This window comes from Danio aesculapii, chromosome 23, assembly GCF_903798145.1.
Source record: "Danio aesculapii chromosome 23, fDanAes4.1, whole genome shotgun sequence".
Taxonomy (NCBI): Eukaryota; Metazoa; Chordata; class Actinopteri; order Cypriniformes; family Danionidae; genus Danio; species Danio aesculapii.
This window is the reverse complement of record NC_079457.1, coordinates 21494926-21567014: the sequence shown is the minus strand read 5'-3', so window position 1 is coordinate 21567014 and position 72089 is coordinate 21494926. Positions and strand designations below refer to the sequence as shown.

Sequence of the window (72089 nt, the reverse complement as noted above, 5' to 3'; positions counted from 1 at the left end):
TTGTGCACCCCTAAAGAGGGAAATCATAGAAAAACACTTCTATTGTGGAATAAATTATTCCGTCGAGAATATGTTTTCTTATTACAAATACAAATATTTTTTTAGTACAGCAAATTGCGCATAAGTCATCCTTGAGACAATAAAACAGACGTTCGGTCGATAGGTATAAAACACGAAAGTATGTTTTGCATTTCCTGCTCTGTGAAGCAATTACACCGTTCTACAATACCACCATGGTAACATGCAAAAAACCTAGTACATAATTAAAGTTCCATTCTGACAAAGAGCATAACTTAAATTAGTATTCAAGGTACATCTGGGTGGTCAGAATAGGGGTTTCTTATGAATTATCAACCCACACAATGAGCACGAGCACTCATGTCTGCACTTGCAAGGGTTATAATACCAGCTGAGCAACAGCTGTGTTTGGATTCTGCCTCTTAACTCTATCACAGACAGCTGGCAAATGAAAGATGACGATTCCCACAGTGATGTACCACAGGTTACCTGCAGATGAAGCGGAACGGAGGGAAGGATAGATGTGCAAGAGCACACTCAAAAATATAGGATTGGAGCAATCCTCTACTAACTAAATTCAAAGGACCCACATTTTGTGTGTAGTTTTCACAATGATGCACATATTTATGAATATATGTCAATATATCAGCGCTTAAACATGCTGATCTAACCACTTTGACCTCAATCCAAACCACAAGTCACTTCACAACAGAACAAATAGCAGAAGCACAGGCTGCTCTCCATATGTGCCAATACGTTTACATTCAGACACATATTTAAAAGGCTCACCATTTATAAAATAAGTGCTAAAGGAAGAAGTTAATATAACAAGGGTCTTGATTAATGGATTGATTTTGTTTTGTTTTGTACATCCAAGTAAAAGTAAATGCAAATTAGAATTTAAGGCTTAAACATGGTTATGTCAATCATACATTTCACATGAATTAAAGTATTTAATAGTACTTAATAGAAACAAGTTACATGAACTTGTTGGGGGGGGGGGGAAATTAAATAGTTTTATGTTCAATCCGCTAAAATTTGTAAAAACTAGTTAACTTAATTTCTTCATGTTGTCCCAACACAAATCGCTTGTGTGGAACCCAGCATTTATTTATTTATTTTTACAGTTTTCACTGGTGGATTTCTAGGTCCTAACATACTTTTTGTCAAAACATATAAGAAAAAATGTTGAAATTAAGTGTTATTGCGTGCGCTAGTCTTAATGGATGGGATGTTGAGGATGGGATGAAACAACTTTATAACTGTATTTACTGCATGATCAATCATAAATCATCAAAGATATCTTTTTAGTTTCCCTGATTATTATATTGTCATAAGTATTGATAACTAATACTTAACTAAACTAATGTTACTAATATTAAAAAAACTAACCTTATTCAATATTTCCAGGGGCGTAGATTTAGGGTGGGCGGAGGTGACGCATCCCCACCAATATAAACCGACCACAGAAATGTCCCCACAAATAATTTAATCCACTTTTTAAAAAAAATTTGCGCTGTCAACATTAACCTAGACACGCAGGTTAAATGACGTTCTCTCCTCAGGTCCTCCCGCCCCCAAATTGCATATGGACATTTTAATTGGCTGTGCTTTTCCCTGCTATCATGTGAGAGGCTGTGGCTGCCTTCAAATACAAGCAGCACCAAAAGCAGTTAATTGTTTTTTTTTCCGTGCAGGAATAAGGTGTGTTGGGTGACACACAAGCGAGGATGGCGGCAGCAAAAAAAGGTGGACATAAGGTGCTTTTTTCAACGAAAGTGTAAGTCACAAACGCAAGTTCGCCACTGAATGAGTCCATCATGATAATGGCATTAATGCTCGTGTTTTCATCGGCTTCAACGCACAGTCAATCGGTATAGCATACTGATATAGTCTGAATAATATGCCCTGAAAACTAACTGCAGAATAAACAGCTGAAGTACAGTATACGATCCCCGTCAGTTCTCCTAATCTCTCAGAGTAGCTTGTCCAATTTCAGTTGAAACAATTTGTCAGAAAAAAATACAGCCTGTGTATAGGCATAATAATGATATATGAGACATGTTTTATTTGCACTATGGCTAAAATGAACGGAAGTCTTTATTAAACTCTCTCTTTATCAGTTAATAAACATTCTTTAAACATTACACTATCAGGCAGGTAGCCAGCTTACTGAAAGGGGTGCTTATTTGTTTTCAGAAAACCTAAACCTTTTTGCTGTTATTCGCCTCATTTCCTGTTTAATTATGAGGTATAAATATTGCATTTTACTGACATTTTAAGAACTAATTTTTGCTGGATTAGCTTGTCGGATCATAACCACACTTTTTGATGTACCAAAAATATTTTCAACCATTCTGTCCAATTGCTTACCATCCTATTTTACTATTTTAAGTGTTTATTTACAAATGTGCATTTAAACTAAAAGTTTTATATTACAATTATATAAATAAAGTATGAAAAGTACAAAAATATGAAAAGATACTTATTTTTAAAATACAAATTTATTATCATCCATCATTAAATTTTTTTTTAGAAATCTGTTAAAACTTCATTTTCTTTTTTTCGGCTTAGTCCCTTTATTAATCCGGGGTCGCCGCAGTGGAACGAACTGCCAACTTATCCAGAACGTTTTACGCAGCGGATGCCCTTTCAGCCACAACCCATCTCTGGGAAACATCCACACACATACACAACGGACAATTTAGCCTACCCAATTCACCTGAACCGCATGTCTTTGGACTGTGTTAAAATGACATTTTAATTAACATTGTGATCAGTGATATGAGCGTTAATGAGAGTAGTACCAAATAAAAATATACAGTAATGATGTATTAACTCAGATCACAAATTCAGTAAAGTCAACAAAACTTAAATGGTCTATTTAAATATTAGGGCTGCATGATATTGGAAAAACTTAATATTGCGAAATTTTATTTTTCTGCAATATAAATTGCGATACGAATTCACAAGATGGTTGAATAGTTCAATTTAACATTTTTCTGGAGAGTCTAATAGTATTTAGGTAGAGAAATTGAATACTCACAATGCAAAAAAAAATTGCTTTGGTTACTTTGAGTTATCATCTCATTTCTAGTCCAAATTATACAAAATTCTTATATCAAGTACAATATTTTGTTTTTACTTTCACAAGTAATAGATCAAAACTGCATTAAACTTAAAACAAGTATAAAAATCATTTTCTCTGAAATTTAGATTTTTGAACTAAAAACAAGACAAAAATTCTTAAATATAATTCACACTCAACATTGCATATCTTGCGATGTGACTATTGCGAATGTGCACATTACGATTTTGATGCTGAAACAATATACTGTGCAGCCCTAGTGACCCAATATAACCCAATATAAGAGAGAATTTCAATATATAGGTAAATTTAACATCAATGACACTTAATACAATAAAAGTTAACTCTACTTAATTAAGACAAGGAGTTTACACAATTTAATTAAGTAAACATAGCAAATAATATTTTTATTATGGAAAGAAGAGGTTGAAGTTTACCAAATTCCAGTAAGTTATGTTAGTTTTCCAAGTTATGAAATTTTGCTTAGAAAGTACTGATCAATTTTTTTCATTAAACATATGCATAGACAAAACTTTCACAAATCACATGCATCTACAAAGTAGTTAAAATATTTAAATACATGCCCCTTTTAACACAAGTAAATGACTGGAACTACAAACCAGGGTTACAGGGTCAGTTTACAAGGAATCTGTGCAATGATAAACAAATCATTTTAGGTAAAAGCTTCTGCCAAAAGCAGAACTATAAATCCAAGGTTCTGTGTCCACCTGGTCTTAACATGCGTGTTCAGTGATCCCATCACATGCGGTCAGCTGAGACGCATTACTTTCTCCACCTGGTCTCAACATGTGACTTCGATCAGAATTTGTGTTTAGGTACAAATAACACTACCTTGTTTTTGTGATCTTGAGTGATCATGTGTTAGGTCAAAGGGTCAATAGACAAAGAGTAGGTGATCTATTGTTGTGTCAAAGTCGAATGCAGTTGACCATGTATTTACAATATGAAAGCAATTCAATTATATCTGGAATTAGTCAAAAGTTGCTCAACATAAGTTGTCCACTTGTCATCAGAATAATGAAAATCACATCTTAACACCAGATATAAACAGGGCCTAGGAAACCTACTTTAAAACCTCTCAGATTATACTGCATAGATACTTCCAAGATGCCATAAATACCCATAAAAATGAGTGATTTACCCCAATAAACCCAAGTACAGCATTTGCTGAATGTAACAGCCCATATTAGGTTTACAAGCAGCTCACAAACAAGATATAAAAGCACACACAGAGACCATTAATATTGTCCTGTCCTCAAAATCTCATTGAACACGGGCCCAGTTATCCCAGCACCGTGCACTAGATTCCTCTGTGCTTACTTGGAAGACCATGTGGGTGTTAAAGTGACCGGGATGGCTGGTCTATATCTAGGTATTACATAAGATACAGTAAATGTGGACATACTACAGAGGCCAAGACGGTGAAAGACACAACAGAAACGTATATGTAACTACAGTCTGGAGCAGTAAACAGAATATATATACAGATTGCGAACCGAATATCTCCACAGCAATTTAGACCAACTTTAAAATCCTCCATAAATGAAGTCAGGGTGTACTTGCGACGATCTTATCTGAGAGACATCTCAAAATAATATAGCATGTCACTAGGGCTGTGCGATTTGGGGAAAATATCTAATTGCAATTTTTTAAACAGATATTGCAATTTCGATTTGATTTGCGATTTAATTTTGTAGTCAAGCTTCAGCTCAATACTGTATCGTAGCATTTTACTGTTAAAATGCAGAGAGTGCTAGTCAAAAATAGGAACTGAAAAGATATTAACTTACTTCAACGTTTATTCAAATTTGCAAACTTTTTTTCTAGAGCAAACAGTAGTGAGTTATAGCATTAGTTATCACCTGGTGCCTGTGGTGCGTTTTTAGGTGCTGGTTGTTGTATTTCCTCGTGCTGTGGCAACAATTCTGCGACAGCTCTTATAAAATGACCAGCTTTTGTTCTGTGTCTGTAACTTTAGAACCAAAATACAACCATATTACTAACATGCTGTTTTTCTTTGATTTGAATTAGACTATTAAGGTTTCTGACGCGGCAAATGCCATCATCCCACTTGTCCACGCTTTCCTGTTTGTTTTTATTGTGGGCGTTCCACATAGTTCGGTTGCACAATTCTGATTGGGCAGAACAAAAGTGAACTCAATCAATTGGCTAGTAAGACTGTCACACACAGACGGCAGTCAAGCATTTGCTCTGGGTGGGGGAAATTATTTAATACATATACATTTCATATCGCAGCCTCTTACGATTAACTAATTGCAACGTTTTGAATTGCGATTGGATTAATCGCACAGCCCTACATGTCACAATGCTGGATATCATGGGACAAAGCCCTAACACTTGAAACAGTTTATAGAGTCAAAAAACATACTAATAATACTGACTACTTTTAAAGGGATAGTTTGGACAAAAAATATTTAGTCAGCATATTAGATTTTTGGTATTTGTTTTGGTATTTTTTAGAAGTTTTGGTATTTTGCCTAGGAAGTACTGATCAATATTTTATGCATATCTTTTAAACATAAGCATAGACAAGTTTACAATAAGATGCAGCTACAAAGTAGTTAATACATTTAAACACATGCCACCTTTAACACAAATAAACAACTGAAACTACCAACCAGGGTTACAGGGTCAGTTTTAAAAGAATCTGCAATGATAAACAAATCATTTTAGGTAAAAACATCTGCCAAATGATGAACTATAAATCTACGTTTCTGTGCCCACCTGGTCTTAACACTTCAAAACCCTCCACAAATGAAGTCAGGGTGTACTTGTGACGATCTAATCTGAGACATCTCAAAATAATATGGCAAGTCACAATGCCAGATATCATGGGACAAAGCACTAACACTTAAAAGGGTTTAAAAGAGAGTAGAGAGGGAGTCAAAAAACAGAGCTAATAATAACTACCTACTTTTAAAGGGATAGTTTAGTCCAAACTAATGGAATTTTGTCATATACTCAATCTAAAATAAAGCTTACAAATGTTGTATTTTAAAAAGAGGTTAAAAAAGAGGTTTTTTTCCATATAAAAGTCAGTGTAGTACAAAAAAAAAATCTTATTCTTTTAAACGTTATTTTAATTTTTTCAGAAAATTACCAAGAATGACCAAAAACTACCAAAAAAATTTTTTTTCTCCCAAATTTTAATAATAAACCAAAATTAACAACAAGCTGGATTTCCTTAAGTATACTGAAAATTTGTTAATCTACAACCATAGGTCTAAACCTCTCAAAAAGGAGCTTCCTGTTTTTTTCCTTGAACCCAAATTAAGGTCAAACAAGCTAAAAGCAAAAGAGGGCGACTGGGCGTGAATCCACTTACAAACCTTTATCATTACACAAAACTTCAACGACCTCACAAGTGGCCAGTTTAACCCAAAAATTACATGCGTCAATAAATCGCAAAGAATCGTCTGTCAATTACCGGGCCATTGATAGTTAACAGCAGGGTGGGAGCACTTGATTGTGTCAGTAAACTAAAAGGTAATAAAGTGCTTTTATTGGGGTTTTGTCAGCACTTATTGATACTTATGACCCTGAAATTCCAGTAGGACACCAGAGATGCCGATGGCAACTGAAGCCCCAAGCGCTCAACTCTTTGTAAAATGCTAGGGAGCTTTGTAATGGAAAAAACACATGGCGCAGATTCCATTTAATTCAATTACACTGCAATTGACACAGTGGTCCCTGAGACACAAAACAGCAAAGATCTCAAATTACCAAAGGCTTCGGGCCCCTGTTACACATCAGTAAACCGAGAGAGGCTCGTGTTCACTTGTGTATGAACGATAAGAGAGGGATTATATGTGGTATGCAGGATGAACGCAAGGCGATTTAAAGAATCTGAAGTTCTACATGACAAGACTTTCCGTTAGCATGTGATCCTGAGGATTTTAGGAGGATTCGACATCAAAGGTGTTTTGAGGCATTGCTAATTTCAGCTAACTAGATACAAAAATGTATGGTGGGAGGTAAATGTGCAGTTTGCTAAGACACTTCCTAAGTAAAATGAAAGTTGATGGTGGTATTTAATTTCAGTCTAGCAAAAAATAAATACATAAATACACTTGTTGTTTGGTTCTTTAGTCTGAACGTTTAGTTGTGTTCACACACTCTTGTAAAAATCAAGCCTAAAGATTCAATCATAATGGCTTTCATGATGTATATTTTGTGACTGAACTTAACTGGGCTAAATGCTCTGTATGTATGCGTGTAAAAGTGATACTATTTTTAACACTTGAGAACTCACAAAGAGCTTAAAAAAGTTTATCACTCACATAAACAAAATACTAGGTGTGTATATGATACAAATATGAAACTTTACTTGGCAACTTTGCAACTGGGATTTAAAAAAAGGTATGTTTAAGCTTTACACACTTTTTACGGTCAATACTTACGACATCGTGTCCAGTTTTTTTAGCTCCATGATGTATTCATGTTTCAGTCAAACCACACCAGAGTTTGTTCGACCGAACCTCGAATTTTCCTCTTAATCTGTTTGTTTGGTGCACACCAAGGTTCGAATGACAGCATTCACACTCAAACTAACAGTTTAATTTAAAATTAGCTTTAAATTGAATAAAATCTGATCCAACAATATTATCTTTACGCAAAATAGCCCTGCACATAACTTAAAAATCTATTTACTTTCTACTTTTTTGGAAATTCCATGTGTTATTTCAACGGATTGACTCCAAAAACAATTATCCCAAGAAATGTTTACACTTTTTTTTTTTTTTCTTGTTTTTTTATGGTCCAGAGTCCAGACCAAAAGAAGGAAAGAAAGAAAATTATACATTTGGTCCTGGCTCACTTAGCATTGTCATTTTTTAATCTAAACCTACAGATAAAAAGAGCTTTTATGACAGAACCTATCAAACAACTAAAACAATGTTATACACTGGTTGAAAGCCCTTATTGTATAGCTTGCATCAAGCGTCAGAAGGCTGGGCTTACACAGATTCAAAATAAACTGTACTAACAGAGCAACTGCATTAGAATTCACTTTAATCAGAACAAACCTGCCAAGTATGAACACACCTGCAAGAACCATCTATATACATGAGCAATAAAGTCTAAATTAATCTACCAGCAGGATGAAAGTGTTACAGTATTACAGGTCTTTAGTATGTTTATACGACGCTTATATGTTAAGAGTAGGAAATATAAGATGTTTATGTTTCACAATTACAACATTCAATGTGTTTATTGGTAACTTTCAGTTTATCCTGTTGTTATGTTAAGTTCAAGAGATAATTCACCCAAATATGACATTTCTGCCATTATTTAGTCACCCGTTCCTTGTTTAAAACCTATTTGAAGTTCTTTCATTATCTTTTGAAAAATGTTAATTAAAATTTAATTTAAAAAAAACACCCATTGACTTCCACTGCATTTTTCCCCTACTATGGAAGTTGTGTGGTGCCAGCAACCAGCATTCTTCAAAATATCTGCTTTATTGTTCAACAGAAGAAACGAATAGAGGTTTAAAACCACGAGGAAGAATAAATAGCAAGGTAACTTAAATGTTCATTTTGGGTTGAACTATCCCTTTCATGCGCAATTTTATACTGAAGCAATAACTCAATGACAATCAATCTTTTTGAGAGTCAAAAAGTAAACCTATGCAGAAGCTGTGCTTTTATGTGATGCCTAAAAAGCATAGGCGATCAAATAAAAGCATTTCTTTAATCATGACAGCATAAGAAAGGAAGCAATCTCAGAATAGGGTTAAATCCCACCACCCACAATCAAGATAAAACACTTCCCTTTTCACTTGCAACCATGATAAACAATAAGATTAGACTGTGTAACTATTACACAATAACAACATCAATTATTTAGGGTAATATTAGTTAATGTGCATGATTGCACAGGAAAAATAATTGATAGTATATGATATCTGGATACATATTTGATCCATAATAAGCAATACTAAGCAAAACTTGTGCACAGTGAAAGTGCTCTAAATCAGTACAAGAAATAATGTTGATCAAAGTGACAAGCAAGACGCCAGTGAGACCAACTATGAATAGCTCGTTTCTATGGATAAAATTAGAGCAGGACTAGAACACACATGCAGCACTTGAGATGAGCTGTAGATAGGCTATGCGTGTGGGAGATCAATGCAACTTAATCTCCACATTCGCGTCTTATTTAAATGCTAAAGAAAGAACTTGATTAAATGGATAGACTGTGTTACGACACAAACTTCTGCTAAAATAACTTTCTGCGTGCGTTTCGATTTCCACCGTTACCTGTTGCAAAAGGCAGGCTGTGTGGTATAATGTCTTCATAAAATTATTCACTTACATTAAACAGATGCGACGTAATTACCAAAGGGAGGATAAAAAGAGTGAGCTTATGGGCACGTATCCTCGCCCCCATTTCTGCCAACCCAGCTCGACTCCAAACACGCCGCTGGGAAAATCAAAGTCCGTCACTTCAAGCCGCTCAGAAATTAATTCGCAAAAGTTTGGAGCGTTTCTTCTACTGCAAGGCCGCCGTCGCTTCTCCGTCCCACGCTTGGTGGGACTTCATTGACCAAAAAAGAAGGAAAACCGCGTGCTGCTGAGTCCTTATGCGATAAAACGAAGAGAAACTGAAGCCTGACTTGTGAATATCCGTTTTGTTCTCTTGGTCCCACTTTCCGATGGACAGCAGAAAGTTCAGCATGCACTGCTTAGCGGATCACTTCAGTGCAGTGATGTTGAAGCGTTGACGACGGCCGTTGCTCAAATCCTGATGAGCCGCCTATGTAGGCAGCATGTTTGGGCTCCACTCTGCTGATGCGGAAAGTATCCCGGGATGCCGACAACTATGACGCCCAAATCTTTTCTCTCGATAGGCAGCTTAAGCATGATTTGAGACACAGCCTATCAGAGCGTGGCGTAAAAGGCGGAATGGAATTCAGGGAGCATGAGCTTACAGCTGGAATTCACCTATAGCTAATGGAAAATATTGCATATGAGAAAAACTAATAAATATTGAACGTTTTATTGAAAATGCACAACATATTTTTACACTTTGACTTAATAAAAGTATTTAAAATATAGAAATAAAATCGTTAAGAATGAAATAGGCTATAATATATATTTTAAAATAAGCAATTATTAAAGGAATAGTTCACACACAAAACAAAAAGGTCATGAATTCTCCCTCCACATGTTCCAAACCGGTTTTAAATTTTGTAAAATGTTGGGGGGAAAAAAACAGTAGTCATTGACTTCCATATCTTTTTTTCCTACTACAGATGACATTGGCTACCGGTTTCCAACATTCTTCAAAATATCTTTTTTGTGTTCATCAAAAATTAACTCGCAAAGGTTTAAAACCACCTTAGGATGAGTAAACAACACAGGGGTGGACTATTCCTTCAATAAATATGCAAAATTGATATTAAAACTAGGCAACGCGGTGGTGCAGTAGGTAGTGCTGTCGCCTCACAGCAAGAAGGTCACTGGTTTGAGCCTCGGCTGGGTCAGTTGGCATTTCTGTGTGGAGTTTGCATGTTCTCCCCGCATTCACGTGGGTTTCCTCCGGGTGCTCCGCTTTTCCCCCCAGTCCAAAAGATGTGCACTATGGGTGAATTGAATAAGCTAAATTGACCGTAGTATGTGTGTGAATGTGAATGTCCAAGTGTATGGATGTTTCCCGGTGTTGGGTTGCGGCTGGAAGGGCATCTGCTGCATAAAACATATGCTGGGTAATTTGGTGGTTCATTCCACTGTGGTGACCCATGATTAATAAAAGGACTGAAGCTGAAAAGAAAATGAATGAATGAAAAGCAAATATTAATGGGATACTTCACACACAAAACAAAAGTGTCATGAATTCTCCCTCCACATGCTCCAAACCTGTTTTATTTCTTGTGAAATGTTGGAAAGCAGTAGCCATTGACTTCCATTTATTTTTTCCTACTACAAATGACATTGACTACCAGTTTCCAACATTCTTCAAAATATCTTCTTTTGTGTTCATTAAAAATTAACTTTTAAAGGTTTAAAACCACCTCAGGATAAGTAAACAACACAAGATGGGGAACTATTCCTTCAATAAATATGCAAAATTGATATTAAAACTAGGCAACGCAATGGTGCAGTATGTAGTGCTGTCGCCTCACAGCAAGAAGGTCACTGGTTCGAGCCCCAGCTGGGTCAGTTGGCATTTTTGTATGGAGTTTGCATGTACTTCACATGTTTGCGTGGGCTTCCTCCGGTGCTCCGGTTTCCCCTAGAGTCCAAAGACATGTGCTATAGGTGAGTTGAATAAGTTCAATTGGTCGTAGTGTATGCGTGTGAATGGAAGTGTATGGGTGTTTCCTGGTGTTGATTGCGGCTGGAAGGGCATCCGCTGTGTAAAATATATGCTGGATAAGTTGGTGGCTCATTCCGCTGTGGCGACCCCTGATTAATAAAAGGACTAAGCCGGAAAAAATAATATCTAATGAAAGAAAATAAGCAAATATTAAATGGATAGTTCACACACAAAACAAAAGTGTCATGAATTCTCCCTCCACACGTTCCAAAGCTATTTTAATTTTTGTAAAGTGTTGGAAAGCAGTAGCCATTGACCCATTTTTTTTCTAATACAGATGACATTGACTACTGGTTTCCAACATTCTTCAAAATATCTTCTTTCCTATTCATCAAAAATTAACTCATAAAGGTTTGAAACCACCTGAGGATAAGTAAACAACGTAAGGTGGTGAACTTTTCCAATAAATATGCAAAACTGATATTAAAACTAAATAATTCTGTAATGTGTGTTGTATAATTATTTTTAAAAGCAACATTGGTTAGTATTAAATAAAAAAACTTGCAGGTGAATGTAGGTGAAATGAGATTATATTTTGCCCTATATACTGTTATGACAGTGATATTAAGTGATTAAGAAACATTAAAATAATATTTAAATGATTAAGAAAATTTAAAAATGACAAATGATCAAAAATATGCCTGAGTTTGTGGCTCATGAGATACACATTCAAAAATAAGGTTATTTTTTTAGACAATAGCCCCTATTGACAATTTTTTGGTGGCTGTTACAGTGCACTCGTGATTTTTTGATAATGGTAATAGACAAGGCAAGTTTATAACAATAATAATAATAATAATAATAATAATAAACTTTGCTTGCCAAGGTATCCATACTCCTGGAACAGGCCGTATCCTGAGCTGATGCTGTGGCGGTCATGGAGGAGCGGAGAGTGTGAGACGGATTCCTGAAAGACCCCAAGAAGTTTGGCTAGAGGAGAAATGTTCTGCGACTGGTTTCTCTCAAGGTTTTTTCCTTCATTCGTCAATTGGCGATGTTTGTTCCTCGCCACTGTGACCACTGGCTTTCTTGGTTGGGACTTGTGAAACTATGCATCGATGGATTTGTTCTTCAGTGTTTGGACTTTCAGCAGTGAAAATTTAACCACACTGAACTAAACTAAACTGAACTTCAACTCTGAAAATTGGACTGACAGTTTCAATTTAGAACTTCTATGTTAAGCTGCTTTGACACAATTTACATTGTAAAAGCGCTATAGAAATAAACATGAATTGAATTATTTGTATTGCACCTTTAAAAGTAACATGTCAAGGCACTTTACAGACATAAAATGTGCAGCAGTAAAAGACACAAGGATGAATGCAAAAAAGTAATCATAAAAATAACTAAAAACACATGAAATAATAATAATAGATTTAAAAATTGTTTGAAAGTCCACAGTAGTCCATCGTATAAAAGCTACCCCAGATAAGTAAGTTTTAAAAGATGATTTAAAAACACTCAGGGATTCTGCATTGTGAATACCAGAGGATAAAGAGTTCCACAATTTAGCTGCCAATAAAGAGAATCTCCCATAGATTTTAGCCACGTTGGCTGAGCAGTTAAAAGACCAGCATCAGACACACATAAAAGCACGTCTAGGAGTGTATGAAATTAAAAGCTCAGATTAATATTGTGGTGCTAGACCATTCAATGCCTTGTACGCAAGCATGAGGGAAAACTGCCAGGAAGCCAATGCAAATTTTTGTTTTTTATTATTCATTACTGTATAGATGTTACAGTGTCCCATATGTGAAACTACATTTGTGAAACCAATCCAAACATTATCAAATAAACTTTACTGCTATAATTAAACTCTGCATAGTATTGAAGGCAGGCTCTAAAAGTCTCTAACTAAATATGCTCTGGTTTAGACCATTTTGTGGCAGCAGCACCACCTAATGACGCAAAACATATGAAGCTCTGAAAACTTTCTGCTGAAGATCTCCATGTCAGCTGGTCATTTTTATGGTTTGGCCCACAAACCCGGCAGTTAATCTGAATTTGAGTTACATCATATTTGTTCAGTTCAAATGTTTTTCACATTTCCCTTGGCAATCTAACCTCCTCTGTCCAGCTTTCAAGATCTTAACCTTCATGCATAATATAACACTGATCCCTGGAGAGAAAAAAAATCTGTGAAGCCATTAGTGATGGTTCAAGACGGCTTATCTTTGATATATTGAAACTTCCTAGTCAAAGCGCATTTACTACTGTAACATCCCAGTCAAATAAGTCCAAAAATGTAAGATACAGTTATTCCAGTAACCTATTACTAAAAAAAGTTCCTAAAAACAGACATGCATGCTTATCAACTTATATTCACCCATTCAGTACATTCTCCATCCAACGTTACATGGGCATCTGCACAGGGTCTGTTTACATGCCCAGTCTCATCCATAACTGGGACAAAGTATGCCTCTGTCTTGCATTGAGTTTTAGAGCAGCTGCTTTCAATTTAGACTTCATCTGCCCAGCTGGATTTCCTCTAGCAACTCCAAAACAAGACTGTATGAGAATGATTATGGAGAAAGCCGCCAAGATGCTTTGCTATATCCGTGGAAATGTTCTGAATGCAGATGTATGCGTGTTTCTTTCAGCTCAAAATAGATGGTGTCAGATTGTCACATTCGACAGTGTGGCTGATTGTGAGCAAATCATTCATGCTACATTCCTTTCGGATTAAATCTGAAACATTTATTGCCAGGCTGATGAAATGACAGCTTGAAAGAGATGCCTGGAAGATGAACGATCTCACATATGATATTATAACTGGAACCAAGTAAAACATACAATCTTGAATAATCTTTTTGCTTTTTTACCTTGTTAAATGCAGTAAACCCAGTATCAGGTGTATTCAACTGTATAACAAGCCTTGCATATGCATATCTAATACATTGTCTCCATCTGCTGGAGGTTATATGTAACTGTTCATAATCATGGTACATGTTCGCAGTGTTGCCAGGGTCGCAGTTTTCCCGCAAAACTGGGTTTTTTGACAATGCTGTTGCGGGGGAAATATTAAGTTTTTAGTTACGTTTCTGTCCTACTTTTATAAATTTTCTCGGCCGCACAAATGTTTAGTTCTCGCAAAATATGAAATGAAAATCGCTTCATATTGTATTTATACAATGGTTCTGGAATACATACATGGCAACTCAAACACCAAAAAAAAAAACGTCTGACGGTACTTCACATATTACAGTTTTTTTTCCAGACGCTAGGACACATTTATCAATACTTAGGTCACTTTTGTAAAACTCTTCACACTATTCTCCTAACCGACTTTCAGCTTGGCAAAGCAGTTCATTTCACATCCAAAATGCAGAACAACTACCAAAACACTTTTTCAGGTCTCAAATAAATTAATTCTTCCAGAACACAAAGGTTGACAGCCGACAAACACACTTTGTCACCCACAAAACAACGACCAAAAACAAAACACCAACAACATGAAGCATTACACAGTGTTTTCTTGTGTAAAGCAATTAATTAATCAGAATTAATCAGAAATGCAGAATTCGTCAATATTTTATGTCGTTTATTTATTTGTATTTTTTTGCACTAAGTAATTCCAAAATACAAAAATTTGTATACACACCATCCACTGATACATATACAATAGTAATGCTAGTCTGAGTGGTTAAACTGCATTTTTAGATGTGAAATATGTTACAATAAAATATTGCTGTTGAATTTTGTTGTCTTGTTCAGTTTTGCATTATGTTATTGTTTTGAACATCAGTTTAACATTTTTGAAAACAGTATGTAAGCATGTGCAAAATATCCTGTACGTATATACAAAGATTTTTGGCAGTTGTTGTGTCTGAGTGAGAAAAGAATTCATGAAATTTGAGAGATGTAGTCATTGAATGCATTTTGTGCCAAAACAATGATAATTGATCCTCAGTTTAGCCCACATAGGCTTCTGTTCTGCTCTGCTCTGCTTCTGCTCACTGTGTGAAGAGATTTGCAAAAGTGATCTAAGTATTGAGAAATGCGTCCTAGCGTCTGTAAAATCTGTAAATAAGACATGAACAGAACGTCACTCACGCCACATATGAGAAAGGTACTTGGAAATGTGGTGTGCAGAAAGTCAGCTAGTTGCCTACTTTACCACTTCCTATAGCCTATCTACATACACACGTATGCTATAGATAAATACCAAAGAAGATATTATGAACCTTTCCATTTGAGGGAGTGGGTGGGGGGGACTACTTTTCAATTCATTTTCAGCGAGCTTTGAGTTATCATTGGTTTGGACTGGAAAATGTACTTGAACCTGGTAACTTTACTCAATACACCAGTTTAACTGTTATATCTGACCAGCCAATCACAAGACAGCAACTGCATTTCTGCATGTACATATGGACAAGATGATGACCTTAGGTATAGTTCACTTTAAAAAAAAAATTATTTTGTCATTATTTACTCACCCTTTCACCCCTTTTTCAAACCTTTATGAGTTTCTTTCTTGTGATAAACACAAAAGAAGATATTTTGAAGAATGCTGAAAATCTGTAAGCACTGACTTCCACTGTATTTGTTTTTCCTACTTCGAAAGTCTGTTGAATATTTACTACCAATGAGTAAGTAGTGAGTAAATTATCATTTTTGGTTGAACTAACAACTGAAATTCAAACCAAGCATCAGAATGAGGGAGAAAGGTGATTTGAGTGACTTTGAATGTGCTTGTTTGCTGGTGCAAGATGGGCTGGTCTGAGTATTTCAGAAACTGTTGATCTTCTGGGATTTTCATTCATCAAGTTTACAGAGAATGATACTAAACAGGGAAAATATGCAGTGAATGGAAGTTCTGTGTCAGCGAAAGCGGCTTGTTAATGCTAGACTGGTTTTATCTGATAAGGGAACAGTGACTCACATAATCAATCTATACAATCAAGGTCAGCGGAACAGCATCTTTGAACACATAACACGACACTTCCAACATGCTGCAGTAGCAGAACACACAGCTGCCCCTCCTGACAGCTTCCAACACAGAAAACTGAAGCCACAATTGTCATACCTTTACCAAATTGGGGCAAGATCATGTAAAAAGGTTTGCTGATCTTAGGAGTCTCAATTTCGGCAGCAACATTTGGATGGTACAGTCAGAATTAGTTGTACAAGCATGAAACATAAAAAGGAAAAATCCATCATAACTTGTAACAGCAGTACAGGCTGCTGGTAGTGAACTGCTAAAAATTAAACTCTTACTTAGAGGCTTTGTCTTGTTTCTAGTCCATATTAGTTTTTATTTATTTATTTATTTTTTTTAAATCTTAAATCAGTCAGTGCCTATGGCGTAGTGGAAAGTGCACCAACACATGCACTCTGGTGTTTGCGGTGACCCAGGTTCGATTCCTACCTCGGGGTCCTGAGCCGATCCTTCCCCTCTCTCTGCTCCCCACACTTTCCTGTCAATTCTCTCTACTGTCCTGTCAAAATAAAGGTGAAAACTCCTAAAAATTATTTAAAAAATCTTAAATCTGGTAGCATTTTGTAAAACGTATTAAAATGATTGTATTTTCAGAAAAAAATGTCTAAACTAAGCAAGTTTTTTTCTTTAAACAAGAAAAATAATCGTATACTTTTACTTATTTTTTTTATCTTTTATTTTCTAAAAATAATGCAGTAATTTTACTTGTCCAGGAAATACAGCTTGATTTAAGATTTTTTGATATTTGGATTAGAAATAAAGATAAAACTTAAAAAGTAAGATCTAAAAAACTGCACTGTAATGGTGAGAGATATTTCTTCACACACTTTAGGCCACCCTTATGAACTGAGCATTGTTCAAACAGTATTATTACTGTCCATATTAATCCCATTATAAACACTGTTTATCCCTCTTGTGGTGGCTACTTCCAACAGAAAAACCCTCCATATAATAAAGTTCAAATACACTTAACCTGGTCCCTTGAACATCGGTTTACTTAACTTAAATAGCTGCAAGGATGCAAATCTGCAGCAACTGTGTGATGCTATCATTCCCAAAGTGTGTAAGGAATGTTTCCAGCACTTTGTTGAATCTACCATGAAAAATTTAAGCAGTTCTGAATGTGAAAAGGGTCCAACTACTAGCAAGGTGTAAAGTGGCCAATAAGTGTATATTAGCGAAGACTGTAAACATTTACTTTTGAGGGAAGTTTTACATTCTGTGTCTAATATCTCAATTAATGTACATTAGGTCCGTTTGTCATAATTGACTTATTGAATACAAATCATGCATGCAATAAATACAACTTTCCCAATGTTATTATTTGTAGACAATTAAAATAACTTTTGATTAGTTTGTGTTGAAGATGCAATTTTCATGGACTATAGTGGTTTTACAGTCAATCGGGTTAAACAGCTTTTCAGGAAAGTCAACTTTAAGGAATAACAACACAGAAACAAACAGGCTACATCATATTGAGTAAGGTGTTCTCAATGCAGTCAAACAAGATTGACGCTTTTGTTTGTTTTTGACAACAGAGATTCAAAATGTATTTTCAGACTAATCCGAGGTGATGATCCTGTAGGCAAACTGAAAAAGACACTTAATAACATTTTAACTGCCATGCCTTCTGGTCATCCCAGTCACACCAACTGAATGTTGACAATAAAAACTAAAAAAATTGAAAAGATGAGCTTACAGTACAAAAAAAAAAACATATTTAATGTTTTCCCAGCAGGCTATCCAAACATGATAACCTATGTATTTCGACAGTGTACTTCACAGTAAGCATTTATAAGACTTTATAACAGGGGTGCCCAAACTTTTTCTTATGAAAGGTCAAAGCTTGATTGCGAGGTGTGGGCCGAAATTAAACATAGCAAACTCTATTACATTATGGTTACCATGGGTAATTTCCTAATTTAATTTCATAAAATGTAAAAATAAATAGAAAAAAATACTTTAACTGTATTTACGAATGCATTCTAATTTTTCGAAAATGTATATTATTTTAACGAACCTATTACAATAAAATCATACAAAAAATTCTACTTATAAAACAACGGAATTCAATTCTGAATACACAAGTCATGCTGAACCAGCCTTTGCCTTGATATGCACGCTGATGTCTTTTGCTTTGTCCCCTATTCGTTGTGACAGTATGTACATTTAAAAAAATTCTGATTCATTGACAACATTTAATTTAAACATTTAATTTCAGATAGCTTTTTTGTCGCTCAAAAATAAAACAAGCAAACAAAAGGTCACATTAAAATAGAAATGAGAAAGGCATTCCCCAACCCTTCCCAATAATTTTCCCTCTTGCAGGCCAAATCAAAGGATAAAGGGCCAACTTTGGCCCATGGGCCCTAGTTTGGGCATCACTGCTTTAAAAGCATAGGTTTTCATTAGCCCCGTCCACATTTACAGTAAGAAAAAATAAAACCTAATTTATTAAACAGAGATAAATAAATGTTGCATTTTATGGTCAATTTTTAAATGGACAAAAAAAGTTGACAGGAAAGTGAATTACTGTTACATCCTGAATATCCATATTAGGTTTAGCCAATGAGAGTTGCGTATGCAAAATTTTCCAGGACAGGTGCGCAGCCTCAAAGAGAAGTGAAGTTGTTTTAGACAAACCCAGTAACGAACAGTCAAATAGGCAAGCACGAGATAACGAAGCAGACGGAGTTTAGTTAACTTATCAGATAAACTAATTTATTACGTTTGTTGATTTGTTTTAGCACGGTATATTTGTTTTTGAACGTGAGACTAAACTTCGAAACTCTTGCATGGATAAACTACAACTGAGCGCTCTTTGTGGGACGATGAGCTTTAACAGATAGCCCAGGGAAACTTTCGGAGCGTAGCGATGGAGACGGATTTGGATTCGGTTAGAGTCGAGTCCAGTCTGTGGATCGGCAATAAGCGCTACAGGGCTTTCCTGAGCGGATGGTACTTCAGCTGGACTGAGATCGATAAGAGGAACCGGGAGAAGAAAACAAGTACGACATTCATTTGAGAATGATTGTTCAATTTCAACATTTAGATGTCATATTTGCCGTTCTGCGTTTGTTTTAAAAGCTAAAACGTGCAGTCAAGGTCACATTATGGGTGTGCCTGTTGGTTATATGAAATAATTAGGCTACATGACGTGATATTAAGGAGCTGAGGTAGTTTACTAACTCTGAATGTTTCACTCTTACATGTAGATTAGTAACTACAAATTATTTTAATGCATGATGAATAGTAGATAATTGTTGGATTATATGCATGCTGGTAATCTTACTTAATATTGGAAAGTAATAGTACTTCTGAAGACTCCAGTCTTCTATACAAGCAAGTCACCTCCTCATGGGCGCTGACATGTTGACATCACATGATCAGCAGTGCAGGTAATAAACTCGTGAACTATCTTTAATAATAATAACAATAATAACAACAACTACGACGTTACACCCTTTTGTTGCAATACTTAAATTTTTTTTATTCAGATGGTAAGGAAAATAGGTAAAAAAAAAACATGGTCAACAAGTCAGACTGTTGTTTGTGGTAATTTTTTTCTGTTTTCCAATAATCTGCCTCTTTAAAAACATTTTTTTTGTCTGTTCAGTTAAAAAAGAATCTTAAATTCCAGATTGGTTCTCAAAATGTAGTTAACAGGTCATAAATGAGATATAACTGTAGAATAAATAAGACCACAATAAAGCTTACCATAAAAAAGTTCCAGAATAATAGAAAAATGTTTTTGAGCTAAAAATAAACTGCAAAATTGGTTATTTTTGACGGTCATGCACAGGGGCGGACTATAAGACAAGAGAGGTAAGCAGCATATTTTTGTAAATTATCTGTCATATCTTGTAAAATCAGTCTATAAATGTTAAGATTTTAACGTTATTACTTCTTTTTAAAACCAGGCGCCCCCATGAAAACTGAAACATTCTTTCCGTATTGCACATAGGCAAGGTGTGAGCAGTTCAAAGACACTGCCGGCCTGACAGCAATCAGAGTAGAGTGTGCAAGAGTGACAATTTTGAGAACATTTGGGGGGAAAAAGTAAAAAATAAGACAAGCAATGAAACACAGCTATCGCTGCGATACTGGTCAACACCTGTCAGATGATGAGTGCTGTGAGCTTGTTAAAAGAGGGTCTGTTCAAATAAAATAATATTTCCCAGTGAGCAGTAATGGCCACCGATTCACAAACTGCAATTATTTAATTAATGTGAAAAATTGTGAAACGATTAGTTTGATTGACTGTGAATAAATTCATTTAAATTTCTTTTCATTAATATTAAATCTATCTAAAAATGGCTAATTAACTGTACATAGTTTTGTTTTTGTGAATTTATTGCATTCAATATTACATTGAAAAGATAAAGATTCCTTTAAATATTAAAATATATAAAATATACTTTACATATATGTTTTTAACATGCAAAAAAACTAATCTACAAAGAAAAAATATCTATAGAAAAAGAGAATGTTTTGAGTTTCAGTGCTAGGGCCCTGCCTGCATACCTGCAATTGCTTAGGGTCCACAAATCAGTCAACCACTGGTCATGCAAAAAGTTCCAACGGGTTACAATTCTATGAGGCCAGGTCAACAGCGTTTATTTCAATAGGTAATGAATGAGTCACGACATTTTTTATTTGCAGTTACTAATTATTTTATGGAGGAAGAAGAGCCATAAAATGTAAACTAACAGTGCACCTTTCACTTAAGTTATTCTTACTTATAGATGATTAACCATAATATAATTATTTGATAAGGCGTACTACTACCGGTAGTATAGTTATTGACAAGAATTAAAAAGTCACTTAATGTTCTGTCCAAAAATATGCATGGTTCTCTTGAAAGCTTATTCATTTGTGTTATAATGTAGCTTCTGTTTTAACCTAATATATAGCTGAATATGATGGAATAAATAAAAAACATATCAATGTGTTTCTCACTTCTCAACTGACGAATGAATATCATTTAAATGTCCTTCCTAACTGGCAATCTGTCTGCATTGTTAAGACCTTAAAACAAGTTGAACGGCACAGTTCAGGCATGACAATAAAAACAGTACACCTTGAACTAAACAAAAGGCCTGAGTGGGACTGGTGGAATGCTTGTAATGAATATGAGAAACAGGTACATGACTTATGTAAGAGTGATAAGTGTCTGCCTTTCTCAGTTTCAGTGCCAGTGTCAGAGGTGATTGGGGTGAAGGAAGGCCGAGTTGAGATCCAACCCCAGAAGAAAGTAGAAGATACTGATCTTGATTTTACATGTAAGTTTGTTAAAAGGTCCCCTTAAATGTCTCAGAATGCACAGCTTTGTTTGATGTGTGATGTAATTTCAACTGAAACATGGAGAAGGTGGGGCATATAGAGTAGCTCCTCCCCTTTAAAGAGTATCAAATAACTAATAGCATTTTGTTTAGTTTATGAACAAAAGTGGATCTGGCATCTCATGACCGCCAGTCTTTTGTATGACTATCAGTGCTTAATTCAAATCAGCCTGATAAGTTTGAGGTTGATTTGCACATACGATCCACTTCATTTGGGCTGAGGCACTGTTTGTGACATTACATGATACCAGACTTCATTCACACTAATTTCACATTTACAAGCTAATTTAAACAGTCTGAATTATTACAAAAAGAAAATTGCTATTGTAAACTTGTGTAACAGATTTAATTTTGAATGCCCCAGTTGTCTGTATGGTGATTGTGTTTTAACACCCCTGCTTTTTGGGGTTTGGGTTTTTTTGGGGTTTCAGGGTTCCCTCACTGTTACAACTAAGTCATTCACACAAAGGACGATAATTACAAATACAATCATAATTGTTTTTGCCCACAACAGCAAATGATACCAGCCTGTTTATTTTTAGTTCATTTTGTATTAACCCCTTGGAACTAGCAGGTGATCTGTGCTCTATGTTTTTAGCACATCTGACCAGTGAATCCAGCTCATGTAATCTAATCAGTCAATTTAGAGATCATTCAGTGTCGTGAAGTAAATACAACATTATTTTTTCCCAGAACTTTCAAAGGAAGCAACACAAAGATGACAAAACTATACTTAATAATCTGAGGTACATTTATTTTTATACCTCAAAGGGCTAGCCTGTTTAGCGTAGGTCCCATAGTACAACCATTTTCAAGATAGTCATTACCTTTTGATTAATCTTTGAAAAAAGGGCTTAAGCAGTGAGTTTCTCCATAATGTCATCTGTAGCTTAAACTGTGCAAACCCTTTATATTTCAATATATTCTGATTTTATTAGCTTGGGAAAATATAATTCTGAAAGTCAGCCTATATAGTTTCTCCACATCTCTATCATTACAGCTTTGGTCTGTTGTTGTTTAACATTCAGAACAAGTGTTAGAACAATGTCCTTATCGTTATTTTTATAAGGTGCAAGGTGGGACTGGCCCTTAATAAGAGCAGAGTAGTTTAGATTACAGGTGTCTTCAGCCGCATCTTGTTAGGGGTGGGATGATTCAGATACTAGAGAGCATTTGATTAGTCAGAGGATCTGATGAGACTCACAACTGAAGTCATAAAATAGGTTCTTACTGGAGTAATTGAAAAAATTTAAGTTTGGATGCAAATAGTGTCGTTGTTTTGGTGCACAGTAGCTTATAGATTACCTGAAAGGGTTAGTTAACCCAAGATGAAAGATTCTGTCAATAATTACTCACCCTCGTTTCATTCCAAACCCCTTCATTCCTCTTTGGAACACAAATAAGGATATTTTGTATGAAATCTGACAGCTCCCTTATACTCCATATACATCACAGGTGTCAAATCCAGTTCCTGGAGGGCCGCAGCTCTGCACAGTTTAGTCCCAACGCTAATTAAAACACACCTGATCAAACTAATTGAGTCCTTCAGATTTGTTTGATACCTACAGGTAAGTGTGTTGAAGCAGGGTTGGAACTAAACTGTGCAGAGCTGTGGTCCCCCAGAAACTGGATTTGACATCATATCAATGCCTCAGAGTCCTTCAAAGCACAGAAACATACCAAAACATACCATGTGGTTAGTGGTTCAATAGGAATCATATGAAGCTACTACAGTATGTCTGATGATATTGCATTCACAAGCAATGTGCACTGATATATACTCCGGATGCCCACGTGCAACGTCTTTTGTTTGACACAATGCACAGGCCGCATCCAAAGTGTATGGTAGCAGCACAACCAAGCAGGACATGTACAGCATAAGGAGTTCAGCTCTTTCGTGAATGCGCTCATGAAGACATATGGTGTGTTTTGAGGATGTTTTTTGGAATTTATTCTGGACTTTGAAAAAGTTTATTGCAGTTTATGGAGGATTAGGAAGCTCTCAAATTTCATCGAGAATACCATTAATTTGTGTTGCAAAGAGCTGAGGGTGAGCAATTAATAAAAGAATTTTCATTTTTGGGTGAGCTAACTATTTAAGACATATTGATACTAACACTATTCATTTTGATTTCAGGGGCATGTTAAACTGATATTTGCCTAGAGATCAAATACAACTTCTATTAATAAAACTAAGCCTTGTTTTTGGTTTCTCCAAATCACAAGTATTCCATGTGAATCGCAATAGCAGAGGTAATGCACAAGGACTGACATGGAGTCTGGGCAGGACCCAGTTCTGCTGTCCTAGCCGGGCCGTCCGGGATCAATGGATCACTCAACTCCGAAACGCACTCAAAACCCACAGTATGTAAAGCTGAAAATAATCCCGAGTCATTCATCTAGACCCATTCTCTAATGACTCATTAACATCTCCCCCTTCATCTACTTTTCCTTTGTCAGGTCCCTCGCGTCCTCACAGGTTGTTGGTGTTCATTAATCCTTTCGGAGGAAAGAAGAGGGGGAAGCAGATCTTTCACTCTCTAGTGTCCCCTCTGTTTGAGCTGGCTGGCATCAGCTCTCATGTTGTGGGTAAGATACTGAGACTCTGTCTGTCCTGTTCAATAACTGAGCAGTTATCAAGTGTCCCCATGCATGCTCTCTGATACACCGTGAATGTCAGGTATACGGCTCTCAAGTAACACTGCTAGATCTTTATCGAGACTTAGGAAGAGGGCTGAAAGGCTGAGTTAAGTGTATATAAATATATAATATACGTCCATAAATTATATATATATATATATATGAATAAAACAATGATAATGTTACTGTATTATAAACCCATAAGTTAAAATGATTTTATTGACATTTACAGTACAGAACTAAATATTTAAAAGAGGTTGTATTATGATTTCTATGTATACGCAAATTTTGTGAGTCATTTTTTTTATTAATTAAGACTTATTCAGCAAGCAGTATATTAAAATTATATTTAAAGTCAAAAAAGTTTTATTAGTGTATTAGTTAACTAAAGCTAAATCTATTTGGCAATTTTTGGTATTAGATTATTTTGATGAACTAAAACAACTGGCTTTAAAACACCCTAAAATAAGTTTTTTTACCCTTTAAAATAAGGTTTCATTAGTTAATGTTTGTTAATGAACTAATAATGAACAGTACTTGAAGAGCATTTAGTAATCATAGTTCTAATGCATTACTAAAATCCAAATTCATCCTTAATAACATTAATGCACCGTGTTCATGTTAACATGAACTAACAATGAACAATTTTATCGCATTAACTTATCGTAAATAAATGTGAAAAAATACTGTAATATATGTATGGTTCATTGTTTGTTAATGTTGGTACAGTAGAAATACTTAATACAACCTTATTCTAAAGAGTTACCAAATAATAATAAAAAAGCTATATATACTCTTAATAAAAATATTAAGAAAAAATATAACAGAAGTACTAAAGCTCAAATAAAAGAGAAAAACATAATGAAAAGGTCTATATTACACATTTTAAGGATATAGAATGATTTGAAATAAAACTAGATATATGTTTTGTGTTTTACAGTGACTGAACGAGCAAATCAGGCCAGAGACTACATCCTGAAGAAAGACTTAACAGGGTTTGATGGGTGAGTTACCCTTCAGTGTTCATTACTTCTGAGAAAAAATTTTGGAATGTGCAATAACAATCGAGTCATTGTAAAAATTCTTGTGACATGGGCCCTGCCCTGTATTTTTTGTTGTTTAAGTAAATGTGTTGCATAAATACCACCAAATAACTGAAGCCTGGGTTTTAAATTAAGAGGTTGTTTAAATTTTTTTTTATTATTGGTTATAAATAGAATATATGTATTGTGTTGTTACATGCAGCAATATGTACGTGTAACAGTTTTCATTAATACGATTTGGTGTATGAATGACAACAACTGCTCTACATGATTTATATAAAAGTTTAATGAATGTTTATGAATTTTGGCAAAATATTAATTAAATATTGATAAATATTACTGGTTTGATAGCATTAGCATTTGAGTTTCATAAAGATAATATTATGATGATCATTGCCATGGTCTTGCTCAGCCTGATCTCATGAGAAAACGTAAGTATTTTACGTTTTGTCAGTTTAGTGGCTAATTCGTACGAAATCATATGAGTTCAGTCGTATGAAATTGTCCGATTTTAAAAAGGAGGCGTGGCACCTAACCCCGCCCCTAAACCCAACCGTCATTGGGGGATGAGGAAAATCGTACTAAATTGTACGAATTAGATCGTACGAATTCGTACGAATTAGCCACTAAAACAAAAAGTTACGAATTGCCATGAGATTGTGTTGTCTTGCTCCTGCTCAGCAATAAGCTGTTCGAACATTGTGGGGTTTTTTTTATTTCCGTTTGTCAGTTTAATAAGTTCGACTGATGCATTGTTGCCAAATATTGCTACGAAAAACAAACAAAAGCATTCTTCCCCAAAATAGACCAAATATATGTTTTATCTTGTGAATAAGATACAGGATGTCTAACCACCTCAAACTTCCTCCTTACACTTTATTAATGCCACATTTAATTTAATAAAGCTATTGGCATTAGTATCAAAAACAAGTCTAACAACACACTATTACTAAATCTGGCAACATGACTCAGCATTCGAATAACAGCTGCTGTGAGCCAAGTATGTGAATTCACAGAACTTCAATTTTTAAACTTGAAGACGAGGTCTGTACCTCATTGCTGACTACGGGCCTGAATACCACCAGAGTAATATGCATCACTATATTTCGAGCAAGCCTAAAGACAATAATCAAAATTTAGGATCTGAGGGTCATTTCATGTTCACAATAAAATCTTTTTTTTTCTATTCAGAGTGATATGTGTGGGCGGAGACGGAATGTTCAGTGAGCTGCTTCATGGTGTGATTGGACGAACCCAACAGGAGGCAGGAGTTTCAGAAAATGACCTTACTGTAATGCTGCAGCCATGTGACCTCCACATTGGTGTTATTCCAGCAGGTGAGTGTTTGCATAGCGCTGTGACTGACAAGAGTGCGGAAAAGGGTGGCTATTGTGGCCTGTTTATAGCACTAATGTCTCAGTCAGATACACGGTCGAGATAGTGAGTGTTAATTTACCGTACCGTGCTTTCGCTCTTATCCACAGGCTCTACAGACTGTGTGTGTTTCACTACAGTGGGCATAAATGACCCTGTGACATCAGCGCTGCACATCATCATTGGTAATCTGCACGTCATCTTTAACGAGTATCTGTAAAGTTTTGCAGAAAAGTGAAACAGACAGTAATAACAATATAAAAACAAAGGCTAAAGAACTTTAGTGCTGTAATGAGTGTGAATGGCACAGTTACCTGAAGATTGCAATCTGACCCCCAGGACAGCAACCTTTAGTAAAATGTCGAACATAAGCTAATTTTTTTGTTATTGTAAAAAAATAAAAAAAACTATATAAAAACAATGGTCTTTCTTATCTCCTCTAGTGGTAATACTGTTTTAAATGTGGCAGATTCCTTTTCAGCAGCATTGTATTAGTTATTTTTATGTAAAAAAAAATTCTGTCTTAATTTTTAGGGTTTATTTACATGGCAACAATGTCTGCTGCAGTGGTGTAAAGTAAGAAATTTGAGTAGTTTTTCTCAGAAATTGTAATTTACAAAGTAGTTTTAAAAATGTGTGCTTTTACTTTCCCTTCAGTACATTTTTAGGGCTGTGTCTGTACTTTTACTACACTACTTGTCTTCAACCTGCAGTCACTACTTCATTTTTTCCTGTCTATGGGGATTGGAAAAATTAGTCATATTCACACACAAATCCCATATAGAAAGTAAATCACATCATAATGAACTACATCAAGACATGGGCTATTTATAAATGCAACAAACTGCTTGGAAGCATTACAAGTGTCCATGAAGATGTCCAAAATCTTTACACACTATCACCGAGAGACTGTTTCGACTGCATGTCACTGATGAGATGTCGACTGTATGATGACTGAAATAGCTGAAATGACAGAAAAGTGAGGTTTTACAAACTAATTTCGAGACCAGCCCGTGATATGACTGATCTCGGCTGATTTGTAATCAGTAATAATCTAATCAGATTGATCCAAGCCTACAATAAATAGGCCAATTTCACCTTACTGCCTTCGAACTAATTTTCATTTAGGATGAATCCCCCCTTTCACCCCATCTCCTCCTTTTCCTTCTTTACCAGGGGGAGCTCTTGAGAACTACCTGATCTCAGACCCTCTTGCATGCTAATTGACCAGGCGGGAGCCCTGGGCTTAATTGCCTCTGAGCTGAGGGTTCTCTCCCGGGACAGCATGCCAAACTTGCTAAAAGCAATATCTAAGTGTGAACTTAATAACTAAATGCACTACAGAATGTTACGTTTACACACACGAACAAAATACATGTAAATGCATCAGCTTTTTAAAGTATAATACTCAATACTCACGACTCGAGTACTCGAGTCAATCATTTAGCCTGACATGTTTACGGTTCCAAAATATGTGAAATGTTTCTCAAAATAAAATATGTCTTCAAAAAGGAAAAAAGTTTTAGTTTTTTACCCAGACATTTAAGAAGAATATATTTTAGAGCAGTAATCACAATACCGTCAAACCGTGATATTTTTATCCAAGGTTATCATACCGTCAGTATCTTATACCGGCCCATGCCTAACCGTATGTAACTTAATTTTTCATTTTTTCACTCTCAAGGAGACTCTCAGCCTCTGGATGTGTGTTCTGTCCATGATCAGTCCACACTGGTGCGTTATTCTGTTTCACTGGTGGGCTATGGTTTTTATGGCGATGTTCTGGAAGAGAGTGAGAGGCACCGCTGGATGGGCCCTCTCCGATATGATTATGCAGGTATGGTGGACATGTGTCTTTAAATCGGTCGAAAAAGATAGTTTAACATTGCATTCTCTAATAGGGCTATAGAGAACACCATAGGGATGTAATATGCTAACTGTCGATCCTTAGCACAAATCCAATAAATCCCTTGTCAGCTCATATTTATTTCTATATTGGTTTGTATTTATTCAAGGTTGTATGGTGTACATGTGTAACAGAAGCTATCCGGGACTAGTGCAATATCTCCCTTCTGATTCCCATATCTCCAGCCCACGGGACAACACTCGCTGTCTCTCAGGGTAAACAAATGCTGTCCTCTTTTTACCACAATATTACATCAGAAACATTTTGTTTTGATATAAGTGGATGGCTTTGATATATATTTAAATATATATATATATATATATATATATATATATATATATATATATATATATATATATATATATATAAGCTCAAAAATTGCATTTGTATGGTCAGTATTTCTTGTTCTGTCTATGACCTTGGTTTAACTTAGGTGGCTAAAAATAAAGCAACACTTCAAAATTCCGAGAAACTGGAAAAGATATGACTAAAGGTACATACACATAAACAAATCCCACAGAAATGACTGATATAGTTGCTATGCTGGTGGCAGAGTTCACACTGATACTGTAACTGTAAGCGTGGATTTGTTGAGTGTATTTGGCTGGGTTCTTGGTATCTCTGTGGTCTGATCTTTTGGGAACAAACTGTTGTAAGCAGTTCCCTCATCAATATAACACAAGTGGGAATATGTCTGTGGGGCTGTTTTTAAGCAATATTATCTCTAATGGAAGAAAAGAAGCTGCTGAAGTGCTAAAATAAAAAGCAAAGACTGCTGAACTAAAGGAATATTCCATGATAAATCAGTCTAATTTTGGTGTACCACAATGTGTTATTCTATCAGTTACTACAGGCATACCACACTTAAAATCCATACTCTCCAAATATTAATTTAAAATAATGTCATTATCGTTTATATATTATCTTTACTATGGAAATTTCTGCCCTTCTACTGAATCTTAGTTCACCCAAAAGCTTCAAAATGTTCAGAAACACTATGTAAAAGTAATCTAAAAGTAGTCTTTAAAGTAAACTGTATGGTAAAAGTAATCTATGTGGTTTAATTGCATTGTGTGCCAAAAATGTACAAGTTTATTTAATACATATTTTATTTCCACATGGATGCCTGACATGCTTTCACAAGACAACCACGATGCATGCATGTTGTAATGATGAAATATGTAATGCACTCCACTGTACTCACACCTTTTTCCTTAAGTGCTGCTGTGTTGACACTGTTTTATATATTTATTACTGTCAAAGACTGCATTTAAGAAAAAATAAATGTACAACATATGCATAGAATGTTTTTGTTTAATCAAATTATACTTATATTCTTATGAAATTGTACATACACACTGACACAAATAAAAAATTTATGATAACACTTTAGTTTAAAGTACCAATTCTCACTATTAACTAATGGCTTACTACTGTACCTGCTTATTAGGATTTGGCTGCTTATTTGTACTTAAAGTCCATATTCTACATTACTAACTGCTACTTTAATAACTATTAATAAGCAGCGAATTAGGAGTTTCTTGAGGCAAAACTCATAGTTAATGGTTTATTAATAGCGAGAATTAACCCTTAAAATAAAGTGTGACCAAGTTAATTAGTAACCTTATGTAATAAATATAAAACATGTCAGTAAATGAAAATAAATAAATCTTAATTGTAATATTAAAGATAATATACCTAAATAACTAATATAATTTAACTAAATTATTATTATTCTAAATAAGCATGTTTGCATGTGTTTGTACAGATGCAGAGTGTGTTCAGAGAGCAAAGAGCGGCTGTTTCCCCACTTCGACAGCTCCACTTCACTCTACAGCTCTAATGTGAGCCAGTACAGCACGGAGTTAGAGGGTAAGACCATCTACTGCCTGTCTGTATGATTACTGCCTGCGTCATCTCATCAGAGACCCCATTACTAGGATCCCAATGTGCTATGTGCCTCTGTAGGCTTCATGTGTTGAATGTTTTATCTGACCGTTGTCATGTTAGCATTGGCCCAGCTTCCATCATGTGTTTTACCTGGGATTTAATCACAGTCTATCGAGATGTTTTACTGTTTCCACCTGGTATTAACATTTTTTTTCTTGTGTATTTTAAATCGCACATTAAAAAGTTGTGGAAGGAAACTATGATTCTGAATGTAATCATGTGTTGTATAGGTGAAGAGTCGGTGGTCTTTTTTTGGCTGTTCAAATGCAACATGACAACATGACTAACTCTACACTACTCCAAAAATTAACCTACAGGAACCAAAAAATGGTTTCTACACATTTTTGCTGAATTAAAAGACGCTTTTCCACTGTTAAGTTGGTGAATGGTTTTAAGAACAGTCATGTACTTTCTAATTGTATTTCCATGGAAGCCTGTAAAGGTGCAGCATGACTACAAACCATTCTCAAACTAGAATTCTAGGCACAATTAAACATCCTTGCTGTAAGGTGTGTGAACGATGAGGCAAAAAGAAACGTTCAGCTTGACAGTGGGGAAAAAAAAGGGTTCCATGGATGTTAAAAGAACTTCATGGAACCATTGTTAACAATAAAGAACCTTTATTTCTAAGACTGCGTGTACATACATATACATTACTTTTTTTTTTCTCTGGTAGTGTTTGAAAGTGAACAAGCAGAATGTTTTAGACTTTTTAAGACATTTTTCTGTATACTTGATCTGTATTTAGCATCTTAATACCAGCCCGAGTGTGTCTTGGTCAACTTATAAAATTCAGTAGTAAAGAATTAGAGAAATGATTGTTATATCTTTAACCCTTCATCATTGTTTTATCTCAGGTGACTGGGTGACTGTTGAAGGCACATTCAAGTGCATCTCTCTTACCTGTGTGTCAAGCTCATGTCCACGGAGCCCAAAGGGTCTTTCGCCATCCGCTCACCTGGCAGACGGTACAGCAGACCTCATCCTTGTACGAGACACTAATCCTCTGAGCTTTCTCACATACCTGCACAGGCACACAAACAAACAGGATCAGGTAGAACCAAAAGATTTACAATGAAACAAACTATTGAATCATTAAGAAACACAAGCCTGATGCATCTCTAAATAATCATTTCAGTTTGACCTGCCTTTTGTTGAAGTTCATCGTGTCAAGGCAGTTCGGTTTTCTCCACCACCTGGAGAAGAAGAGGACTTTGAGGAGGAGGAAGAGAAAATTCAGACCTCCGCTGAGAAAGTATTGGAGGATCCTGGGAAACTCTGCAGTAATAATATTGCAGGTCATTCACAGCAGCATCTCACGGGTCAGAAAGAGAAAACAACTTCAACCAGTAGAATGAAGAGACCAGGCTTCGTGTGCGGGCCCTGCTGCACTAAACCTCGCACAGTATCAGTGTGGAACTGTGATGGAGAAATTCTGCCTCAGACTGAGATCTCATGCAGGTGCTGTCTCATGGTCAGCTGATGACCACACCAAAAATCATAACTCTAAAAATGATATGTATATGATATACATTCTGATTTCTACAATGCAAAATTCAAATATTTAAACTACTTAAAGCTATTTAACATCAAACGTCACCTACACAAGCAAATTTGATGTGGACTAGTGTGAATATTAAACCCGAATAAGATCATTTAAATATAATGTCTGCGAGTCATTAGAATATATGCAGACATAAACACAATTTCATCTGCAATGCTGCTCTGGGAGTCCTGCTTAAATATTCTTTTTGATTATGTACTTTCCATCCATGAAAATGGAATGAAGAAAAAAATTAGATATGTAAAAAATGAAAATTGAGGGGGGAAAAAATGGAGCCAACATAAAAAACATAAAACATTTACAAAATATAGTTCATCCATCCATAACACAATTCGCATGAACAAAATCTAATTCGTAAGTTCAAAACACGATTTAAAAATACACAAATCCAATTTGTAAATTCAAAACACGATTCAAAAACACACAAATCTAATTTGAAAATTCAAAACATGATTCAAAAACAAACAAATCCAATTAGTTAATTCAAAACACGAATCATAAACACACAAATCCAATTCGTTAATTCAAAACACGATTCAAATACACACAAATCCAGTTCATTAATTTAAAACACGAATCATAAACAAACAAATCCAATTCGAAAATTCAAAACACGATTTAAATACACAAAAATCCAATTTGGAAATTCAAAAATACACAAATCCAATTCGGAAATACAAAACACAACTCAAAAACACACAAATCCAATTCGTTAATTCAAAACACGATTCAAATACACACAAATCCAATTCGTTAATTCAAAACACGATTCAAATACACACAAATCCAATTCGTGAGTTCAAAACACGATTCATAAATACACAAATCCAATTCTTAAATTCAAAACACGATTCAAAAACACACAAATCCAATTCGTTAATTCAAAACACGATTCATAAACACACAAATCCAATTCGTATATTTAAAACAATTCAAATACACACAAATCCAATCCGTAAATTCAAAACACAATTCAAAAATACACAAATCCAATTCTTAAATTCAAAACACGATTCAAAAACTAACAAATCCTATTGGTGGGTTGAAAACAATTCATAATATGCACAAATCCAATTCATTTGGCAAAACTATTTGACTTTTACATGTGAATTCACAAATTGTGTGTTGTATTTATGAATTGTGTTTTGAATACCAAATTGGATTTTGTAAATGTGAATTGTGCTGTGCATGTGTGAACACTTTTTTTTTTTCATTATTTTGTAAATGTATTATTTTTGAGACTGATCTGGCTTTAAATTAAACTAATTATACTGGACCCTAATTCTTTTGATCAAAAGTACAAACTGCAGTTTTGTAGTCTTCTGCTCAGGTTGGATTTTGATACTGCCAATGTTTTTATCATCCTTCAATTGAAAAAGAAAGTTTGTCTGATTTTTGTAAGTGATATTGTTCTATAGTGTTCTTAATACATGTGAAACCATTCTTCAAAGTACATCATCATAGTTATCATCCCTCATAAAAGACTTCTTTAAACAAAAATTAAGCAAAACACATCACCGACCACAAACTTTTGATATGTTTAGCATTTGGATAATGATTTGACTAGTGATACGAGCAAATCCTAGTTAATGATATCAATATCATGAATGATTATGCGTTTTAAACCAAAACCTTTGCATATTCTTCATTTGAATCTTTTCCTTCTTTCCACAGAATACATGGTCAGCTGGTGCGGCTCTTCGCCAGGGGCATCGAGGATTCAACAAGAGCTTAATACCTAAAACAGATGAAATACTATGTAAATAATATGAAAGATGAGAAAAGGGATGCAGAGTAAATGTCCTGTAAAAGACAGAGCAGTGATGTCATTCAAACTCATTTGGAACATATTTCAGGAGGGTGATGGATCAGTTTCAGATCTGTTGTAATATTATATAATTGATTTTACCGTTTTTGCAGAGCAGAAAACGTATTTATGCAATATTATAGTGCAAACTGAGCGATGAATTTTGTCGCAGTTTTTTTAAAAAGAATATTTGCACCTGTCACTCTAGAACATAAGTGATGGTTTGTCCTATTTGTTCTGGAGACACCGCATTCTCTCTTGGGCTTGTACATGGGAGTGACCGTCACAGACGGGGAGTGACACGAGTTTTAAGGGAGTGGACTCATTCCAGTCAGCATTCTTACAGAGCAACTGGAATGTGTTTGTACAGGATGATTTATTAGTATGTTTTCCCCAATAAAGCATCTTTTCAAAACTACATTTCATTATTCTTATTATCAGATACATTAAACTCAAAATATTTAAATGTAGTTAGTTACAAACATACAACTGATGCTTTCGTTTTCTCCACAATAGCGTAATAGATCTGTGATAATGCTGCTTAATTATACATTTGCATACGTGACACTGATATTGATACATTTAGTCATAATTCTTTCATAGAGGAAGAATTAATTTAACTTTTATAAAATGCAACAAATAAATGATTAAATGACTTGATTAATACAAATAATACATATCAAATGATTATTTTAACACAGTTTTGTTTGATATAAATATGAATTTGTGGGAAAAAAACTACTGACACAAAACTAAGATGATCTATTCTGCAATCTAAATAATAAAAATAATTGTACTTTGTTTTATTAAAAGGTTAGATTAGAAAAACCCAACATCAAATCGGTGAACTGTCTGACAGAAGAATACCACTCTTTTTCTTATCAAATCATCTGACAGGTTGATGGGAACACATGATTTACACCACTGTCAGTTTACATCTGAGTAAACAGTGCTTAGGTGTAAAGGATCAGCTTTTTTAGCATTGAATGATCTGTATCAGCGCTGAGGTAAGGTAAGGTAATGTTTATTTTAATATGCTTTCTTGCAAAGCTACAAAGCGCCTATCAATGGAATATTCATTCATTTTCTTTTCGGCTTAGTCCCTTTATTAATCCGGGGTCGCCACAGCGGAATGAACCGCCAACTTATCCAGCACGTTTTTACACAGCGGATGCCCTTCCAGCCGCACCCCATCTCTGGGAAACATCCACACACACTCATTCACACATACCCTCATACACTATGGACAATTTAGCCTACCCAATTCACCTGTACCGCATGTCTTTGGACTGTGGGGGAAACCGGAGCACCCGGAGGAAAGCCTCGCGAACGCAGGGAGAACATGCAAACTCCACACAGAAACGCCAACTGAGCCGAGGCTCGAACCAGCGACCTTCTTGCTGCGCCACTGTGTCGCATCAATGGAATACTACTACTATAATAAAAATATATACAGTTGAAGTAAGCATTATTAGCCCCTTTTCCGCAATTTCTTTTTAAGGGATATAAGATTTCTTCAACACATCTCTAAACATAATAGTTTTAATAACTAATTTCTTTGCCATGATGACAGTACATAATATTTACTAGATATTTTTCAGATTACAGTGAAATGTAAAGGCTTAACTGGATTAATTAGGCAAATAAAGATGGTTCTGTAGAAAAAGTTTTTTTTTTAGAAAACACGTTCATTTTTAAGAGGAAGCGAAAAGTCATTAGATCCGGGGCGACCTATTCTAGAGGTGAGGTGCTGGGACCATAAACGCACAATCTGTAAAATGCTTGGACTTGGATTGTGGGGAATCAAAAATAAAAGACCTGAGAAATCTAGAAGCGAAATACATAGTCAAAACCTCCATAATATAAGATGTTGTAAAACCATGAAGAGCTTTCAAACCAAAATAAGAATCTTAAAAAAATCAACCCTAAAAAAATATTATGCAATTTGCTGTTTACATTTTGGTCTTGTGCAAGAAATCCTCAAGCCTGAAAGACATTCCTCAAGCCCTGGTCATCTTTTTGGCATTTGTGGCATTTTCTGGCTGCAACCGGTACAACCAGAACTAAGATGCCCTGAGAAAAAGCAGGATGAATGCATACAATATATACATACATACACACACACACACATATATATATATATATATATATATATATATATATATATATATATATATATATATATATATATATATATATATATATATATACATATATATATATATATATATATATATATGTACGTACATACGTATGTATGTATGTATATAGTATGTATAGTACGTATGTATGTATAGGGAGTTCTGTGGGCCAGAGGTTAGAGGTCAACAGTCATAAGAAGGCAACAGTGACTCAAATAACCACTCGTTAAAACCGAGTTGTGCAGAAGAGCATCTCTGCACAACATGTTTGACCTTGAGGCACATGGGTTACAGCAGCAGAATACCACACCGGGTGCCACTCCTGTCAGCTAAGAACAGGGGACTGAAGTTATAATTTGCACAGGCTCACCAAAATTTGACAATAGAGAATTGGAAAAACGTTGCCTGGTCTGATGAGTCTCGATTTCTGCTGCAATATTCGGATGGTATGAATTTGGCATCAACAACATGAAGGCATGGATGCATCCTGCCTTGTATCAACGGTTCAGGCTGATGGTGTAATGGTGTGGGGGATATTTTCCTTGCACACTTTGGGCACACTAGTACCAATTGAGCATTATGTCAACGCCACAGTATACCTGAGTATTGTTGCTGACCATGTCCATCCCTTTATGGCCTCAGTGTACCCATCTTGTGATGGCTACTTCCAGCAGGATAACGCATGAATCATCTCAGACTGGTTTCTTGAACATGACAATGAATTCACTGTACTCAAATGGCCTCCACAGTCACCTAATTTCCATCCAATAGAGTACCTTTGGAATGTGGTGGAACGGGGGATACGCATCATGGATGTGCAGACGACAAATCTGCAGCAACTGCTTGATGCTATCATGTCAATATGGACCAAAATCTCTGAGGAATATTTCCAGTACCTTGTTGAATTTATGCCATAAAGGATTAAGGCAATTCTGAAGGCAAAACCCAGTACTGGTAAGGTGTACCTAATAGTGGCTGGTGAGTGTATATTGATATGAAAGTACACAAAAAACAGGCATAATATTGCCCTGCTTAAAAAATATTGACATTATTCAAAATAAATGTTAATAATCATACTCTCATATTAATTATTTAACTGATCATCACTGCAATGCTAGTTTAGCTTAGTAGCTAAACTAAGTTAAGTTTAAGTTTTTAGTTTTACCTCAAGAAGGAATTCCCCTATCCAAACTCTCAACTTATGATAGGGCCTTTACTAAAAGAAGCTAACAATGTTCATCTTTCACCTATACAGATACATAAACAAACACAACAATTATATTGTCATGAAGTGCTCGCACACTACAATAGTTTTATTAAAAATAAACAAATATTTTTTCTTTATTTTATTTTATAAATAACTTTAAATACTTATATCATTTACAATTATTTTATTTATAATTGTATACCAATATTTATTACCAAGAAAATATCAATATAAAAATGATTTCGCAGTTGTTTTTTTTCTTACTAATTCTCTTTTTCCCCCAATAATAAACATTTTACATAGGCAAAAATGATCAATATTGGTCTACAACTCCAGCAAACTTTCAAATGAAGCAAACTCAAAGTTATCACATTACAGACAATAGTGAGGTATAAAAGAATGACTCATGCAGTGCCAGTTATAGACACGCGATATGGAGCAAACACCATGAAGATTAACTCGTTATACATTTACAGTTAGGCAGAAAAAGTACTTCCTCTTGGCACTGGTCTCGCTCCACACATGGTGTTGAGCAAATTAAAACGTGTTTCCTGAATTATGCAGTGGTGAAATAAAAAATAAACAAGTGCAGATAAATTGTGGATTAACAATGAACCCATTGTCCAATCTAAGCACCTTTAAATAAATCTGATAGTCTATGTTCCCTGCTGAAAAATCCAGCTTAAACCAGCCTAGGCTGGTTGGGTGGTTTTAGCTGGTTGACCAGCCTGGTTTTAGAGGGGTTTTGGCCATTTCCAGCCTGGTCTTAGCTGGTCAGGCTGGAAAATGACCAGCTAATTCCAGCTAAAACCAACATGACCAGTCTGGTTTAAGCTGGACATAGCTGGTTTTGGCAGGGCTCCCAGCCTGGTTTGGCTGGTCAAGCTGGTCATTTTCCAGCCTGACCAGCTAAGACCAGCCTGGAAATGGCCAAAACCCCTCTAAAACCAGGCTGGTCGACCAGCTAAAACCAGCCAACCAGCCTAGGCTGGTTTAAGCTGGATTTTTCAGCAGGGTTACCAAATGTACTTCCAAAATGCTTAAAATGATTGTAAGTTAAGCGAGCTAGAGAAACGTATTTTTATTATGTTTTAGGACTTTATTTAACAACTATCATCTGGTACTTTTCCATTCATTGGTATAACCGCCTATGACATGAAAAATAAAGATGTACAGTACATAAAGATACTGTTAGAAACAGGCTAATTTAAGTTTAGTGCTTTAGCAAAAAGTATGATAACCATGACAAACGTCGAAAGGAAAGCAGCGTAAACAACAGTTTGCAGTTTGGCATAAGGAGTTCGAAAGAGTGGATTAAACATGTGGGTTAAAGAGTACCAACTCTCACGCCACGTTATAGGATTTCGTTATCAGTAAAGGTATGTTACCTGTGATTCTAACACGTCCATGAACAACCGTCGTTTTCTCAAGAGTTTGTTTGTCCAACCTGTTTAACAGTCCTCTTAGTATAAAAGATGGTGTTTCCCGCCATCTGTTGGCGAACGAGAGGATTGACAGGTTTACATCTCCACCGTTGAATCGAATAGAGAGGTATGACACTTCCTTGGAAAATTAGGTAACAATTACTCCGAGTGTTTTATTCTAAAATTAATTAAATGACAAGAGTAACTGGAAAGCATGTAGGGTTACCAACAAAATAAATGAGAGGTTCTGCATAATATTTAGGCTACCCAACAAACAAGATATCAAAATTTGTTATCCTAATCCTAATTTGAATAGTATTTTCTATAGTTATAGAGCAGGGGTCCAAAGTCGGTCTTGGAGGGTCGATGTCCTGCATAGTTTCTAGTACACCTAGAAAGAGCTTGATTAGCGGGTTCCGGTGTGTTGGGGGTTGAAACTAAAATATGCAAGACACCGGCCCTCCAGGACCAAGTTTGGACACCCCTGTTACAGAGCATCATTTTTTGTTCTCAAATGGCCCTTTGTTATGGAATTTACTTATGGCATGTTATTTTGTTATTTTTCTCATAATGTTTCAACATAGCGTAAAATATTTAGGGCATTTAGATTGATTTCAATTAATATATTTAATTGGGAAAATATTACATAAAAAAGTGCATTTTCTTCTGCATCAAACTTTAGAAAGTTCTTTGTGATGAAAATTAATAAACTACAACATTACAGTTTTAACAACAAAAAAAGATCTAAACTGTTTAATGATTTGTTTAATGTAGGCCAGGGCCGGCGCGCCCATAGAGGCGACCAAGGTGGCTGCCTAGGGCGGCAGAATAGTGAGGACGGCAAACGCCAAGTATCTTATCAAAAAATATACCAGTCCTTTGTTATCCCTTTCTCTCTGGAAGTACTATATTAAAATGTTATTACAAGTCAACAACATTTACTAGAAGTCAATCCACTGAACCATTTACTCAGACTGTAAAAGACAAGAGAAAATCCTGTGGCATGCTGTAGGTATATAACAAAATGGTGGATTTTTTTTTTTTCTTCATGGCATTGAATACACTCAGGTGGGGGAGTTTACAATTTGCATATTGAATCACTAACAATTGTGGCAATCATATAGTAACCATAATTATTCAATTTATTTTATTTTAAACAACCAAACCAAGCACCAACACAGAATCTGGCAGTGTGCATTTTCAGTATTAAATCAACGATGTTTGAAATCTATTCCAGATTTGAAGAATAAATCTGTGTATTCAAAATTCATCAAGAATAAAAATGGTGGACGTGAAGCAGATGAAAAAGACTAGAATTTCCCCCAGAAGACCTCAACAATCAAGTAATGCAAGTCACATGACACAGCTTTAAACGTACCGACGGCTTCAAGGTCAGAGACAAAAGAGAAAGGCCTAAAACAAATACCGTATTAAATGACAGATTTACCAGAGCTGAACAAAACCCCAATCCCATGCAGTATGCGCAACCAGTTCAATCATACAAACATCATGTGTGTTGTTGGCAAGGCTGGTCACTCGTTGGCTTTAACACTAACAATTGTTCCAAAAATATTGAATTCTCTTTAAAAACATAAATAAAACCGACACCATTTAAAAGCAGCAGTAAACATCATCAGTAAGGCAATAAAAGTCATCAAGTAAACAGTCACGCTCTCTGCTCCACTTGTTCTTCCCTGAGCATCTTGACCTCAGTCTGATCACAATGTCTATGGGAGCTTATGGATCAGTTATTCAACAGTCTCCAAGTGCGTGTGCTCAGGTCTCCAGAGAGTCTGTCAGCCCAAGCTATGGCGGCTGATCCTCCCTTGAGGGTCTTATGAGAGTCAACGTCTTTTGCTCCATGGGCTGGAGTGTGAGGTCAGCTGAAAGCCCACTGCTGGTGATGGTCATCTGGGTTGCAGGGACTCATTAAGATCTTGTCTCCCTTCTTATGGAGGCACTTTCCTGAGGACGGATTCTTCAAGAGTTGCTCCTGAAATTTTTGGGCATAAGATAAAATAGGCAGTGTAAAGCATGTTTCTCGAATTGATGGCATAAAAGTGAATTAATTATAGGGTAGTGGTTTATTTGATGAGATGTAAATGCACTTTGGGTAAGGCTTTCTAGCAGTAATGAGAGAGGAAAGTTTAGAGGTCTTATCAGTAAGCTAATGTCTACAAAATGTTCAAATATTTATGTCCACTGATGATGTCACCGATATAGGCTTTCGTTATAATTTATTAAAAAAAGGTTTAAAATAATTTATAAATATTTTATACAAGTGAATAATTAGTAACACTGCATAACAATACCATTATAATAAAAGAGTAAATACTACTACTAATAAATAATAATAATAATAATAATAATAATAATAATAATAATAATAATAATAATAACAATAACAACAACAACAACAACAACATAATGAAAAGTAAATAATAATAATAATAATAATAATAATTTAAAAAATTAAATATTATTACTACTACATGATAATAACATAGGTAAACAAAAATAATCATTTTGTTGTTGCTTTAACAACATTATTATTAACAACATTATTATTATTATTATTATTATAAATAATAATAATAACAATAATAACAACATTACTTTTCATATTGTTGTTATTTTCACATAAACAACATTTATTTCTACTACTATTACTACAACATAGTAATAATACTACTATAATGAAAATATATAAAACATATAATAATAATAATAATAATAATAATAATAAACACCATTATAATAAAAAAGTAAACATTATTATTATTATTATTATCATTATTACTACTACTACATAATGATAATAACATAAGTAACCAATAATAATAATTTTGTTGTTGCTATTAACAACATTAACATTATTATTATTACTACTATAAATAACAACAACAACAACACTTTTCGTATTAATTTTCTTTAAAAAAAATCTATCTTTCAAATGTTAAAAACAGCTGAACTTAATATTTCAGTGAAAAACCGTGATTCATTTTCTTTGATTCTTAATGAGCAGAACATTTTAAAGAGCAGCTTTTGTTTATCCTTTGATCAATGTAATGCAACTTAGTTTTTTTTTTTTTAAATATAAATTTTAACCATACTGGCCATTAGCTTTAAATTGATAATGTACATTTGTAAGATGCAGCATTTTTAAATAACCATTTCAAAAGCGTATAAATAGGGTATATGACTTTTCATTTTCAGTAACCAAGTTATATTCCAATGAGCCCTATGCAGTTACAAAAATGCAGCGTTTAACACCTGTTTAAAAATCGGTGATCTTCACTGGCTGATTGATATACGATAAGGTGGGTGTCAGAATGTACAAGAAACACTGCATTAAATTACATTTTTCCTTGCCATTTCTTTTAAATATTAATATTTTTCTCTAGTATTTTCAATGGAGTTACTGCAGTAGCCTGCTGATCCTGACAGCACGTGCATTTAAACAGCTTTTCATCTCGTTTCACACTTGAAAAAGCTAAACGAATGTGTAAGTCTGTTTAACTGACTATATTTTAATTACATTAAAACGTCGATGCTGTAAAAGGAACTGTATAAAATTGAAAAAAAGTCACATTAACCATTCACCAGAAGTTTATTGCTACGGTAAGAAACGCTAGCTGTGCAAATACCCTATTAGAAACAATATCAGCGTTTTGGTCAAGTAGTTCACCTATAAAAAAAAAAATGACTGCAAACTAAAACAAAGTAAATGAAAAAGGAAGTGAAAACTGATAACAATCGATGACAGTAAAATCGAGAAAAAAAAAAAAATTCCATTCTGACAGCACACATACCTCTGTGATCAGCCATTCTTGTTCAGGAGCCAAACTACTGCCTTTTCCCTTCAGTGTACAAAGCTCGATTTTCACTGGCTCTGGGTAAGGAGTCGCTTGCAGACAGAGCTGCTTTCCTATGTTATGCCTCAGCTCCTTATGTGACGTATATTCAAAATACTGAAAACAAACATCACAATCAATGAACACATGATCTCAATGGATCAAGAAAATGATCAATTCTGTCATAAGAGAACCTCTAATTAAATTCAGGAAAAGTATAATACCTGATTACCACCCATGTTGTGACATGTATACATAATCACAGGCTTTCCTCCATTGTTACTTTCACCGACATCCAGACATTGTTGTGCTCCTCTATTCTTGAGCTACAAAAACAAACAGAAAAAAAATGTTAAAAAAAGAATAGAAAAAATGTCTCCGGACTGCTTTAAAATGGCTACTCTAAAAGTGATAGTTCAACCATAATGCAATATTCTGCCATCATTTACTTCATCTATCACTATTTGAGTTTTTCTTCTGTTGAACGCAAAAGAAGATATTTTGAAAAATGCTGGAAACCGGTAACCAGGGCTGCAAGATTAATCGAAAAGAGATTACGATCTCGATTCGATCCTACACAATCTTAATTCAGCTTTTCTATGATTTATCCAATTATATTTTCAAGGTCAGGAAACAAGCGTAAAGACGGACGCACAAGTCTTCACAGCAACATGGACAGTAATCATGCTAGCAACATGGACACCTCCAAATGGCGTTATAAGTGTCACATACTGTGTTGGTATAATTCAGCCAAAAATGTGATTTCTGTCTTAATGTAATGATGTGTTTGCGGCTGCAAAATCACACGTGAGTTGACGCACTGTTTGTTTTCTACCGAGAGGATGCGCACGTGCAAACCAGTGATGTCTACTTTAGTGTACACAACCTGCATAGACTGTAAATAACAGGTAATAAAGTTGTAAATAATGTTCAGTTTGTTGCACAGAGTGCACCGTTCCAAGTCTATACAAAATTGTGCATTTTAACCAGTAGACCTACACATAGGCCTAATATTATTATTGTTGTTTTACCTTATGCTTGAGAAATTACAATAATAATAGCCTACTTATATTAACATCTACAGAATTGTGAGAAAATCGTGATCTTGATTTTAAGCAAAAAAAATCGTTTAGCTAGAATCCTGCAGCTCCACTAGTAACCACTGACTTCCATAGTATTTATTTTTCCTACAGTGAGATGATTGATTACATGCGTTCAACTTTCTTCAAAATACCTTCTAGTAGGGCTGGGAAATATGGCCTTTTTAAATTGCTTATAATTAAATAAATAAATAAACAAATAAAAAAAAATTATTTATGATGTAAATCAAGCATTGTTTTGTGGAGGGAAAAAAAATCTGATTTGAAGGTTATTAACCTATATAACCTTATAATTATAAATCAACTATAGGATATAAAAAAATTAAAGATAAAATTTCACTTTAATATTTAGAGTATAAATTACATCATTTTATGCAATTACAGTAAAAAGTAAACCACAGCGAAAGTAAACTCATGATGATTGTTAGCAATAGGAACTTGTATTTTTTTTCCAATGAACATGCATTCAGAGGTTTATTAATTTTCATTTGTGTTATATCAGTTTTTATAAATGACTCTCATTAGGCTAGTCCATAGGTCTCAAACTCAATTCCCGGAGGGCCGCAGCTCTGCACAGTTTTGCTCCAACCCTGATCAAACACAGCTGATCCAAATAATAGAGGTGTTCAGAAGAGTCAGTCACGAACACCTTCATTAGTTGGATCAGCGGTGTTCGATCAGGTTTGGAGCAATTGGAATTGAGCAACTCCGGGAATTGAGTTTGAGACCTTTGGACTAGAGGGTTGCATTTTATTGCGGTTATTAGTGGTGGGTCTCTGCATTAGTCTAGTGCACCGAGCGAGTTTTGTCAGTGTTGACATTTACAGCAATGAACGTCTTTGCGGCTGGGTCACATCATTTATTCAGAAACAGCAACGTTGGATTCCAGAATTAGATTGGTAACAGTCATTGATATTTACATTATGCATCTATGGGAAACCATTTCTTTGGGTTTGTGGGCATCTGTGTTTTTTTTTTTTTAATTTAATTTCATTTCACTTCAAAGAGCGCAACATTTCTCCAAGTTCTCCTTTGCTCCAAAGACTATAGAATACACAAGACTAGTCACTCGTATAGATTTTAATGGGGGAAAAAAAGTGTAACGGCCAATATGGTGAATGAAGCCCTGCCTACTAGAACCGGAGCCAATCATCAATTGATATAGACTGACATTTCTCAGGGGGACCAGATGTGTGCTTTTACGACAGTTTTGTGGTCAACAAACAAGAAATGTGTCCAAATAAAGCTTGAAATTCGTACTTCTAAATGAACCAAGTGCACTTGAAAACAAAAGTTTTGGTTTTTTAATCTGTATGAAACGAATGCAAGGTACAGTCCATCCTGTCAAATGCCCATCACATGACAGCAACTACCCAAATGCCCATAAACTTATAAATAGTGTCGCTGCCGGTTCTGGAGGAGATTCGCCATCAAGACCAAGTTGTGAATTACTTCAGAAGAGCCGCGCAATCCAATGAAGCATTATCCAGAGGATGATAATGTGTAGAATGGCCAAAAATGAGGTTGGTGTAGTGATCTCGTTTCTATCGAGTGCCCATGCGCATTAGCTTGTTCAACCTGAAAATATCTTGATTTTATTGGATTCAAACGTTTAGAAATTAAACTTATGAGACAGTTGTGGTTTAATTCTATTGGTGATTCCAAATATAAAATGTAATTGTAAGCTTGGCAAACAGTTTTGGAAAATTTGATGTTTCCCCATTCAGACAAAATGCACGAGCATACTGCCTGAGAGGTGTTTTAAAGATGGCCACAGAGTGAAATGACTTGTCCTAAAGGGACTTTACCTCTGCTGGCTGGCATGTTGTTTGTTTCTATGACAATGCAGGGGAAACTACGGGAGCCCAGAGGGCAGTGTCACGTGTTATGGTGAAAAACCAATTTTCATTCAAACAAACTAATGTGAACTTCGCACTCAAGTTTTTCGATAAAATCGATTTTGCACCCAGCCCTACCTTCTAGTTTATGCTTTAACACCTAAAAAAAAGATTTAAAACCACTTTAGAGTGAGTAAATACTACATTTGCTGGTACCCATTGCTTTCCAGCGTCTTTATGACAAAACATTCTTCAAAATATCGGTGTTCAACAGAGGAAAAAGTATTAAAACCACAATATAAGCGAGAATAAATACTGATGTAAATTTTCATTTTTGGGTGAACTATCCTTTTAACAAATATTTAACTTACAGCTCCAAACTTGACTGGTGAGAGATCGGGAACAAAGGCTTCTGGGTAGACATTAGACAGGTACCAGGAAAAGTTCTTGCACTGTAAATCTTCTCTGAGTTTCAGACGGTCAGAAATATCACCGAAGCCTTTCTACACAACCATAAAGAAACAGGTTATTATTGGACTTCCAAACATGACCACAAGCAACAGGCTCATATTTGAATCCCCTGAAAGCTAAAGCATGTCTTACTTCTTTGGCCATTTTAGCTGCGCTTTGGCTGCGTCTGTAGAAAATCAGCTTGTAGTCGTCCATCCACACCTCCGCCAAGCGCACCTGGTTACGTGTAATGACCTCTGTACCTTTGGGGAAGGTGTGAGGACTCTTGGTGCGAAACACATGACCAACGACAGAGCAGGGAATTATTTCCAACTGTCCACCACACTGCCATACCTGATGCACAGACAATTAAACATCTCATTAATAATGTATGTGAAGCTTTATGCAATATGCAAAAAATGGAATATCAGAGAATTATACCAATTAAATGAAAAAAATAAAAAAGTTACACCATTTAAGTGTAAAAAACAAAGAAAACAGAACTATTCCATTTAAATATAAATAAAAATCAAAGAATTATGCCACTTAAATATATATTAAAATTCACAAAACTACGCCATTTAAATATAAATAAATCTAAATTTTATGTAATTAAAAAACACAGAATTATGTCATTTAAATATTTATGAAAATAAATCACAGAACTGTCATGTAATATAAAAAATAAAAATAAATCAAAGAATTATGCCATTTAAATATTTTTTTTTAATTTATGCTATTTAAATACAAAAAAACAGAATTATGCCATTTAAATATATATGACAATAAATCACAAAATTATGTAATTTAATACATATTAAAAAATACAAAAAAAATATGCCATTTAATTACCTATTTTTAAACATTCACAGAATTTTGCCATTTAAATATGAAAAAAATGTTTTTTTAAAATGTAACATTTTATGCTACTTAAATAAAACACAAAATTATGCCATTTAAATATGTTTTAAAAATCTAAATTTTATGCTATTTAAATAAACACAGAATTATGCCATTTAAATATATATGAAAATAAAAATGAATCAAAGAACTATGCCACTGAAGTATATATATAATAAAATCACAGAATTATGCCATTTAAATATAAAAAATAAAATAAAACAAGAATTATGCCACTTAATTTTTTTTAAAGTTACAGAATTATGCCATGTAAATATATATTAAAATTAAAACAGAAAAATAAAAAAGTGGCCAAAATATAGCCACAAGTCAAGTCTGTAGAGCTACTACTCACCCTGAAAGACATCTCAACATTTTCACCACCCCAGATCTCCATTTTGTCATCATACGTCCCGATTTTCTCAAAGTAGGCCTTAGATATAGAGAACAAACCACCAGCAAATGTTGGAGTTCTGAAAAGAAAAAAATGAGAACAAGTAATCTAAGTGCCAATTATTAAGTCACAGTCACTCTAGAGTTCAGCTAAAAGTTACAATTTGTTTACCCCAATATATTTATTCAGAAACATTTAGAAACAAAATGTAGAACATTCATATACAGTATTTGCTTTCCAAAGAGAACCCATGGTTCCTACTCTTTACCAATGCCAAATTCACTGACTTTTTTTAATTGACTGATTAAAAAGCTGAATTTTAAAGGTGAATAATAAATGGAAAAACAAGGCACTGTTGCTTTGCAAATTATTAAAATTGTCTGAGCTTGAATATACTTTGTGAATTTAACAACCATTATACAAGTTTACCATGTATTAACCAAGTATTATGTATTATAAACCTTTTAATGATATTCAAGAGATAATACAGCACATTATGAGGTTAACTAGAATGTCCTTATGCATAATAAACGGCAGATTGTAAAAGGATATTGACATCCAGATTAACTATGCTCAAATATACAATAAAAAAACAAAAAAATTTAACAGAACTATCCCTTTCGCATCACATACTTAGATTTATTCGAAACATATCACAATTTACTTCCTTTTTCACTAGCTAGTTAAACTGGTTAGGAAATTTAATGACAAGATAAGAGGTATGAGAAATCACACATCATGATGTGCAATTTCACTGCACTTCAAGACAGCCACAGAATCAACACAGAGGTGGCGAGTAACCAAATGACAGTATAGACCATTTCAATGTGAAGATGAACATTTCCTGCTTGTTGTTAAACTATTTCACAACCGTAAACTTTTTGGATTCACAGAAGCTATGGAGAAAGAGAAAAAAATAAAATAAATAAATAAATAAAAAATTAAAACAGGAAATAGGACCATTGTTTTTGTTTTCATCCCTCAAAATTGTCTATATATCATACATGAAACCTACACGCAAAAAGTTTTTTGCTGTTTCAACAAATTGTACCTAAATTTTATATATAAATTTAACAGTAGTAGAAGTAGTAGTAATGATAACAATAATAGTAATATTAATAACAACAACAACAACTTAATAATATTTGGTGTAATCATTCTAATTACTCTTATGACACGATTACAGTAAACTGACTGGAAGTTAAATATTTGAACTCAAAAGAAACTTTCAAATGCCGAGCATGCTTATTCATAAAAAAGTCAGACTGACAGGATGAACAAGATCTGACTATCTGGATAAATGAACATATGAATCATTTCACATAACACACCACATGCGAAGCGTCACATGTGGAACCTGCGTTCAAAAATGAGGATGTATCTATAGTAGTAGTAGTAGTAGTAGAAGTATTCAAACAATCCAAAAACATTAGGGTGAATATAATATGATTTGTAATATATATGGTCCATTATACGGAATGGGTTCAAATTCAGAGTTGTAAGCATCTTGAAAATAAACGTTTTTAGGAGTTTATGTATGCAAATAGTATAGCATGCCATGTACACATTTCTAGTATTAGTAATTGTGCAGTGTTACATTATATTATCAGATTTTTGGGGGGAATATTTTTTTTTTACAGAAATACACAGTTTTGGTAGTGATGTGAAAAACGTCTAAAAAACTAAAGGTGACTTTTTTTACTTAAGTTTTTTTTTAATTATTAAAAAGATATTTTTAAAACAACATTGGAGAAAACAAAAATACAAAGCAAAACAAATTTCAATATAAATGGGGCATTTCTGAAAGTGTGGCGAATTATAGATCAGTTTTCAAAAGGTGTAAATGAATCCTCCATTATTCTAGACTCGTACTACTAGGGCTGCACGATATTGGAAAAATCTAACATTGCAATATTTGTGATTTTGCGATATATTGCGAAATGAATATCTCTATTTAAAAAGAACTAATCATTTTAGATTGACTGAGATGATTCTATTGAAAAGTGCATCTGAATAAAATATAATAAACCATCTACAAACATAGATCAATACACTTCAAAAGTAAAGCAAAGTAAAAGACATGCTGGAATAGTTCAGTTCATTCCGCTGTGGCAACCCCTGATAATAAGGGACTAAGCCGAAGGAAAATGAATAAATGAATGAAATAAACATTGTTTTCCGAATCTAACAGTATTCAGGTATAGTAATTGAACAATAAAAATAATTCAGTATTAAAAAGTTACAAACGGTACAATTTCTTATCCGTGAATGCTTTTAAAATCATTTTACCATCACAGGCCTTAAAAACTCATGAGTGATAATACATGAAAATCAAAGCACAATATACATACATACATACATACTCACTCAACATACCCTGCAATGTGACTATTGCGAATAATCACAATGCAATATCGATGCAGAAACAATATATTGTGTAGCCCTACTAGCTACTCATTGTATGTATTTTAATCAGATGCCTGTGCTTGTGTACGGGTCTGTGGGTATTAGTTTCTTTTCTGTTGAATATTAATATTATAATTTAATATTATTTAAATCTTAACGAATTTATCTGAATTAATTAATAATTAAAAGAAAAAGGTTTGTGTATGATATTGGAAAATCTGAATGAATCGATAACCAGCCCTATTCATTGTATTTGACCATAACGCAAAACAGTCTACTGGTAGTCCTAAATAAACCATAACATTGACAAACAAACATTCTATTGTACCTGCTCTCACTCCACAGAAAATACTTTCAATACAACAGTAATCCAAAAACCAAGAAAAAAAAACACTTATAAACAATGTTTGTATATTTGTTCTGAATGTCAATCCTAAACAAATGCATTTCTTAAAGTGAACATGAAACTGAAACTGCGCATGTGACTACCAAATACAAATACCATTTCGCATTTAAACACAAATTTCATTAAATAAATTGCTTTGGAACAAAAATTGCAGCACAAAAATATGCTTGGTCAAACATCTGATGTCAGCAATCCTTTAAAATACTTGTAACTTTCTTGTGGTTGGTCAGTTTAGGTTTAATCATCAAAACATTTATGAATAAATAACACACTAAAACATCTTGACAATGTCCTGGATTTAACACCCTCCAGATTGATCACTTTTTTGACCACCCCATCAGAATGTATTTGGGGATAACAACTTACTGTATTTAAGTGAGGCTAGACACACACACACACACACACACACACACTACTAAAAACCCTTCTATTATTCAAAGAAAGAGCAAATATACATTTCTATGGAAGGTTCAATATTGACACAGCAATCGCTACATATTGAATACACACATCCGCAGCTATTTTTGCCAACAAAAAGGTACAAAACTCACTTTACTGGGTAGGTCTCATCCTTGCGTTTAGCGTTCTCATAATCTGGAATTCCCTCCCAGCCAAAAGTAAGACTCCAGTCAAAGTTGCCCCTGTTATGTGCACGAGCCGTCGCCACAGGCTTGTGGAACTGGAAAGTGTTTAAATCGATGGTTGTGATCTCAGGGCTCACAACGGCTGTGGGCTCTTCGACAATTCGAGCAAGAAGAGGCTCGAGCCAGCCATGGAAACACTCACCTTTAACAAAAAGAGAGAAACTGCTTAAAGACAAAGTTCACCCAAATATTTTAAATCTGCCTTCATTGTCTCACCCTTTTCATGTTTCAAAGTTTCCTTTTTTTGTTGAAGATATTTTGAAGAATGCTGTAAACCACTGACTTCTACAGTATTTGTTTTTCCTACTATGAAAGTCGATGGTTGCAGGTTTTCTCAACAAAATAAAGAAACTCAAAACATTTTACAACCACTTGAGGGTGAGAAAATAGTGATTACATTTTTGGGTGAACTACCCCTTTAAAATGTAGCAAATATGCTTATAAGATATGTAAACAATCCTTTAAAAATATGTTGACGTGAAACATTACACGTCAGGTGTAACATGAGCTGCTAGGCTTAGAATAGCTCGAAGCAAAAAAGATAAGCATCACATACTATCCTTTTGTCACAATGCACGACTTTTCAAATGACGTGAATGCCAGAAGATGGAAATAAGAATTGTGGGAGTAGCTGTTTGAGCTCATGCCTTTGCACCTGAAGAACAGGTTCCTGGAAAACGACTTCCCACCCAGTTGTGTAATAAAAAAAAGAGATTGGTGGCTGTTAATGACATGCAAACAGAAGCTGGAATATGATTAAATGCGTACAGTGAGCGTCCAGGAACGTGAGAATTTCTCCCTCAGCTTTACTGGCTCCAAGAAGCCTCGCTGTGATCAGGCCTTTCCTCTCAGGCTGACGCACCACCTTCACAATCTTCAGCGCTTTCACATACTCCTCCAGTTTTCCATGGAGGTGTTCTGGAGAGAAAAATAAAATAAAATAAATAAAAAACAGTGTCAAATATGGTGTCTTCTTTGTTTTCATGGCTTTAAAGGCTCTGTATGAGGAGTGGTATTATTAGTATGCGTTTATGCATACCTGCTTCACTGCTTATTATATGGCAAATACATATTAAACATTTATTAAACATGCATATCAATGCAATAAAAACCATTTATAAAAATTAACTTCAACGAAGTATAAATGGACAAAATAAATTCCTTTAAAATGTACTTTCGATGATTTTTTTGGGGGGGTCCATAAATTATATTAATTTTAATAGTTTTTTTAAAATAATTTTTTATGTGAGGGTCAGGATCTAAATTACATGAATGATGGATATTATCTTATTCCTCAATTTAAATTTCTGACCTGCATGCTTTTGCACTAAAAACGTTCAATAAAATATATTTGCAAAACAACAACAAAAAAAAGTTTATCTGTAATAAAAATAAATAAATAAGAAAAATTTACAACTGGACTCTAAAGCGTACTTTCAATGAATTTTTTTCTGGGGCTATAAATTATACACCTTCAAATTCATTATCCAGAATGAAATTTAATAAAAAATAAATAAAACAAAATAAAAAGTAATAATAACTAAAAATAAAAATAATAAAATGAAATAAAAAAAATAAATAACATTTAATTAAATAAAATAATAAAGTACTATAAAATAAAAAATAATAAAATAAAATATAGAATAATAAATTAAACAACTGGACAATAGTCCAACAAAAAAAATATTTTACAGACTTTGCATGAACAAAAAATATTATTATAGCAATACTGCTCAAAGGTTTCTCTTCAGTATAAATTATTTTTAAAATAAATGACAAATTATTCAGAAAGCATGCGTTAAATTGACCAAAAGCAAAAGTAAACTATTTATTTATTAAGCCAGGTGTTTTAAATTACTGAATCTTTATTTTGAAGTTGAACATTTCCAATACACAAATATCAAGCATCATACTGAATGATTTCTGTAGGATCGTGTGACACTTGAGTAATGATACTGAAAATTCTGCTTTGCCATAAAGAACAAACATCATTTTAAAATACTCAATAAATACTGTTAAATACTATACTAAATTGTCTGTGCAGTTTTACTGTATTTTGATCTAACGAATGCAGTCTTGAGGAGCACAAGGGACATCAGTAGCAGTGCAAATGAATTCACACATCAGCTCTAACTTTGAGAAATGTCACTTTCAACAGTTGACTATTAAAGTATAAAAATAGACCTTAAGCAGAGCGAGGTGCCTTGATGAAACAAAGTACTTCCTGTGGTGAGACTTCAAGCGAACTGACACACTTCCTTGATCTTTTACTGTCGCACTAAAGCCAAATACTCAAGCAAAAGGTAGTATACTATAAAAAATACTTATGTAGTCAAGTATACTATAAATAAGTTTAAAATTCTCAGAACTACTGCTACTTCTAACCATATAAATAAATAAAATCTCTCAAAAGCAGACAAATTTTTTAAAACTCCAATGAATTAAACTAGATTTTCACCCGCCTGAAGAAACATTCCAGATGATTCCACTAGATAAAGCTGTTTTGCTATTGACCAAAGAGCATTGATTAACACTTCTTCTAGGGGTGGTTTACTTTTTACAGCAGGAGCAGATAAAGTCTGGCTCACCTGCAGTGCTGGCGTCATCCACCATTATGATTTCTTTGAGAAAGGCCGCTGGGGAGGTGTGCAAAACGCTGTACACAGTGCGCAGAAGTGTTGACCATGCTTCATTATGAAACACGATGATCACGCTGGTGGTGGGGAGTGCAGGACAGCGGCGAAACTTGCGATCGACACACCTTTAAGTAAGACATGCCAAAAAAATTAAATAAAAACAGGGTACAAAAAAAATCTGTTAAAATGGGTACAGTTATAAAATGCACGATTGTAAATAATACAATTAAAGTGACAATGGTTATTACTTTTAAAACAGTTTCATATATATTTTTTTCTTTTTTAATTAATACATACACTACCAGTCAAAAGTTTGGGGTCAGTTTTTTTACCATTTTTTTTTTTTTTTAAGGAAAAAAAAAAGTTAAATTGTTAAATATTTATTTATTAAATATTTATTTATTACTTATTGTGTGTAGTTTCAAATGAAATTATTACTCCAGTCATTATCGCTTTTATTACTATTACCATTAAAAAAAAAATTATGTTAAAAATAGGAATATTAACAATAATAATTAATATTAGAGTGATTTCTGAAGGATCATGTGACTGTGAAGACTGGAAAATTCATCTAGAAAAATCACAGGAATGAATGATTAAACGATAAACTACTTTTGAACAGTTATTTTGTAGTGCAATAACATTTCACAATTTGTACTGTATTTTTAATGACATAAATGCAGCCTTGGTGATCATCATATTTATTACTTATTAATTGCCACATCAGCAACTTATGGCTATTTCATGGCAAAATGAATATACATGAAATATTACATGATAAAAATAAACTTGTATTACAAAAAAATTACTTGGACAAATATATAGGAAAGAAAGAAATAAAATTCACACAAAAATATATTTTAAGTTAAATATGATTTTTCAGTTCAATTTTTAATAATTAATTTAACATTCTTCCTGGTGGTAGCTTTTTAAAAATGTCCGTCAAAGTACTCTCCTTATAAAAAGTTTGTATTCAAACTTACACTTTAAAACAAAATATGTTTCATGGTAAGAGCAGCCTGGCAGTAATTACATTTAGGTGGTGCTTCGTTATTCAGTAAATACAAATGAGTCAACCTAGAATGCATATATACACACATGTATGTATATATGTATTTATACATTTCTTTACATATCAATTGATATATTGCTTTATCACAAGACCAGTTAAAAAAAAATAAATCCTTTACTTTTTTAAATTACAATTTAATTTAGTTTAATCTAAAACCTAAAACAAATTAAATGACAAATGCTTTGAAAAGTACCTGAAATACAACCAATTTTTACATTTTCTTTATTTTAATTCAAGAAACTGAATGATTTTGGTTTTGTGGTTCTGGTTTTTATTTTAACTTATTTGAACGTAAAATTACTGTGCTCAGCATATACACGAGTACACCCCTAACAAATCCATCTTTTAAATTCATGTTTTCAAAAGCCTTCGGTCTCAAGAAGTTTATTTATTATCTGTACCAATGGTGCATACTGAAATGAGAAAAAAAAAGGCTTTTACAGTAAATATGCAGCAGCTTTTTGCAAGGAATAAACTCCAAACAAACTTTTAGTTTAAAGAGTTGGTTTCACTACATGCTTTTTAAAAAGATTTTAAATGATTTGGAGTTTGAAACATTGGCCTGTAGATTTTCTGAATAGTTTTAACAGTCATTGTATGTGTGTTTTGATGGATGAATGATGTTACATGTTATTTGATTGTTTGTTTGTTAAACCCATGTGAACTATAGACTGCCTAATTTGGGCCAGGATGCTTTTTTAAAATAGATTTTTAATCTCCATGTGCTTTTCCTGGTAAAATAATTGTTATAGTAATAATAATAAAGAGAACAAAAAAAGAATGATAAATTAACTCTAAAAACAAAACAAACACAATAAAACTACACTCTTATCTCGGTGATACTACAATAACCGTAACACACCTCAAAATATGGAAGGTTCCAACTAATTGACCTAATTATAAAGTTTAAACCACGTACTGTAACCAGTACTATGAATATGCAGATGTATGCAAATGATTTAAGTCCTGTTAGTACACAACACAGTGTTTAAATATGATAAGATTTTTAAGATTCATTGCTCCAACCCATTTTTAAGAGTGATGCAACAGGTGAAGGCGTGATTTGTAAACTGCATATGCAGCAGAACAGTAAAGACACTAATCTACAATGAGTGTTTGGGCAGCATTTATATAGCTTTAGCCCCAGCCCTTAAATCAACATTAGTCTGCACCTTCAAGTTGCTGTGTAAACAGATCAACTTTAATTAAAAGGCGCATAAAATCCCAGCAAACATTACAGCATACGTCATGAGTGCTTTAATCTATGAAGGGAATCATTATTGCACCAGATTGGATTGTGAATTGAATGAATTGTGTTGCACATTTTCTGCACACAATGTGCCTATTCTTACTCAGGCGGACGGGTGTCATCTCCAAGAGTGCGGTGCAAGGAGATTCGGTCACTGGCGAATTGGTTAAAGCAGTGTCTGGTCATGCCCTCCTGCTTCTCCTTCTCCTCCTCTTTGGTCATCCGGTCATACTGGAAAGGTACTCCATCAGCTCCTGGGGCTTGAGGGTTTTCAGGAGGCCTCTCAATCCATGGTTTGAGCTCCCGCTGAGTGTAGAAGCCAGATGGGCAGTTTCGGTCCGGGGTGGGTTGTACTTCCACTGATGGACGTACGGGGGCTCCTATTTGGAAGGCAAAGTTATTGACTGCTCCGCGGACCATCTCGAACACCCTCTCCTTCTTGTTGGAGAGATCTTGCAGCCAGGGGTCCTGAAGTGCACCGCTGTTGACATCCCTCTGGAGCACCACCAGAATGAGCATGAAAAGTGTCCCACCCACAACAGCAAGCTTCAGGGGCGAGAGACGACGCCTCAGACGCATTCTGCCAGTCGATCTCAGTCAACCACCTGTGAAAACAGACCCAAAAAGTATAAATAGTCACTTATGAAGGATAAACATTTGCGATTAAAGAGATGGATTAGCTGAAAATGATAGCTGTCAAGTTGTTACAAACCTGTGTGATTTTATTTTCTGAACATTAGGGCTGGGCGATTTGGCCTAAAATCAAAATCTTGTTTAATTGAACATTAACTCGATTACAATTAATGAACGATTATTTTATTTACTTATTTTATGTTTTTGCCCTCATAGTTCACTAACAAGTTTTGTACAAATATGCTTTAAAGTTTTTATTTTAAATACGTTACTTTTGAAAGTAGGGTGCATTACTTAATTTTAAAATAATTGAAGTAAACACACACTGAAGTAAACACACACTATCTACTATCTATGTTTATTTATTAAACATCAATGCTGAACAACTGAAATTAAAACACACATTGCCTAAAATCAACTCTCCGCACCACCCACTCTCGTCACCACTACCAAACCGACAAGTCACAATGTTTGCGCTATGCGTTGTTGTGATGTGTAGTAAAAAAATTTGAGAGGGGCACGTGTATGCGAAGGCTGCGCCGAACCATATGCTTGGCTGAAGTATAATATCAGAATAATATAATAAGTATAAATTAGTCTTAATAGACTGGGGTCACGCGATGTCCCATTCAGTAGGGAAAGTAATTGAAAAAAAATTTACATGGAAAAATTTGATTGATTATAGGTTCTAAATGTCGATTTCGATTACACTGTAAAACCCAACAGTCAACTTTATCAAACAAAATGAGTGTAGTTAACTCAATTGACTGAAAGTTAATTCTACTCATTTGAAAAGAGTTGAGCTCAGTGTTAAAGGTAACGAATTAATTAATTAATTACCTCATTACTTAAACTTAAATGGAGTTATTTCACAGTACTCATACGGATTAGTTTAACTCAAATGGTTTGTAGCAATCAGTTTCCTCAAATGGTTTGAGTTGCCTTAACTTATTGGGTTTAACAGTACTCGGTTTGAGTTCTCTTCATTTATTAGGTTTTACTGTGCTCAAACTGCTTCTTTTACTCAAATGGATTAAGTTCACAGTACTTATTAGGATTAGTTTTTGAACTTAAATGGTTTGTTGAAATCGGTTTCCTCAAATGGTTTGAGTTACCGTAACATTAAGGCTCCGTCAACAAACCATATCGATGTCTCTTTTAATTAAATATATAACTGATTTACATAATCCTACTAACACTTGTCACCGCGCTTTCTAGAATGACTTACCACAAAACAAAATGAAATTATGTTAGAAAATATAGCAGAAGATCTGTGCAAATATATTATAGAAACTAGTCTAGGGGTTCTACGGTGGAAGGAAGATTTGTAGAGATATGGCAATGATACTCCTACACTTGCTTCCACACACACATTCTGAAGACCAGCAATGACTGTTTGAGAAGCAAAATGCAGTATAACATCTCGCTTGTTCTCTACGCGACAAGAATTTAGTAGTCAAAATAGCATAATCTAACACCACGACTATCATAACTGACAAATGTTGTAGTAGCCTGAAACTGCCATGTGGTATTTTGAATGTGGGTTACCCACATTCCTCAATCTTCTTTTATGTCCAACAAAAAAGGGTGAAACTCAATTAGGTTTAGAACAGCTTGAGGGTGAGGAAATAACCATGTTTATTTGAAGCCATCCCTTTCAATGGAAAATATGTTTATTTTTAAGTAAATCATTTTAAGGTTCAATACTCATTCAAAACAATGATTATAATATTATTTAAATAAACTATAATGGAATATTCCTACCAACAAAAAGTGAAAAAACACAAAATAAACAACAAAAATACCTATAACAATGGTTTTATAAAATCCTAAAATTTGATATTTATTCATTTTAAAATTTTACAAAAACAAGCTTTTAAAGAAGTTTAATAAAATATTTTTTGTAATATTTTGTTTTATTTAACATTTATAAGATATTTAACAAAAACAGTACAATATCAATAAAAAGAAAAAAGTACAGAATAATTTACATTAACTGTGATGTAAAACTTTAAATTGGATTAATTTGTCTCAAATTTAATCGAACCTTTCTTTATTCTCGACAGGGTTTCTTGCCAGAACTCATGAGCCACTTCTTTATTCAAAACCATGGCCCAAGCTGTCTTAATGTGCTTAGTGCATATTGGTGCCTCAAAAGCACTAACAAAGCTTGATATCAGATGTCTAATATTAGGGTTTTAATAAAATAAACAGTAAGTGACATTAATAAAAGCTCAGTATAGGACATTGTCATTTAACATGTGTCATTCTCAGATGTAAGCAGCTTTATCTGCCTGTTCTTTATATACTGTAAAAATGGGTTTGTGACGACAATTTGAGTTTATATAGACCCGTTCCACAAGAAAGCAAGCCAAGCCCCACGTGTAATTAGCAGCGAAAGCCTGCACTGTGGACTCACATGGATCACAGCAACAGCGCAAACAAACCTCACCTGACAACAAACACCCTTCTGCACCTGATCCTTCCTTTCCTTCGCCCTGCTGGATTGACGTGGCAGCAGGTGCTTCACTACACACACTCACACCCCTAATGGGTGGCATTGGAATCTTTGCATAAACACACTTCACAATTGCGACACGTCACCTGTCTAACTTCACATAATAAAAAAGACAAACCTTTGCCTTACTTAGAAAGAACCTTAAAGGGTTACCTTGAGAAGTAAAACCACTATTAATCATTACATTTAACATTAATATTTAAAGCAGGACATGTGATGAATATGGAACCTATGGCTTTAAATGAATCAGTAACCTCAGCGCTCATGACACCAGTCTATTTAAACTCATCTACATCACAAATCCCAAGACACGCAGTGGCCAACAGAGACAGTCAGGTCAACTTCTGCTGTTCTCCTGTGTAGGTGTTCAGACTTTCCTAATTACCAAGCAAAACTGGTTCCCCTGCTTTGTGTGTGAACTGAATGGCAAGAACGTAAAATAGTCATTATTATTATAACCACAAATTAAAGTGATAGTTCACCCAAAAATGAACATTAGTTCCAAACCTTTAGGAGTTTATTTCTCCTGTTGAACACAAAAGATGGTATATTGAAGAAAGCTGAAAACTGATAATCATTGACATCCATAGTAGGAAGACAAATACTATGGAAATCAATGGTCAGCTTACTTCAATATATCTTCTAAAGTTTTAGGTGAACTATCCCTTTAAGTAACATTGCTTTAACAGAGTTTTTCCAAGTAAAGGACGAGTAAATGATGACAAATAAAGTTTTAGGTGAACTACCCCTTTTAGCATCATTGCTTATTGAGGCAAAGTTGGTTTTATATTCACATATTCGTTCAGTGACAACTTGTAACAGGCTCCCTATATTGTTTACTATGGTACTTTGGATATTCGGTCTGAAATGACATGAAGGATGACGTGAAAACAACATTAGCACTATTTATTTGACTGAACAATGTTGTACTTTGATAGTGGTTAGTTGCTAATATGATATCACTGATTAGAATTTGCAAAGAATACTTTTCTGAAAATATATTATTAATGAGAAACTCCGAATGTGAGAATATAAAACAAACTTTACCTCAATTCATTGTTTAACCATTTCGTAAACGGAACGAAAGCCAAGCACTTCCTTGAAGTTTTAATAAATATCACCACGCAACATGACCACTAAACGAAACTTCTCTAAATAGATATGAGGAAGTGAGTCTGGCACAGATAGCGTTTAAAGTATTTAAACAACCAAAAAGTTGTAAAAACGTTCCCAAGCCTTTTAAAGTAAAATCACAACAAAGAAGGCTAGTTAGTGTGTTTGTGTGAGTTATAGAGATGTAACTTACACTACTAACAATGAGGATGAAGCCCACTCATGTCAATGAGGAGAGGAAGAGAAGCCGATGTTATCTCTCTGACACCAGATGTGATGCGAAACACTTGGAAACAAATAAAGCCTTCATTTAAGTGAATCTTCAAAGTTTACCTGTAAGAAGATCAGTCAATCATGTGCTTCTTCTCCTCCCAGAGGCAGATAGTGCTGAGAGATCAGCGTTTCCTCGCCTCGCGCAGCGCCGTTTTCTTAAGCTGTGAGTGGATGGACAGATGGACGCAATGACGGATGATGTTGTTACTCTGTATCTTCGAGTTTTAGATGTTTTGAGTTTATTAAGTGCGCGACGGTTACACGCAAGCAGCAGCGCTGGCCTCCCGGCTTCCCTTTGAACGCAACAGGTGCCATTCGTTCAAATGATTGAGAGTCATCTGGGTCCTAAAGCCGGAGATCTCCATCTGAGGATTCGAAACTCCTTTCAGGGACTCGAATCTTTTGATTCTTTATTATCATTCATTCATTCATTCATTTTCTTTTCGGCTTAGTCCCTCTATTAATCAGGGGTCGCCACAGCGGAATGAACCCCCAACTTATCCAGCTTATGCAGCGGATGCACTTCCATCCGCAACCCAACACTGGGAAACATCCACACACTCTTGCACAAACTCACATACTGTACACTACGGCCAATTTAACTTATTCAATTCACCTGTCCCGCGTGTCTTTGGACTGTGGGGGAAACTGAAGCACCCGGAGGAAACCCACGCGAACACGGGGAGAACATGCAAACTCCACACAGAAACGCCAACTGACCAAGCTGGGGCTCAAACCAGCGACCTTCTTGCTGTGAGGCGATTGCGCTACCCACTGCGCCACCATGCTGCTTTATTATTAATATTATGATTTTTTTATTGCAGTTTTAAAACACAGAGCATACACGGGCAATAACAATTAATTGACATCAAAAGAAATGCAATATAAAAAAAAAATTACAATTATTCAAAGAAAAGATTTAAGGCTTTAAGATGAATAACAGTTCTTTTAGCTTTGGTATTTTTTGTTTCTTTTATCGTACATAGGTAATGACCTATTTCTATTTTAAAGTGAGTAAAATTAGTTTGTTTTCACTGCTTATTTACATTTATGAATTACAAAAATCCATATATAATGAGCAAATTAACAATATACCAAATTTTAAATCAATTTTATTCTCATAAAAAATAAAACATCTTTTTCTTTGAATTCCATTGCAATATTCGTACTCTGCTTAACAAACAAACAAAAAAAAAGATTACACCAAAATAATTGTGTATAAATACAATCATAAAAATAATGAACAGTACTCTCTTCTTATTCTTACAGAAAGCACATTTTAAATCAACATCTTTACAAAATTTTGCAATTACCTGTTTTACAGGATAAATACGATGAACAATTTAAAAAGATACCTCTCTAATTTTATTTGTTATACAAAAACGTCTGGAGATCTTAAAAGTCTCATTCCAGTTGACATCTTGAAATTGTGATCTCCAAAAACCAATGGCTGAAGAAACACTGACAATTTGGCAAATCATTCTAAGATAATAATTACTTTTTTTCTTTAATATTCATGCCTTCTAATTTCAGACTACGTTTGTATTTTGAACAATATCAACTTCTAATAATTTCTTAAGCTCTGAGGGAATACCATTAATCCAAGAAAGATTTATTGACTGACATTTTTGGAGTCTCAGCTTGCATCATCAAGGCAGATACTGGCATCATCCAGATACTATTGGTTCACATGGGTGTGCCTGTATGTAGCAATATCTATTTTGTGAGTTCTAAAGATCAATGTGATGCATAAAGGGATGGTGCTGTTCAAATTAAAATGTTTTTTTTCTCCGTTTACCCTTGTGTATCCATGTGGACATTTTTGCGTAAAATTTTTTTTGTCATGATTTTGTTAATGCACATTTTGGCAAATATGGGAACTATTTCAAATGTATTTACTTTCATATATATTTTTTTAATTTTATTTATTACTTTTCTTATTTATTATCTATTTAACACCAGCTATAAAATGTATTTATTTTTGACACTGACATTTTCGTCCTCTATGGACCAGTGTCTCTTTTAAAATTAACATGCAAAGGCAAATTAGCTCAGCCTTCCAAGATATTGCTTATTTATTATGTCTATCATTAAATAATCTTTTTTTTTTTTTTTTTTTTTTTTCAATTCCTTTTTATTATATTTTAACATGTACATACACATTTCCATGTGTCAGATCCAACACAAACCAAAAAACAAACAAATGAACAAACAAAACAAAAGGCTTCTCAGCATTTTACATCAAGATACAATATCACCTCTGTTACTTATCTTCAAGTAAAACATTTCCAAATCCACCATCTTTTAAAAACAGCGTAAAAGGTCCCCAAACTCTATCAAAAATTATGTATTTATTTCTTATCATATATGTTATTTTTTCCATTGTCATGTTTGTTACCATCTCTTTCAGCCAACAGCCTATAGTTGGTGCACATATACTTTTCCAATTTAAAGAAATAAGCCGTTTCGCTTGTAGAATACATATATTCATAAATATATGCTCCGTCTTTTTTAACTTGATCTCCTTGGGATATAAATGAAATAGAAAAATTAAAGGAGACATTGGTATATTAACCTCAAGAATCTTTTCTATAATTTCTTTCACACCTTTCCAAAAGTTCTGTATTCCTTTACATTCCCATATACAGTGATACAATGTTCCTTTATGGTCCCTGCATCTCAAGCAAGTATCTGGAATATTTTCATTATATTTATGCAGTAAAACTGGAGTTATATAAATCCTCATCAACCATTTATATTGTAACAGTTTCAGACGAGTGTTCATTGTTAGTGATTGAGCTTCCTCGCATGTCTTCATCCAGTCCTCTGTAGAAATATCCTCCTCAAGATCTAATCTCCAAGCTTCCAATTTACAATTTGAAGATTCCTTTGATCCTGACACCAGCATCTTGTATAATGCAGAAATTAAACCTTCACTAAAACAGTCTTTTATTATTACTTTTTCCAAGATAGACAATGATGGCATATCTAGAGAATTATTTTGTGATTTGAGGATAAAATCTCTTATTTGTAAATACTTAAAGAAATGTTTTGCAGGAATATTGTATTTACTAACAATTTCCGCAAATGACATTAGAATATTGTTAACATATAAGTCTGCTATCTTTTTAATTCCCTTCTCTGCCCATATCTTGAATCCTGCATCTAACGTACCTGGTTTAAATTTTTTATTGCCCCAAATTGGACTGAAACAAGATAATGGATTGCAGGCACTTAAATATTTTTTCATGTCAAACCATATGGAAATCATATTTATAACTATGGGATTGGAAACAGTTTTTTTAAGATTTTTAAATTCTGCTGAATATAAATACAAATTTAAAGGTAGACCAGACTTAATGCCAACTGATTCCATCTCCACCCAAGATGGGCAGTCCTGAGATACAAAATAAAACATTATTGTTCTAAGTTGCACAGCCCAATAATACCAATGCAAATTAGGACATTGTAGACCTCCTCTATCGTATGGCAAGTACAGGAGTGTTAGACGGAGTCTGGAACGTCTGTTATTCCAAATGAATTTAGTGAACATTTTTTTAAGTCTTTGAAATAAATTCTTAGGGGGAGGCAGAGGAATATTCTGGAATAAATATAAGAATTTGGGTAAAATATTCATTTTTAAAATATTTATTCTACCAATTAAAGAAATGGATAAGGGCATCCATCTTTCTATTGAACTACTAACAATTTCAAGAAGTGAACCATAATTTTCTGGCACAACATCTAGTTTTGGTACAATTTTTATACCCAAGTATGTAAAACAATTGACAATATTAAAGGTTGCTGCACACTTATTAGGCTGTTGTCTGTCACTCTCATTTAAATATAGAATAGAACTTTTAGAATTATTAATTTTGTAACCAGATATTTTTCCAAATGTACTAATGAGATCTAGTAAAGCAGGTATTGATGTATCAAGCTGCTTTAGAAACAGAATGACGTCGTCAGCAAACAGTGCAATTTTATGTTCTATCATTCCTATCTTAATTCCTGTTAATTCCACATGGTTTTTTATTGCTATTGCAAATGGTTCAATGGAGATGGCAAAAAGTAAAGGAGAAAGAAGAGAACCCTGTCTACATCCTCTTGATATACTAAATGGTTTTGAAACAATATTGTTTGTCAACACTTCTGCCGTAGAACTATTATACAATAGTCTAACCCACTTACAGTATTTTTCACCAAACCCAAATCTATTCATCACATCAAACAAATAGGACCATTCAACCCGATCGAAGGCCTTTTCGGCATCCAATGATAATAGAGCAGTATCTTGTTCACCCCTCTGTTCATGAAGTATATTTAGAACTCTTCGAACATTGTGAAAACCTTGCCTACGCTTTATAAAACCATTTTGATCCTCTCCTATTAAATTTGGTAAAGTACCTTCTAACCTCTTAGCTAAAACTTTACTTAAAATTTTTGTGTCTGAATTCAATAAACTAATTGGGCGCATATTTTCGCATTTTGTGTTTGTTTTCCCTGGTTTCGGTAATAATGTAATTAAAGCTCCTCTCATTGATGTAGGCAAAAGCTCCTGATGATATGCCTCTATTATCATTTCCATAAAAGGAGTTAGCAACTTTTCTTTAAACATCTTATAAATTTCTATAGGGAGCCCATCTGGGCCTGCAGCTTTTCCTGATTTCATAGAGTCAATAGCTTCTCCTATTTCTTGTAATGTAAAGTCTTCATCTAATTTTTTCTTTTCTTTAATTGATATCTGAGGTATATTTAGACTATCTAAAAATTGTTCTTGGATATCTACATTTAGTGAGCATTCTGAGCTATATAGCTTTTTATAATAAGTTCTAAATGTTTCATTGATCTCTTCTGGGTCAACTATATTTCCAGTTAAACTCTCAATTGTTGTAATTGTACGTTCTGTTTGTTGTTGTCGAATTTGCCAAGCTAATAACCGTCCTGTTTTATCTCCATATTCATAGATATTTTGTTTCAACCTTAAGACTTTTGAAGCTGCCCTACCTGCTGACACTTCATTATATCGGGACCTGAGTAGTAAAAGTTTCTCTTTTGCTTCTGCTGTATCTATGGTTTTATGAAAAGTTTTATTTTCTAGTTTTTTTATTTGATCTTCTAATTTTTTCATTTCCTGCCTAGATTTCCTAGCTTTGGAGCTGCAAAACCCAATTATATGTCCTCTAATAAAAGCTTTGAATGCTTCCCATCTAATGCAAGCAGATGTTTCAGACTTATTAATTTCAAAATACAAATCAATTTGTTTGCCAACATATTCTACAAACTCTGAATCATGAAGCCATCCTATCTGAAAACGCCATTTATTGGGATTTTTTATTAATTTTTTAGTTTTGTATGATAAAGATACTGCTGCATGGTCAGATATGACTATACTATGATAACTACAATCTATTATATTGTTAAGGAATTGTGCTGAAATTAGGTAGTAATCAATACGTGAGTATGTATGATACATACCTGAATAACAGGAATATGATATTGTTGCAGGATTAAGATCCCTCCAAACATCTAGTAAATTTAGATCTTTCATAAATTCCAGTATCACCTTCCTAGCTTTAGTATGTGTTTTATCAATTCCTGTTGAACGATCTTTAGCAGGATCTAGTACACAATTAATATCCCCTGCAATAAGGTAGTATCCAGGCAGAGTGGCAATTAACAAAAATAAATCATTAAAAAATTTAGGATTGTCATCATTTGGACCATAAATGTTAATTAAATTTATCTTTTCTGACAAAAATGTACATTGTAAGACAATATATCTTCCTAGTGTATCCTTAATTACTTTCTGAACATGAATTGGAACTGATTTATGAATTAAAATCATTACTCCTCTTGCATTTGAAGTGTGACAAGCCTCAAATACTTGCCCCTGCCATCTCCTATGAATCCTAATTGTTTCACTTTTTACCATGTGGGTTTCTTGAAGAAATACTATGTGTGCCTGTAAATATTTGATCCTATCCATTACTTGTTTTATTTTTTTAATATTGCCCAATCCTCTACAATTCCATGTTACAAATTTCACATTCCCTGTCTCCCCCATGATTTGTTACATTTCTTAATAATGGGTGTTTTACCTTTTACAATCTCAACAACCTTAAATACTGAGAAGCAAAAAATAAAAAATACATAAACAATCTTGAACAACACTCCTATTATAAATGAACTTTCAACATTCAACCCGATTTCCCCAGTAGCATCCATACTACTGCGTGTAACCCCCCACCCCTTTTTCTCCGTATATGGCGCTGATTGGTCCACACCTCCGTGAGGAACTATCAGGTACTTTTGTCTACAGTTGTCACTAACAACCCTATTTGTAACATTATTCTCGCATATTATATAAAACTATCAACACGCCTTTCGACATTTGCAGAAAACAAATTATTTTTTTACAAATCTTTCTAGTCACTAAGACTTCAAAACAAAACGAGGATATCCTTCCGCGGATGATCAGAATTATTGTTCATCTGGCATTTATCTTCCAACTGGAATGAGCCCAACTTTATTCTGCTTCTACCTCTTCTATGAAACGTTCGACTGCCTCCGGTGTGTCAAACACCTTTGATTTCTCCTGGTGAGTAAGAAGTAGACGGGCCGGATATATGATCCTGTGTTTACCGATCCCTCTCTCTCGCAGCTTCTGTCTCACTCCATCATACGCTCTTTGTTTTCTGTGAACTTCAGCCGAAACATCTGGATGAAATCGAAGTATGTGTTCGTTGTATGAAATCACGCCCTTGGACCTGGCCATTCTTAACACCTGTTCTTTTTGCTTAAAATTTAGGAACTTTATTATTAGTGTTCTTGGTAGTGTAATCCGTCGTGTGTTCCGAACTTCCATGTTTCGTTGTGGGCCGACTCTATGTGCTCGCTCTATGACAAGCGTTGTACTCGAGTCCATTTCCAGTATTTTTGGAATCCAGGCCTCCAAAAACGCACACGCATCTCCCCCCTCTTCTCGTTCCGGCAAACCCACTAGCCTGAGATTGTTTCGTCTATTTCTGTTTTCCATGTCATCAACCTTGTCCATCAATTTCTTAACTTGCGATTCGACGGAATTTGCACGAGCATTAAGTTGAACGATCTCATCTTCCGCTCCCGAAATGCGTTCCTCGGCCTCCTTTACGCGTTCATTTACCTCTTTGATTGCTGACATAATGCCGTCAATTTTATTTGCAACCCGTTTGTCCATTTCTCTAATGGCTTGTAAAACATCTGCGTTGCTGGGGTTCGTCTCAGTTATTTTTGTGGGCTCGCTATCATCATCCTCTTCGGTCTCTTTTACCTCATCTGCATTATCAGAATCCGGCGACATTTCTTGAGCCTCGTTATACAACTTTTCTTGTGTTCTGTTCTTCTTTTTCGGTGCCATTTCAGTTGCTAAAGTTTAACGTGTTCAATAACCAATAATGTATCAAAGATTTAAGCGAGTTTACAGGATTTATATAAAAAAATTATGGGAGGGTCGTTATCTCACGTCTTCTCACTATCACTCCATAACCGGAAGTCTCATTAAATAATCTTAGCTGAAACTGTGCACCTCTAATGATTCAGTGACAACTATTTATTTGTAATATATAGTGATTAGCATATACTGTATGAGTACATCCCTCACAAATCTATCTGTTAAATTCATACTTTTATAAGGAAGATTATTCCTATTATACAATATTATATTTGTGCAAATACATTAGATTAGTCAGTACTGAAGCCAAATCTGGAGCTTATCTAACAAAATAACTTACGATAACAGTCCAAAAATTAACACACTCAAATTTATGCAATAGAAAAATATTAAATACAAATTTTAAAAAAAGAGGAAAAATCAAGAGAAGCAAAAAAAAAAAAAAAAAATAGTTGAAATTTTGTAGGTTGTAATTTTTTTTGCAATATTTTGCTTGAATTTAATTAAATTATCTTTCAATTTCTAAATATGTTTGGTGACTAAAATTTGTTTAATAAATCTGCTTTGTTTAAATGCACCAAAATACATTGCCTATATTCACTGAGAAATGGATACAAATATTCATTTTCAAAATGGGGTGTACTTAATTATGCTGAGCACTGTAATAATATACGATTAGTTTTATATTTGTTTATCATTTATATTCATATTTATTTATATCTTATTGTTTTCAAAAGTGCTTTAATGAATATTTTTTGTTTTTTGCAAGCAAACGCTTAGTGTTGGTATTATTATTATTCTTTTTCATAAGTCATGTGTTGCGGAGGTCACCCTTGTAAATGAGATCTTGATCTCAATAATTTTTTTTAACTGGTTAAATAAAGAAATGTTCCTTTCAAATAAATCACATATATGCTGATGCTGTTTGTTTACAATGTAGTTGGAGGATACATGTGTGCTTTTGTTGGATGTTGCAAATGCTAAAGTTGTAAACAGATAGCTCCATCTTACATGTAGGTTTGCACCCATGCAATGAATCTCACATTATAGTGTTGTGAACATCAGATTTTTCAAGGTGATAGATTACAGGTAATAATGTTGTAATCAATGTTCAATTCCTTGCAGAAGCTAGACATTTGTAAAAACTGTCTTGAGGGGAGCCATGTTATGGTTATTAATATTGTTTTGTTTGTATATGAGAGTTTCAGCTAAAACTATTTTAAGAAAAAGTCAACAAATTTTAATTTGTGCGAACTGTCCCTTTAATCTCTTTTTTAGCAGACAAATAACTATAGTTGTTTTTTAAGTTTTCTTTCCCCCAACTGCTGTCTGTGACATTTTATGAAACTAGAAACTAAAAAAAGGCCTTTGGATGTTTTTACACATAATTTTACACCTCTCTTATTTCCTGTGCTAAAAAAAGAACTGTTTAGTCAGTGGACCCACATTAACAAACGAGATGCTCAGAAAAATGTAATACCAATGCTAACTAAATTAGAAATTTACATATATATATATAAAATATATATAACATATATAAAATATATAACATAAAAAAATATATAAACATATATAAAAAAATAAATATACAAATACATATATAAAGCAAATATAAATAAATAAATGTACAAAAAAGTACATTACAGTAATAATGTTAGCACATATCTTTATTTATGTTTTTATTCATTTTTTCTACAGTTTTTTTCTTTTATTTCTCCATTTATTTCCAATTTTATATATTTGTACATTGATATTTTCATTTACTCATTTATTTCATTTTTACTCTATATATTTCATTTTTCATTTATTTATTTAAATCTTACTCCCACCAAAAAAATGCCATCCCCTTTAAAGATAAAGAAATGTAAGAATTGCCCTCGGCTGAGGCAGTTGCGCTATAAGTGAATTAAATAAACTAAATTAAGGACTGTGTGTGAAAGAGTGTGTATGGATGTTTCCCAGTACTGGGTTGCAGCTGGAAGGGCATCCGCTGTGTAAAACATATGCTGGATAAGTAGGCGGTTCATTACACTGTGGCGACCCCTGATTAATCAAGGGACTAAGCCGAAGGAAAATGAATGAATGAAAATAATTATTAAATGTGAAAAATGCTTAAAAAAAGGCCTATATAAATAAAAGATATAAATAAAAATGTTTACTTTTCTCATTCATGTATTTTCTTTTTGGCTTAGTTTCTTTATAACTAGTATAACTAGGCTTAGTTGTTCCTTTATAAATCAGGGGTCGCCGCAGCGGAATGAACTGCCAACTGCAGCGGAGACCCTTCCAGCTGCAACCTATTACTGGGAAACATCCATACACACTCATACACTGGGGAACATGGGGAGAACATGCAAACTCCACACAGAAACGCCAACTGACCCAGCCAGGACTTGAACCAGCGACCTTCTTGTTGTGAGGCAACTGTGCTACCCACTGCGCCATTATTTATTTAATTAGAGTTCTATTTCTGATTTAGTCTGCCTTGGCATTCCATACAAAAACAAGTCTCTCATTTGCATTCATACTATTTTAAAGTCTGTAGTTCAGACTCTAAAAGCTAACTCGTTCATTAAGAGAAGTGATTCGTCAATAATAAAGCGCACTTGATGCACTGGGAAAGGAGAGACTCCTATGAACGAGTCAGTGAACGAGAATAATTCACTTAAAGATTTGTTCAAAACCATTTAACTGAGGACCGAAGCTTTTCATCCAGCTATAAATCCAGTTTTCCTCTACAAAACATGTAGCCCCTTTATAAACTTTTATTAATCCTATTAAACTCTAATGACGTCAATTACTTAATTAAGGTTTAGGAAAGGATGTTAACAAACTAGGCTATACTGTACCTCAACAGACATAAATAATTAACCGGGACGCAATTAAATTCACTGCCTCTTGTGTCGCGGACGTGTAACAGAATCCAGATTTATTCAGTCATTAGAGAAAGCCAGAGCGCGGGGAAATGGGGTCGGCATTTCTGTTGGAGAGAATCGTGATTGCAGACTATCGACTGACATGAGACTGACACTGCAGGCTACTTGAAGAAAAGACAGCAAGCTGAGCACGAACAAAGAGAAGAGTCCATTAACACAACAATCAGCAGAGAAGCTCACAGCCAACAATGGTCTGCCTGTACACCTGATAGCTTACTTTAAAGTGTATTCAATTTGCTTGATACAGTAGCCAATATATGTTGCGAATTAAAGGTTCTCAACATTTAAAAAAATATAAATTTTTTTGCTGCTTGTTCAAGCTAACGATCTGAAACAATGGAATTTTTTGGATTATTTTAGGGACAGCTCAATTGTTTTATGCTCAATCCACCTAAATTTGTTAAAACAATTACGTTAGCTTAATTTAGTTGTGTTGGGACAGCATGAAGGAATTGTGTGGAACCCAGCATATTTTTTTTTTTACAGTGAATGCTAAAACAATGGTAAATTTATAGTGTGCATTAAATTTATATTACATATATATTATTTATAATATATTCATTAACATTCAAGGTAAAATGTATAGAAATGTTTAAATAGATAAAAGTTTAATCACTTATACTTGAGGCCAAAACAAGTGTTTAACTTTTACATAAATATATTGGTTATGCTAAATATAAGACATTATTTCGCACACACTGTAATAAGCAATTAGATCCATCACTTGAAAAAGTCAGTAAACCCATTATACCTTAAATGTGACAAATTGACTAAAAAAAGAGAGTAAACCTATTGTTATTATTTTGGTGTGTGTAAGTGATATTAAGTGTTAGTATTACTATTGTTAAATGTGTCAATTTTATATTATATACATATGCTACAGTATATATGTAAAGCACCATACATGTCAGAATAAATTGCCCCAAGAGGATTAATACAGATCTAAACTATTATATTTTAAATGTGACAAGTTGACTTAAAAAAGTGTTTAAACCCACTGTAACTTGGAACTATTAAGCTCACAATTTTTATGATTATGCACGTTTTCATTCATTCACTCATTCATTCATTCATTCATTCATTTTCTTTTCAGCGTAGTTCCTCTATTAATCAGGGTTCACCACAGCGGAATGAACCGCCAACTTATCCAACATATGTTTTACGCAGCAGATGCCCTTCCAGCCTCAACCCAACACTGGGAACAACAATCTTGCATTCACACACATACACTACAATTTATCTTAATTCACCTATAGCTCATGTCTAGAAAATGCACACAGAAATGCAACTGACCCAGCCGGGACTCGAACCAACGACCTTCTTGCTATTTTAGTCACTTAAAGGGTACCTATGATGAAAATCAACTTTTGTAAGCTGTTTGGAGAGACCTGTGTGTATGTATAGTGTCCACTGTTATACTGGACTGATATA

The 72089-nt window shown here is 34.3% G+C and overlaps 3 protein-coding genes across 3 annotated transcripts in view; 1 reads left to right on the top strand and 2 right to left on the bottom strand.

Moving 5' to 3' along the window:
- The window catches only part of hspg2 (heparan sulfate proteoglycan 2), a 187612-nt gene extending 177676 nt beyond the window's left edge, over nt 1–9936 (bottom strand). Inside the window, 1 exon segment of the mRNA XM_056448664.1 lies at nt 9464–9936. Coding sequence (XP_056304639.1) covers nt 9464–9538 — 75 coding nt within the window. The 5' untranslated portion in view covers nt 9539–9936.
- Nucleotides 9937–19035: 9099 nt separating this feature from the next.
- Nucleotides 19036–34450, top strand: zgc:158263 (ceramide kinase family protein). Its single transcript, XM_056449552.1, has 13 exons — nt 19036–19414; nt 21593–21688; nt 23975–24112; nt 24209–24337; nt 25329–25392; nt 26623–26768; nt 26916–26990; nt 28490–28642; nt 28821–28926; nt 30480–30583; nt 31519–31715; nt 31800–32122; nt 33900–34450. Exons 1-13 carry the CDS (start codon nt 19282–19284, stop codon nt 33958–33960), a joined length of 1725 nt encoding a protein of 574 aa, XP_056305527.1. The 5' UTR covers nt 19036–19281; the 3' UTR covers nt 33961–34450.
- A 5473-nt stretch (nt 34451–39923) lies between these two features.
- On the bottom strand, nt 39924–60609 carry galnt6 (UDP-N-acetyl-alpha-D-galactosamine:polypeptide N-acetylgalactosaminyltransferase 6 (GalNAc-T6)). Its single transcript, XM_056449232.1, has 11 exons — nt 60351–60609; nt 55857–56358; nt 53385–53557; nt 51565–51714; nt 50704–50938; nt 47302–47419; nt 46200–46400; nt 45968–46099; nt 42883–42984; nt 42617–42775; nt 39924–40797 (listed from the first exon to the last, which is right to left on the bottom strand). Exons 2-11 carry the CDS (start codon nt 56330–56332, stop codon nt 40684–40686), a joined length of 1860 nt encoding a protein of 619 aa, XP_056305207.1. The 5' UTR covers nt 56333–56358; nt 60351–60609; the 3' UTR covers nt 39924–40683.
- Between the last annotated feature and the right edge of the window lie 11480 nt (nt 60610–72089).

Bases quoted from the DNA above. Each gene is read 5' to 3' on its own strand.
- zgc:158263 (XM_056449552.1), top strand. From the start codon at position 19,282: ATGGAGACGGATTTGGATTCGGTTAGAGTCGAGTCCAGTCTGTGGATC. The intron at 24,338-25,328 runs GTAAGATACTGA...TGTGTTTTACAG, and splicing joins CATCAGCTCTCATGTTGTGG to TGACTGAACGAGCAAATCAG. The intron at 28,643-28,820 runs GTATGGTGGACA...TATTTATTCAAG, and splicing joins TCTCCGATATGATTATGCAG to GTTGTATGGTGTACATGTGT.
- galnt6 (XM_056449232.1), bottom strand. From the start codon at position 56,332: ATGCGTCTGAGGCGTCGTCTCTCGCCCCTGAAGCTTGCTGTTGTGGGT. The intron at 53,558-55,856 runs GTAAGAATAGGC...TCTTACTTAAAG, and splicing joins GATGACACCCGTCCGCCTGA to GTGTGTCGATCGCAAGTTTC. The intron at 40,798-42,616 runs GTATGTGTGCTG...CAAAAATTTCAG, and splicing joins AAGAATGGCTGATCACAGAG to GAGCAACTCTTGAAGAATCC.